Source organism: Aedes albopictus, chromosome 3, assembly GCF_035046485.1.
Source record: "Aedes albopictus strain Foshan chromosome 3, AalbF5, whole genome shotgun sequence".
Taxonomy (NCBI): domain Eukaryota; kingdom Metazoa; phylum Arthropoda; class Insecta; order Diptera; family Culicidae; genus Aedes; species Aedes albopictus.
The window spans coordinates 112,264,819-112,336,907 of record NC_085138.1 but is presented as its reverse complement, the minus strand read 5'-3'; the positions used below and the strand labels follow the sequence as shown (position 1 = coordinate 112,336,907).

Below are 72,089 nucleotides of genomic sequence, written 5' to 3'. Positions count from 1 at the left end.
TTAGTTTGTCACCCATATATTATGCCAATAAGAGACCTTTCCCTCGTCTACTGCCAACCCCCCCCATCAACATCGCTAGGCTATAGGTTCGAATAAGTTGTGTATTAAAGCAGCTAATTTATAGTAGTTTCTAGCGCAGAATAGATTCCGTCACCAAGCAAGGCGGTAGGTTTTAAGTTCGATAAACTAAATATACACAACACACTGAATGTGACCTTTGAATTGTACGCGTGAGACTAACTAATGCAAATATGTCACAGCCAAACGGTTTTGTAAAACAAAACTACGAACGGGTCATTGGACTTAGGCACGTGCTGTGAGGGTGCCGTACTCAGCAATTAAGTGAACGAAATATCCTGAGCTAACGAGATTTTTTAAGTAGGTTATTTGTTGATTCTGTTGCACGAGGGTAACCTGGGGTAATACGCACCCCTGGGGGCAAAACGCCTTCACGTTATTCCATGATATAATTGAAGTTTCCTTCAGCAAGCAAACTAGAATAAAAAGCGTGGAAAACGATGATTTTCCACATTTGGAAAGATTGTCTAATTTGAAGCGCGCGGAATTTAAGCAATGGTGCGCTGTTTATATGGAATCATCCTATTAACTATTGTCAAGATTCCAGAGAAATAAATTTCTTTCGATTTGGAAATGAAGGTCATAAATCGTGACAGTATGTGATCTATTCAGCATCGTTTACGCCACCTAGTGAACCAGCCACAAACTATACTGTCCACTATAAGCAACCCAGCCAACACAAAGTCGTATATGATGTAGAATAGGATGCTAAAGTGGAGGCCATATGCGTACATGCTTCCATTTAAACGCGTGTAAGGAGTACGCATATCGCCTCCACTTTGGCATCCTATTCAACATCATATGCGACCTTGTGTTGGCTGAGAAGGTTTGGATGTGGAGAACATCATCTCTGAAGAAAGTATTCCAAAATATTGATTTTTGCTAGAGATATTCACATCAAAAGGATTGCCCTATTCATAGGAAGCCGGGCGGATATGGGGTAACTATCATCCGTCTCCTACACCATCAACTGCTGCCGTATATAGTTAGATGGAGCCCCTTGGTATTCAGTAGAATTCATAGCGGGAAATGTAAGAGATCGTTTTGGCCCACTTTTTTTAAATTATTTGTTTGATTGGGGAAATTTGATATTAAGCGGGCCAAAAATCGACATCTCTTTGTCAAAGTAGTAAACTATCTTTCAAAAATCTTGTCCATAAAATTATCGTAATCTTAGTTATTTCGCCTCGTTTGCTTAGGGGGTGCATATTACATCACTTTCCCCTAACAATTGCCTATCCAAGGTTCCAAATTCCAACGCCCCTCACACTGGCACATCTCTAGAGAAATTACTTCAATTTGAAACCTTATGTAGAATATTTAGAAGATTTTTCCTAATCTTGTCAATAACTTTTAGAACGCCAACTAAAGCTAATTTTATTTCTCTTATGTGCATTTCGGTCTTAGTTTATCTGATCATAAGAAAACAAAATCTAGATTAATCCACCTAGTGGCGGTAGTGCCGTTCTCGTCGAATATATTATCATGGTCTTTCCGTCGACGTTAGCCGAAGTATTCCTGAATCCTGAGAATATTTTATTTAGAAAAGCAACAATTTAAAAAAATATTAAGCCTCTCAGTTGACTACTTTTTTTTTGTAAACACATTTATTGGAACTATTTCACTAGATACATGTACACGTTACACAGAAGAACAGTTTAAAACAAAATCTAATGCCTCTACAGAAAGCTGGTCATTGGCATCTAAAACATAATTTACATATGTTATAAACATTTTTAGAGCCTTGTAACGGCATCTCCCACTCATTGCTATGAGTTCTGGTATTCTCAGGCTAGAGAACGTCATCCTCCTTCCTACGGTTGTCTCCAACTTAGACTGAAGATGATTCCAAAGAGCATTAGTTTTCGGGCAGGTGGACAATTTGTACTCTTGATCCTCCTCCGTGTTGGGGCACAGCTGACAGAACGGGGTGGTCACTCGGTTTTGCCGATGAAGCAGCTTGGCATGTGGAATCTTTCCATTCACAAGGAGGTAGTACGTTGACTGTTCCATCGAAGATAGTCCTTTAGCCCTGATGTTTCTCCACACTTTCTTCCAAGAGATATTGGCGTTTTCTTGCACGATTTTCGGTTCCTTCAGCTTTTCACGGAAGTAGTTGTGAATTGAAGCAGCAGATGGATTTTCTATCATTTGTCCGGGGATGTAAGGCAAGACCTTGGCCTGACTCTTTAAACATGGGTAAAGAGCAGGGATTGCAGCTAGATTTGGAGGGTTCTCCAAATATTGCTGGAACGACATCGCAAATGGAGTTTCTCTAATTTCTGTTAGGAACCTCGTTACCAACAGCGATTTACATTTGTGCATTGGTAGGTGCAGATTGAGGCCACCCATGAATTTTGGCAAGGTTAGTTGCTCAATCGGGACTCTGGTTGGAAAACGTTCCCAGATGAAGCTTCCAATATAAGATGTCATTCGCGCTACAGCTTGATTCGGTATGCTGATTACTGATGCCATGAACCAGAGTCTCGATGTAATAAATGTGTTAAGCACAATTATTTTCTGGAGCAGCGTGAGGTTTCTCGCCTTATACATCCACATCAGCCGTGATGTCTTCCTAATCACCTCAGCCCAGTTGTAATCGATTAGCTGCTTTTGGGAGTTGAAAAACGTAATTCCCAAAATTTTTGCTGAATCTTGAACCCTCGGCCAGGCTGGTCCATCTCCAGCCCGATGTAGTCCTATGTTCACAGCGATGGTTTTCCCAAGGTTCAGTAACGAGCCGGAGCATCTCCCAAAGTTTAGGAAGGCTTGTTGTATAGTGGCTAGTTTGCGTTCATCGGTTATCACAATAGATATATCGTCGGCATATGCCACCACGAGATCCAATGGACCATTACAGATTGTCCGTAATTTTTCTAGGAGTGGGTGTAGGTAAAGGACGAATAAATGCATGCTTAAAGGATCGCCCTGTCTTACAGAACGTTGGATAGGGAAGCTTGGAGTAAGATTTCCACTGTTGAAAATGCTTTGACATCCATGTGCACAACAGAACATGTGCTCGATGAACAAATTGAGATTTGAAATTATGAAAAGAAATCCACGTACTCCGGTGAGACTCGAACTCACGACTCCCAATTCGCTAGACGGGCGCTTCTATTCCTTCAAGCTACGGAGTCACTCGACTATCTCCGTCGCCAGCAGGCCTAGAACTGAACTCGATTCCACAATCGCACATGGTTATCTTCTTTTCACAATCCAAACCCCCTTCGGATGGGATTAGATGAACATCTAACACATTGTCTGTTGTGCACATGTATGTCAAAGCGGGAGAGGAAGTTATTTTTAATTGTCGAGAGCTTCGGGCACTGCCTTCCAATCACTTATTGGTATGGCAATTAGTGTGCAGTCGGACTCTCGACGGGTCGGTCCTCGGCCGACCGAATACGGTAAGGGTGACCGTAGCACCTTACAAATGTCAATTTCTTGATTTTGCTTTGGCTGACCAAGCCATGTGGGAAATTACACTGTTGAAAATGCTTTGACATCCATGTGCACAACAGAACATGTGCTCGATGAACAAATTGAGATTTGAAATTATGAAAAGAAATCCACGTACTCCGGTGAGACTCGAACTCACGACTCCCAATTCGCTAGACGGGCGCTTCTATTCCTTCAAGCTACGGAGTCACTCGACTATCTCCGTCGCCAGCAGGCCTAGAACTGAACTCGATTCCACAATCGCACATGGTTATCTTCTTTTCACAATCCAAACCCCCTTCGGATGGGATTAGATGAACATCTAACACATTGTCTGTTGTGCACATGTATGTCAAAGCGGGAGAGGAAGTTATTTTTAATTGTCGAGAGCTTCGGGCACTGCCTTCCAATCACTTATTGGTATGGCAATTAGTGTGCAGTGTAAAAATAACTTCCTCTCCCGCTTTGACATACATGTGCACAACAGACAATGTGTTAGATGTTCATCTAATCCCATCCGAAGGGGGTTTGGATTGTGAAAAGAAGATAACCATGTGCGATTGTGGAATCGAGTTCAGTTCTAGGCCTGCTGGCGACGGAGATAGTCGAGTGACTCCGTAGCTTGAAGGAATAGAAGCGCCCGTCTAGCGAATTGGGAGTCGTGAGTTCGAGTCTCACCGGAGTACGTGGATTTCTTTTCATAATTTCAAATCTCAATTTGTTCATCGAGCACATGTTCTGTTGTGCACATGGATGTCAAAGCATTTTCAACAGTGTAATTTCCCACATGGCTTGGTCAGCCAAAGCAAAATCAAGAAATTGACATTTGTAAGGTGCTACGGTCACCCTTACCGTATTCGGTCGGCCGAGGACCGACCCGTCGAGAGTCCGACTGCACACTAATTGCCATACCAATAAGTGATTGGAAGGCAGTGCCCGAAGCTCTCGACAATTAAAAATAACTTCCTCTCCCGCTTTGACATACATGTGCACAACAGACAATGTGTTAGATGTTCATCTAATCCCATCCGAAGGGGGTTTGGATTGTGAAAAGAAGATAACCATGTGCGATTGTGGAATCGAGTTCAGTTCTAGGCCTGCTGGCGACGGAGATAGTCGAGTGACTCCGTAGCTTGAAGGAATAGAAGCGCCCGTCTAGCGAATTGGGAGTCGTGAGTTCGAGTCTCACCGGAGTACGTGGATTTCTTTTCATAATTTCAAATCTCAATTTGTTCATCGAGCACATGTTCTGTTGTGCACATGGATGTCAAAGCATTTTCAACAGTGTAATTTCCCACATGGCTTGGTCAGCCAAAGCAAAATCAAGAAATTGACATTCGTAAGATTTCCGTTGATTAGCAAACGAGATTTTGAGGTGGACATAATCTTCCCTAAAAGTTGCACAAAATTTGCATTCAATTGGAAGTTCCGCATCACGACCTTCAGAAAATTATGGTTTACACGATCAAAAGCATGATCAAGATCGAAGGAAATTAGTTTCCCACTGATTTTCCTACAGTTTAGTTCTGCAATTCGATCTTTGATAGCATGCACAGCTTCAAAGATAGTTTTATTGCCATTAGAACATTTTTGGCTTGCGTTCAGCAGATTGTTTTCAATCATAACTTTTTCTAGGCGATTTTTAAGAATTCTAGACAAAAGTTTGTAGTCATAATTGAGTAGACTAATAGGCCTGTACGCTTTGATTGTTTGGTCGTTTGATTTCTTTTTGCATAGCACAACGACACCTTCAACAAACTTTTCAGGTATATTTCCTTGCAGTGCCTCGTTAATAATCATATTCAACTGAGGATGGATAATATCAAATGCCTTCAGATAAAATTCTTTAGGAATTCCGTCACAACCTGGTGATTTTCGAGAAGCACTTGTCTTTATTGCGAAAAAAAGTTCTGTCGTTGTAATCTCATTCATCATAGCGTTGTTACTAACTGAATCAGCAGGAATAGTACGGTTTGTTGGGAAACCGTCGAAATGTTGTAATTGCTCTTCACTGTACAAGTCTTTGAAGAAGTCTTGAACATGACTTTCTATTTCGGATCCAACAGTGATGTTACGATCCTGGTGACGAAGTGAGCTTATGATTGTTTTTCTTCTATATCGATCTCCTATTTGAAAAGAGGAGATTTTTTCTCCACACACGTACCTATCGTTCAAGCGTTCATAAGCTTTAGAAAAATCACTCTGAACTTTTAACATTTTAGCTTTGATTTTGTTGACCGCCACTGTACCATTCGGATTTTGGTACATGTGGTCGTATGCATCTCTTAGTTGACGGTACAACATTTCATTTGTGGCGTGGAACTCTCGAAAAGATTCATTGGTTTTCCATCTAAAAAAACTTTTAATCTTCGGTTTGGCACATTCGATCCACCAAGACATCCAACTGTTAAAATTGCGTTTTTCACGTAACCACCGTGACCATTTTTGCTTGAACTCTTCTAGGTTTTCCTCATTTAGAACATGGGCACGCAAACACCAAAATCCGCGACCAAATGGTTTGCCTAAATGGGGTAACCCACATCTAATTAGGTACGCCTTATGGTCAGAGAAGGAAGTAGCAAACAGCTCAGAACGATGGAGATGCGGAACGAGCGACCTAGAAACGTAGATACGATCAATGCGAGAGGCGGAGTTAGAGCGAATGAAACTAAAATCAATCAGATTCCTGTTCAAGCAGTCCCACGAGTCATTTAGTTGCATGTTCTCCACAAACTGTTTCAGTGCAGGACTGTGATTGCTTGTCCCAGTTGCATCTTTATTGGAAATGACACAATTAAAATCCCCACCCAGGATGATGTGTTCCGAAGCAGACTGTAGATAGAACGGCAATAATTCCTTAAAAAGATTTTCACGAGCGGCATAGTTTTGCGTACCAGAATGGGCATAAACGTTGCATATAGTTAGCGAATCTCCAATTTTTACCGTTAAAATTCGACTATTGAGACTTCTTTGTACATTTGAGAATGAAATATGTGACTTTAGAGCGATGGCAGTTCCTCTTTTGGATTCATCTATGTTAAATATAATATTGTACCCGGGAATGGAAAGGTTCTTACTTTCGACTTCTTGGAGGAGGATAATATCGAACTCCAGCAAACGCACAAAAGAACGAAGCGCTGCAATTTTGTTGTCACTGGAAACAGTATTGGTGTTAATCGATCCAATATTGTAGCTGATAGTATTAGAATTGCACATCACAAATAGTTATGGGGTTGGAGCCGAAGTACTCGCGGCTTACTCGAGATTAATTTTAGGAATTGGTGAAGGGTGTAAATTTAGTTTCATTAGTTAGTAATGCGGATTGTTTTAAGAATTTCGTTAGTCGATTAAATTAACAAGCATCAATTTTGTGTTTCTTCGACCGTCCTCTTGGTCGTTTCACTTTTAAGAACGGACCGCCTTCAGTAGACGACTCGTTGCTTTCAGTCTCGGAAATCTCCATAAATAGGGGATTGGGATACGAGGATGGGAGAGGAGTTTTGAACAAACTCACGTGGCATGGCTTTACGGTCTTCTCAGCCTGTTGGGTGATTCGATCACAATCTCCATTCGTAGATTCCGTTTCACCTTCATTGGCAACAGCAGCGGCAGGATCAGAAGCGAGAGGGGCAGCATTATCAGCGACAACAGCAACAACAGCAGCTGGGATATCAGCGGGGGCAGCAGCAGCAACAGCGACGGAAGCGGGGGCAGCAGCAGCAGCAGCAACAGTATTCGGAGTGTTTTTCTGGATTTCGCTTTCTTCCATACTTTCGTCGTCGACCGGAGCAACTGGAGGGGACGTGACGACCAGAGCTCCCCTTTCTTCGACCACGGTGTTTGATCTAGAGGAGCGTGCGTTTGCATTCAATTCGTTTAGGTTTGTGCCCACAAACTCAGGCATGAGCGAGGCAACAATTTTGCTCTGGTCTAGAACGCTAGCGTAGCTTGTTTTTTGTTGTGCTGATTTCAATCTGGCGTTGAGATCAGCCTTTTGTCCCTGTAGCTTTTTGTTTTGGACGCATGTTAGTCCCGGACGAGCCGGATTGGTACAATGTCTACAGTATTGCGGTTGATTTCGGTACGAAATTAGACTCTCTTCGCCGAGAATCGTTACGAATGACTTGATGTGCCGACGAAGGATCATCTTTGCCACTCGCACTCCTGACGAAACTCCCCTGAACGCAAAGTTGTCTCCCCAGATCACTTCCTTAATCGAAATAACTTCGCCGTACTGCCTGAGAAACTCGGCAATGTCCTCGTTCCGAATATTTTCGGAAAGGTCGTGGATCTTAACTTCGACGCCTCCGTCGTCCATCATCAAGCGTACCTTGATCTTCGTTTTGTTCACCTCCAACTCATGGCGGCCGTTGTGTTGGTCGACAGCATCCTGGGCGGTCTTCAAGTCGCAGCATTTCACATGCGCGCAATTTTGTGAGTGATTCATCTGCAGACGCAGCACTTGATTGACACTCAAACCAATGTTCTCGTGTATGAAGGAGTGGATTTCCTCGAAGGATGGTCGCTTCGGGAAGTTGGACAAGTCCACCTTGAACGTGTTTTCACGGGCGCGTACTGTAGCCATGGTTAGTGTATCCTAACAGCATGAGTAGTCGCCAGCGAAAGAACCGACGCGAATGATATTCTGCACAACGAGGTGCGAGAACAAGCGATAAATAAAAGCGATACGGAGCGATTCGAATGTACGTCTGGTCACAGCGATAGCTTGAACCTAACTACTACTTGATCACCTTCACTATCACATGAGGCCGATCAATATTGAGACCATAATTACATGCCAGGATATAACTTTATTTACAAACACAGATCACTTTGCGGTCTTCGACAAAGTTTTTTCTGCACATTTTAGGCAGACTTCAGCTATTTCGTCACTATTAATCTTACTTATCGTTAATCAGGCTATCAAAAAAGGCCATTATTTGATTTATCGATTGCATTGATTAAGTTTCCTTTCATAATTCCGATGAAGCACCCAAAGCTGGTTATTCCACTACCGGTAGTCTCTAATGTGATCTGAGCATATCTTCTTGCTAGATTTTCAACAGGTTATCAAACAATCACAATCCGGTGGGTCACCTAGGACCGATTCTAGAACACTGCCAGTAGTCAGAAATGTGGTCTGGGACAATTTCCTTTTGATAAACGTTCATAAAGTTATCAAAAAAAGGCATGCTACGGTTTGACCACTTCCAGCGGGACACCCGAAACCGATTCCATGACACTACCGGTTGTCCGAAATATGGTCTGAGCATATTTTCTTGCAGGACGATCAACAGGTTATCAAACAATAACAATTTGATGTGTCGCATCCATTGGTTTTGTTCACTTTTCTTATGATCCCTACCGGTGGGACACCTGGAACCGATTCTAGAACACTGCCGATAGTCATAAGTGTGGTCTGGGACAATTTCATTTTGTTAAACGTTCATTAGGTTATCAAAACAAAAACCGAATGCAAGGGTTGGGTCACTTTTACGTTCGACCACTTCGGCGGGACACCCGGAACCGATTCCATGACACTACCGGTTGTCCGAAATATGGTATGAGCATATTTTCTTGCTAGACGTTCAACAGGTTATCAAACAATCACAATTTGATGTGTCGCATCCATCGGTTTTTTCTTATGACCCCTTCCGGTGGGACACCTGGAAACGATTCTAGAACACTGCCAGTAGTCATAAATGTGGTCTGCGACGTTCATTAGGTTAACAAAAAAAAAGCGCATGCAAGGGTTTGGTCACTTTTACGTTTGACCACTCCCGGCGGGACACCCGGAACCGATTCCATGACACTACCAGTTGTCCCAAAAATGGTCTGCGCATATTCTCTTGCTAGACGTTCAACAGGTTATCAAACAATCATAAATTGACGTGTCACATTCATTGGTTTTGTTCACTTTTTCTTATGACCCCTTCCGGTGGGACACTTGGAACCGATTCTGGAACACTGCCGGTAGTCATAATTGTGGTCTGGGGCAATTTCATTTTGTTAAACGTTCATTAGGTTATCAAAACAAAAACCGCATGCATGGGTTTGGTCACTTTTACGTGTGGCTACCGGTAGTTTCTAATGTGATCTGATCTGAGCTAGGATCTTAGACTATTTTCTTGATATTTAGGTTTTTGGAAATGCCACGGGGATTTAATGTGTCGCATGCATGGGTTTGGTTCACTTTTATATTTGGCCACTTTCGGTGGAATACCCGCAATCGGATGGGCCTCATATAACCACAGATGTAAAGGCGTGGGTATTCAGCATGACAATGATGAGGGATGCCTGGTCGGTCCAGGATCTTTTCGTAAAGTAAGCCATCATTTCATAACTGTGGAAGGGCTCGTTAAACACTAAGCTGAGAAGCAAGCTGTGCCCCAACGAGGACATTACGCCAAAAACCCGCAACCGGTTCCGGCATACAATTACTAGAATTAGATGTGGCCTAGGCCAAGGCCCATATAGCCGAGGCGGTAAACGCACGGGTATTCAGCATGACCATGCTGAGGGTGACGGGTTCGATTCCCGGTCGGTCCAGGATCTTTTCGTAAAGCAAATTTCCTTGACTTCCTTGGGCATAGAGTATCTTCGTGCCTGCCACACGATATACACATGCAAAATGGTCATTGGCAGAGGAAGCTCTCAGTTAATAACTGTGGAAGTGCTCATAGAACACTAAGCTGAGAAGCAGGCTTTGTCCCAGTGAGGACGTTACGCCAAGAAGAGGAGAGAGGAGAGGAGATGTGGCCTGAGGCTATATTCTTGCTGACCATTCATCAGATTATTAAAACAGCCGCTATTTTATATGCGGTTTCTACATTTTATCACTTCCATCGAGACACCCGGAACCGGTGCCGGAGCACTACCGGTAGCCTCTTATGTAGTCTGAACTATTCTCCTGCTAATCGTTCATTAGGCTATCGAAAAGGCGCAATTTGAGGTGTCGCATGCATGGGTTTGATTCACTTTTATATTTGGCCACGTCGGGTGGGACCAGGGATGGGAACACTCACTTGTAAAGAATTACACTCACTTGTTATTTTCTCAGCTCAGAAGCGTGCAATCAAGAAATGATGTATGGACGACTTTTGCCTTGTGGTTTTGTCTCAAACTTTGTCGAATAGAGTAGGGGTCGCTCACGAATCCCAAAGTCGTGACAGAGCTGTGAATGCGACTCTCCACGAGGTGAGTGTAATTTACATTCACCTCTTGGAGAGTTGCCTTCGCAGCTCACTCACGAATTCGGTATGCATGTGCGATCCCTAATCTATTCGGCAAACTTTTAGACAAAATCACAAGGCAAAAGTCGTCCATACATCGTTTTTTTGATTGCACGCTTCTGAGCTGAGAAAACTACAAGTGAGTGTAACTCTTTGCAAGTGAGTGTTCCCATCCTTGGGTGGGACACCCGGAATCGGTTCCAGAACTTTTCCGGTTCAGATACACTCAAACCTCCATTTAGGTAGGATCCATTTAGGTAAAATCTATTTAGGTCCCTCCATTTAGGTAACGTTACCTAAATGGAATTTGATTGTGTTCAAATCAGTTGGAGTACTTAAGATTAGGTATAAGACTGGTTTATGGGAAAGAAGTAGTGAGTGGTGTTAGGTGGTGGGTATGGGGGGAGGGGGTGCAATGTTGCCCCCTAAACAACCCCCCCCCATGCAGTGTTGAAAAGTGCCAGTATCCAGCGTCATTTCCAGCTGAAATTGAGATAATCATCCATCCTGCCATCATTCCATTGATATCAGCTCCAGCATTGATGACGTCAAACCCGACATCAACCTATCATTCACCTGTTTTTATTTTGGCCACCAAACCCAATATAGACTTCTTCCCAATATAGACCAACAGTTGTTCGATGTTGGTCCAACAATGGCCCAACATACGATAAAAATTGACCCGACTTTGACCCGACATTCAATAATTTTTCTGTCTGGCGGAATTTTGCAGGGTTTTTCGCAAGGTTTTCGTGTTTCGTGCCCAGCTAGTCATTTGAATGGCAATTCTGATCTAAGACCCTCCAAAACCCCCGAAAACGCCCCTGAATCCCCTCCCCTCCCTAAACCCATCCCCTCCTGAAACTCATTGAAAGCCATCTGAAACTCCGCATGATCTCCTTTTAATCTCCTAGTAACTCTCCCTTGTTGAACTGCTTTGCGACCTTGTAATCCATTTAGATAATAAACTGAATCCATTTAGGTAATAAATCCATTTAGGTAAAAATTCTATTTAGGCAGTCCCGACTCATTACCTAAATGGAGGTTTTAGTGTACAAAGCCGTGATTGGAGGTGTCGAATGCATTTGTTCGGTTCACTTTTATATTTGGCCACTTCCGGTGAGACACCCGCAACCGGTTCCGGAGCAATACCGGTTCAGATATGGTCTGAGACTATTTTCTTGCTTCCCGTAAATCAGATTTTCGAAAATGCCGTGGTTTGATGTGTCGCATGCATATGTTTGTAGCATTTTCGTATCTGGCCCCTTCCGGGGGTACTGGTCCGGAACACCTAAATGGTAATAATTTCGGAACGGCTGGGTTGGACCGATTCGTATATGTGTTAGATGGTCATCCAATCTCATCCGAATCAGATTTGGATTGTGAAAAGAAGCAAACCATGTGTGGAATCGAGTTTAATTCTACTGGCGACGGAGTTAGTCGAGTGACTCAGTAGCTTGAAGGAATAGAAGCGCCCGTCTAGCGAATTGGGAGTCGTGAGTTCTAGTTTCACCGGAGTACGTGGATTTCATTTCATAATTTGAATCTAAATTTGTTCATCGAGCACATGTTTCCGTTGTACACCTGGATGTCAAAGCATTTTCAACATTGAAATTTCCACATGGCTTGGTCAGCCAAAGCATAATCAAGAAATTTACATTTGATAAAAAGAGTTTAATAAGAATAACTGTTTGTACTGTTTCAGACGCATTTTCTTAAGAATTTTCTTCAGGAATTTTTTTTTAAATTTTTGTTCTTATGAATTCATCTAAAAATTTCTCAAGAAACTCCTCCAGGCGTTTCTTCAGATATTCCTCCAACTATTCCTTCAAATATTCAATTCTTGCAGATATTCCCAAACAGATGGAAAAGAAGTTCCTCCAGTAGTTTTTTCAGCAATTCTTCAACAGATTCTTGCAGGAAGTTCTCCAGAGGTTCCTCCGGGTCTTCTTCTTCTTCTTCTTTTTCTTCTTTATGGCTCTACGTCCCCACTGGGACTTGGCCTGCCTCGCTTCAACTAAGTGTTCTTTGAGCACCTCACAGCTATTAATTGAAGGGCTTTCTTTGCCTGCCATTGCATGAATTTGCACATTGTGTGGCAAGTACAACACTATGCACAGGCAAGCAAGTACACTATGCCCAGGGAGTAGAGAAAATTTTGTTCAGCCCAAAATTACTCTATAAATTCTTTCAAAAAATCATGTTTTTTTCTGGTATGCAATTTAAAATTTTTGTTGGAAATCCTGGAAAGGTTCCTTCAGGAATTTCTCTGTATATTCTTCCAGGTTTTTTTTTCTCAGAACCTTCTCCGCGGATTCTTCCAGGTATTTCTTCAAAAATTCCTCTAGAAGAATCTCAAGAGATTCTTCTGGAAGTTCCTCAAGGGTGTTTCCCAGAAGATCCTCAGATATTTCTCCATAGGATGTATCATAAACTTTTGAGATTTATCGAGACCTTTCTTCAGGGATTCTTTCAGAATCTTTCCTCGCACCCTTCAGGAGTCGCTTAAGAAATTCTTTTAGGAATTTCTTCAGAAAATCACTTCAGGATTTATTTCTTGGCGTTTCTACCCGAATATCTCAAGAAATTCCACTTAAAATTACTGCAAAACATTCTTCAGTTATCCCAGCCAGTCAGAGATTCAGTTATTTTTTAAATTTTCTTTTGGTGATGGCTTCAAGATTTTTTTCAAATTTGTTTGAAATGTCTGCTGCTAAATTTTCCTCCAGAAATTGTTCTAGGGAAAACTTTAGGTATTGCTCCAGGTGTTTTTGTCCACTAGTTCCTTTCAAACATTTTGTAAGAAATTCTTTCATGAATTCTACCAAAAGTATCTCCATGAGTTCCTCCAGGGTTTGCTTCAAAGTATCCTACTGGAATCCCTTAGGAAGTTTATTTACATATTTCTTCAAGATTTCCTTCGGTACATTTGTCTGCAATGTCTACATGGATTCCTGCATATTTTTTTCATAAAAAAGAATTCCTCAAAAAGTTTTTCATATTTTTTTTCATGAATTCTTATTAAGCCATCCCAAGGCGTTCTTCCAGGTATTCATTTATCAGGAATTCCTCCAGGAGCTTCTCCTACGATTACTTCTGAAATTATTCCAGAGAATTTTGTTCAGGAATCTTTTCAGGAAATATCTGAAAAAAAAATTCTTGGAATCCCCAGAGATGTCTTCAGGGATTCCTTTAGAAATTCTTTCAGGTAAGCCTTGAATAATTGCTCGAGTATTTTACGATCAAAAACGATCAAAACGATCAAATCTGACTGTACATGTCAATGGTTGCTACTCCGTGATTGATCTGAGCTGGTACCAATTGTACTGAGATCCAAATGAATAAGGGCTGGGACACTCCACTTATTCTCAAAGTGCAATTTCAGCAGCCCATAAATTTTGGATCAATACCGGCGCCGGCCACGTCCTTATAGTCAGTTGGGAAGGGAAAGGAATGTTAGAGTGTGCTGGTTGTTGCTACTAAAGACCGAGATCACCTCTGCATCCCCACAACCAGCACGGACTGGGGTATTTGTTAGACGGAAAGGATGGGAGATCTGGGAGTCACCGTTGGGTCGGTGATGCGATCCATGGAAGCGATCCTTGAATAATTGCTCGAGTATTTTATGTATAAAGTTCTTCTGATAAAATCTGTGGAAGATTATCTGAAAGAATGCCTGCAGGAATCTCTGAAAGAATCCTGAAAGATATTTCTGAATCGCAGAAGGTATATTAAAAAGAAACATTCTGGAAAGGGATTCCAGCAGGAACCCTTGAAAGAATTTCCGAAAGAACCCCTGGCACTTTTTCAAAATTTGGAAGGTTCTGGAAAAAAAATAGAAAAATTTCTGAGGATATCTCTTGCTGACATTCATGAAGAAATTCTTAAACTACCAGAGATTTTCTGGAAATTTTCTGAAGAAATGCTGGCTGAAGTTGCGGAATAAATTCATGGAGGAATATCTGGAAACCTCCTTGAGTAACACTCAGTGGTACTCCTATAAACATTTACTTATAAATTTTTAGAAATATTCCTGAAGAAATCCGCCACTAACGTATTTTTAAAAGAATCCCTGAAAGAATGTCTGGAGAAACACTTAATTCCTTGGAAAATCTTATGCGAAATTTACAAAGAAATTTCTGTATAAGCTTTGAGTAATTATTTATGAAGAAATTTCTGAAATAGTAATAAAGAACCCTTGCAAAAACTCCTAAAAATTTCAGTGCAAAAAATTTTTGAGAAATTTCTGATGAAATAATGGAAGAAAACCGGGAGGAGCTCCTGAAGGATTCTCTGTGTGAATTTCTGCGAAAATCTCCAAAGGTATAACCGCTCGAACCACAAAAAAACATGAAAGATCTACGAGAGGAATTGTTGAAGACGTTCCATGCAAAACAATATTGAGGAATTCCCGAAAGAACCAAGAAAGAGCCAGTGGAAGAATTCCTGAAAGAATCCTTGGATTACTTTATGAGAGGATTTCCTGGAGTTGCTTATGGTGAAGATATGACGAAGCCGCACCTCGAATTTTCAAGAGCACAAATCTGAAGAACCGAATGTTGGGTTTCGCTGAAAAGTTGATCGTTTGGTCCCCACCAGTGGGAAACCAATCGATCAACTTTTCAGCGCAGACCGACATTCGGTTCATCAGATTTGTGCTCTTGAAAATTCGATGTGTGGCTTCGTTATATATTCACCTTATGAAGGGAAAACTTCTGTGTATTACTTCACCTTTAGAAAAAAAAAATGGGGCTTCAATGTCACACTTTACGTGTGACAACCCATACACAGAAGTCCCATACAAAAAGTGTGCCATATGGGAGATGAGGGTTGAAAATACACATTTATGTGTGACCTTATTTATAGACTTTCTAAAGCATCAATGGATCCATTTGTGAAGGTTCTCTATAAAAAATCTTTTGACAATTTATGGGGGAGCTTGAGTTTTTTTAAAGATATCCCTGGATAAATTCTGAAACTGGAGTGTTTTCACCCGGCTGCGCGCTCCGTGTGGCTCTGCGGTGCAATTTTTTGACAGTTCGAAATGACGTTTGGGATATTTCAACATCCTTCTATCTGATAAGATGCAAAGATTTCTAATAGGAAGCAATCAATGAAGTACTAGATTGAAAGTAGTGAGCAGGGGTTTTGTATACCATATATGGTGAGATGATCAAATCTCCATTTCCGTAATGATAATGGTGCGAACAGTGTGGGTTATATGATTTCTTGACTAATTTGATTCAGTTTGAGCGACAGTTTGAGTAACTGTGTTGTTTTGAGGTTCGAGAAATAAATAATATAACAACACAGTTACCCAAACTTTTGCTCAAACAGCATCAAATTAGTCAGAAACCATATAACTCACGCTGTTTGCACCATTTCATTGCAGAAATGGAGATTTGATCATCTCACCATACAAAAATCCTGCTCACTACTTTCAATCTAGTACTTCATTGATTGCTTCCTAATTATTGGGTAGTACGCTGATCGCAAGAAATTTCTTGGCCTATCTAGATGCGTGGAAAATTCAGGCAAGGAATCGCTCAAGAAATGAGAAAGCGTCGCTTTATTCCGGATTCTAGTACGGAGTTGAAACGAAACGTCAAATCAAATGGGGCTTGCTGTGTTAAATTTCTTGACCATTCCGGTCACGGAAAAAAATTCACTGAACGAAAATTACTTCAGCGATTACGTTTGAAGTGCATACCTCGCATATAATGTGCTTGATGGTGTCAATCCAAAGAGCAGAATTTTCATGCGCTCAGTGTGGATCAGCCTGGTTGAGCATTTGGGCCGTTACGGCCCACGTGTACTACGTCAGCATGATGAGCGTCAGCTGGTGCACGAAGAATGTTAAATGGCAGATACAGTCAGGTCTTTTTTTACGCGGTTTTCATTTACGCGGCCGCGTAAACTCATGCGTAGGAAAACTGCATGCGGTGAATTGTCGTACAATCCTCTCGGAGAAGTTTTGCAAACCATATCTACACGCTCAGAAAACCGTTCTGATAAACGTGAACAAACAAACGCAAATCTGAGAACAAGTAAATATACACCGTGAACTGGAACTAGTTCCAGCTGTCAATATGGTCATTCTAGAAAACGTGAAATCTAGTTCACGGTGTACATTTATTATTGTTGTTATCGTTGCTATGCATAGTTCCCGTTTGTTCCCGTTGCCGTGATTGGGAGTTCGCGTAGGTATATCGGAACGGATTTTTTTTTGCGTGTAGAGTAGCAATAAAACTGTTGAATTAAGTTGAAACATTTTCATCAAAACAGCGGTTATGATGATGATAATGTGTTTTTGTCAACAATGTATTCATGTTTTCTAATTATTTAACATGACGACATTCACAGCTAGCGAAAATTGAACGTAAGCAAGATGGCCAGTGTTGTCATAACTTCTGCCTAGCTACCAACAGATGTCGTGACTAATCGAATGCAACACCATCTGTTGAGAGATCTGGCAGTTTTATTGCTGGTTCTAAACGGCAACAAATTTACTAATTCGGAAAGTTTTGTGTATCCGTGAATTGGTTTTATGGATAGCTCCAAGAATGCTATAAAACCTTTCATCAATGGTTTTGATAAAAGTTGTCATAAAGTTGTGAGTTTTGATCATTTCTGTAAAAAAACCGTGATAAAAATCAAACAAAACCGATCAGCTATTGAATTGTTACTTGGGAATCTACTATTTCATTAAGTAGAGCGAAACATTCTATCGGGGGTTATTTCCCAAGTAACTACAAGCATTATATCACTTTTTAATTCTACATCTGTCAAGTAATGAGGCGTTTAATCTACATTTAGAAAGCATTGAAGCATTATGGGATTTTGACAGCTCCGTATAGTTCTATAGGGCCGTTGTTTAACGCTTCATTGCATTACCATGTTAAAAGCTTTATGGCAATCAATAATGCAAGCATTTACTACTTCATATATGCATTTACTAAAGCTTCCATCGCACAATGGTCCACGAAACAGATTTACGAGGAAAGATACATTCAGCGCCTTCAAATGAATTTCTAGATTAATATGGTCTTCTACAAAGTTGTTCCTAAAAATAAGGCCCTCTTTTCAATATACATGAAAATTAGGGTGGTCCATATTTTCAAAGAAATTGGAAACCAAACTTTTTTATTTGCAAGAATAACTATATACATTTCTCGGGATAGTTGTAGATCTATCAATTTTGAGCAAGTTTGCTGAAGTCACTTTTTATGTAGCTTTAAAATTTACCGATCTAGAGGTATTTTTCTGAATAAGCTTAGGGTGGTTCAAGAAAAACCGGTTTTCTGGCGTTAACTTTTTCAGTTTCGATTTTTCATCTTTTTTGGTTCAAAAGTTGCAGGCTTTTTCTTGAAAAAATCATAGTTTTTTAAAAAGGTGTCATGACGGGTTGGGGTAAACATAAAAAATATCTTTTGCCCGCATTCAGAAGAAGAAATTAGAGGTGTGTTATTTTTGTAACTCAAGTGAAAATTACTTGAAAAGTGAATATTTTTTTCTAGAACATCATCAATATCTTTTGAATGGAATGACGTAGCAACATTCTCAGCGCACGAAAATGTACGTTTTTTTAAGCTCTAAAAATGGTTCTTAGACAACTTTGATGAGAAATTTGAAACAAAAAAGATAAAGCGTTTAAACTGGTTTGACCTAATTTGGAGCATTTTCCCATAGTTTTCATAGGATGAGCTAGAACAAATCGTTTTATTGCTTTATCTTTTTTGTTTCAAATTTCTCGTCAAAGTCGCCTAAGAACCACTTTTAAAGCTTCCAAAAACGCGCATTTTCGTGTGCAGAGAATGTTGCTACGTCATTCCGTTCAAAAGATATTGATGATTTTCTAGAAAAAATAGGCACTTTTCAACTATTTTTCACTTGAGTTACAAAAATAACACCCCTCTAATTTTTGATATGTTTTATAACAACATTTCTTCTTTCGAATGCGGGCAAATGATATTTTTTATGTTTGCCCCAGCACATCATAAACACTTTTTAAAAAAAACTTTGATTTTTTAAGAAAAACCATTGTAACTTTTGAACCAGAAGAGATAACGACCATCTCAGCGCACGAAACGACGCGTCTTCAAATGCTCTACAAGTGTTTCTTGATCGACTTTGAAGAAAAATCGAAACCGAAAAAGTTAACGCAAGAAAACCGGTTTTTCTTGAACCACCCTAAGCTTATTCAGAAAAATACCTCTAGATCGGTCAATTTTAAAGCTTGTAGAAGACCATATTTGCCTAAAACACATTTGAAGGCGCTGAATGCATCTTTCCTCGTAAATCTGGTTCGTGGACCACTGTGCATCGTCGTATACAGAAAAAAAAACTCTCAGATAGATTATCATGCTCAGATGCTGCTGTTTGAAAATTTATATTATGTATGGTTTTTTTGTTTTCTGGTTGGGACATGAAAATAATCAGATGCTGAGAGAACAAAAAATATGTGGGGTATTTAACATATTGCCCCGATTTCATAAAAGAAAGGATTGAAGTGCTGTTTGTATTGTTTCTTATTATTTGTATTTTTGAGCACGTATGAAAACAAAAAATAAACAGAATCAATCATTTGCTTTCAAATTGATATTGGAGAGTAAGATAACTGATGGCAATCAGACTCCAGCACAACTTTTAAGAGCTACCTACTGAAAACACAACTCAATAAGGCACGAGCTGAGTATACGTTACTTTATGTTGCACATTTTCCAGTTGCAAAATATATGGTGATTATAGCACACAGCGTTAGCGCATCGGAGTTTCATCGTGGTCAAGTTGCAGCAGTCTAGGTTCAACTCCCGAAATAGAATAAAAATGAGAGTATCGGAACAGCTATGAGAAGATAAAAATAGATGGAAAATGAAAATAATATTTTTTTTTCTTTTGTAGACATTAGCTTGCATTAGCTTTATGGTACAAGCAATCACCACAGTAAAGCTTGCTTTAATTCAACAACAGTAGCGCCACTTTCGACTTTAAACCTACTTTATTGGTATCTATATGACAAAACAACTTTATACCGCATGTCGTATAATGCACTATAAAGCGAAATTAATGCTCCATATCCAGCGTCATGGTTACTTTGGTTATTTTTATATATACCTTGTGGGTGAAAAGTTCCAAAAAACATGAGTATTCCTTGGAAATTGGTTCCAGAACTTACGAAAGAAATAAAAATTGTATAAGACGTTCCAATAGAACATTTTTGTTTTAGCAAAAAAATTGAAGTGGGAGGGATTTAGCGTAAAAAAGTTTTGCAGTAAAACATGGAATAATTTTGGTAAGCACTACGTAGAGAATAGTTATGTAACGAGTTGGCAAAAGTTGATTTTTTTCAGCACGAGTCGTACGAGGCTTGCCAAGTTGGATAAATACGAAGACTATTTTCTTATTATGCATCTCATTTCAGTTACATAATGTAACGGTATGGAAAAAAGGGCATTGTGATACTAAAATGAGTAGTATAAAATAGAAATTATGGTAATGAATTGCATAAACATGCTTTTTTGTTGAAAGTAGTCAAACAGAACCCCACCTTGTTGTAGTAAATACAAAAAAAAAAATTAAAACTCATGAAGAACCAATTGTACAGGACTGCAGCACGGTTGAACGATGAACATCTAGGCATGTTTTAGTAGCTAAGAGTGGATGTCATCAAAATCAACTAAGTGGAAGTCCTACAACCGTTATCGTTATTTTATTATTTATTAGTCATAATCTAGTCTACGATTTGCTCGTTCCACTACACTGCTCCCATCCATCTGCTGTTGTTTTTTTTTTCAATTTAATTTCTCTAAAATAATCATTCCTTTTTGCTAATGTTATGTGTGTGTATGCTTTAGTGTTGTTTCTTCATCGTTTCATACGTTTGCTAGCGATCATAAACTTAACATGATTTTCACTTAATTGTTACTTTTTGGTTTTTATACAACGCATTGGTTTCTCATGATGACGCTATGTATCTGTGTCTAATACGGTTTTATGAATTGTGTACTCTCTGCACTCTTTCCTCAATGGTTCACGGTAACACGTCTGAAGCAAATGCGTTTTTTTAAGATTATTCTAGTTGAATCCATCATTACCACTTGGCTCTACTGTACTCAATGTGTCCTTTTTGCACTTCATATAAACTATAAAAAATAACAACGACAACGACGCTGGTTTGTTTTACAAATTATCTTGCTCCTTCACATATTTTCGCCATAAATTCACAAGTTTACCCTAGAGAATGTGTTTCCCCGACGTACAAAATAACTGTTCTTCTCTAAATGGGTGGCCTAACAACCATCAGCTAAGAGGGAGGTTGCCTTACAAAACTCTGTTCCCGTCATTTACTTCCTGTTTTATGCTCTATAGTGCTATGCTACCGGACAACTGCTAATGTTTCGATTCTCGGAACGATTCGCACACTATACTATGAACAGTGAACACCCACCGAAGAGCGCTTTAGGGTAGCGGATTAAAACAAATCAATTTCAATTAGAGTAATTAGAGGATGGAGTGAAAACCGTAAACAGTAGGTTGATCGTTGGCGGCGGTGAAGTGCTGCGCTAATAACTTGGAAGCGGAAGTTGATGATTTTCCACGATGGTTTCCCGGAAACCGGCAGCGAGCGGTAAGGGGAAAATAATAAACTTTTCAAAATTGCGTTGCTGCCAACTGACTGACTGGTTGACATTTTGGGATTTTCACTGAAATGGAAATAAATTAAATAGTACGCCGAATGCCGGTGTTCGTTATTCGCTGGAAGTAATTGAGCTGGTACCGCCGGCGCGGTCGTACGTTCATAATTAGTTACGTTTCCATAGCAACATTGTAGTTTATGACGTCCATGATAGTTATGCCCTCAATATTGCATGCATTTTCAGAAATAAGTTTGTTTAATGTCACCTAGCAATTCAAGCTTAACTTTACCAAACACCGTATGTAACATATGTAAACAAAAAAGAGTTTTTCACATGAGGCGCTGAATCACGTTAAGGACTTCTTGTATCACTCACCTTTGAGGATGATTTGTGAAAAATACCCAGATTTTTCACGTTACTAAAATACTAAATGTATAAGTTGCTATGGGAACAGCGAGCTTCCCCTTCGTTTTTCTACGTTCGTAAATTTAGTTAGATACGGTGTTTGGTAAAGTTAGGCTTGAATTGGTTAGTTGATAGTGATTTGTCATAAGCACTTCTGACACCTCCACGATGATAGTTGAGAGACTGTCAATCATAAAATGATTTGAGGAGGAAAATTTGATATCATCAACCTAGCAATACGTAGAATGTTCCAACTTCATAAATTTATTTAAATATTTTCAATTTTATGATTTTTTGAACAATATTTCCAATTTTTTTTAATTTTACACGTTGGTGCGATGAGCCCTTTTATTCTTGTGTAAAGTGTAATAAATAAATGAAAAGGATGTTTGTGGTTTGCGGCCTTGTGATCTTGGAGATAATACGTTTGCCTTGCCACACTCTCAACATATAAAGTCATTCTGAGAACAAAAAAAAAAACGGAAAATTTCTGCGCACTGCATTTTTAATAAGAATGTTTTTAAAGTTTGTCCAATAAACGTCTAAAACTTTAAACTTTAAACTTCTTTTGTGTGTATGAGTAAATTTCTTCATCATACACCCCTTTGTTAATCTTTTCATGAGATTGGATGATTTACCTATTGCATGCTTACTCATAACACAAAAAAACAAGACAAACCCAATACCTTTGTTCTTAGTAAGATGGGAATTAGAGCCTTCTGCTGAAGATGGGCACTGTTCTTCTTATTTTGAACACTGGTCAAGTATCACCAAAGAACTTTTGCCCGACAGGATCAAAATAATAAAATCATAACATGTTGTGTTGTAACGCAGGTGTTGTTTGCCAATATTTTATTACAAACTGTCATCCACAATCCACATGACAATGAGACTGTCCGTGCTCATTCAGGACTTTTGTCTTTTGTTAAGAGAGACTTTAGCTCTAGGGCATTCGTCTCTAGCCCTTCATGACTATAATAATCTTTTTCGGCGATGTTCAAGAAATATTACAGTCACTGTTTAAAATTAATCAATTTCCATCGTTCTTCGGTATTTAAGAACCGTTACATTTCTCCCCTTATGTTCCTTAAGACCCCATTTTCATATTTTCGAAAAATTCGCACATTTTGTTGTATATCTTTAATTTCTCCAGAAATTCGTCAAATTTTATAGTCTATATGCGTAGCGGGCAGCATGACAATGATGGGATCGGAAAAAATCCGTCTCTTAACACCCCATTTTACGGTATGTAAAAGTTTGTTACCGACAAAGCCGGAAACAACATTATGACCCTTAATAGAATAATCTAAGACATTATTTTTCCATAAACAGGAGTTGGTTTTTTGTAGTTAAAATAGTAGAGGAATATTTTCCGTGGCGTAGATTTAAAAATTAAAAAAAAACGCTATAACAGAAAACCCCCCCAAACTGTTATACTCATTTGTATTGGACATAATATCTTCAGTGTTGTTACACATAATAAATGACACATGTCAATTGTGGAGAGGGAGAAGTGAAAGGAAGAAAAGGGAAAGGAGAGTGTGAGGACGGGAGTGGAGAAGGAATGGAAAAGGTACGAGGAGAAAGGTATTGACCACAATCGTGAGCGGTCGCAAGTTCTAGACCTCCGAATTTCGTATTTCGGAAAAAGTGAACGCGGAACACGTGTCCGAATGACCTCTGCAAGAGCTAGTTAAGCCCCGTAAAGGCCCGTGCGAGTGAGTGGCAACACGCACCCTATCAAACCAACCCCCCCCCCCCAACGAAAGGATTGAACCACATTTTCGTGATAAAACCAACGACCACGCGAGGACGGAAAGTTCGGCTTACCTCGCGAGGCCAGACGAAGAATACCCCGTGGTAGGAGCTGAATCGGAGCTGGCGAGCCCTCTTGTGCTGGCTGCTGGCGAGCCCCCTAAGTTATCGTCACGCCACACGGCTCGGGTGAGCCATAGTCTGCGTCATTGAGGTGCGAGCCTAGTAGGGTCCGGTGGGTTCACCCCCGCTTGCTAGGCTCAATATCCGATAGGCCATGGCCCCGCTGGCGAGCATGTGGGACGTCAGTTCAACGGTAAGGCGGAGCCTTATACTGGACACACGTCAAGGAAACCCAGGGATCTCCGCTAAACACTTCAAGAATCCCGCCGACCACCTGGAAGGACCAGCAGTAACCCACGCCGATCGGAGATAGTGATCGGGCAAGTAACGACAAGCATTCCTTCTCCCTCACACACCCACTTGCATGCAAAAAACGGCCGCAACGAACCCCCCCCCTTTTTGTATTTGTCTTTAGGATAATAAAGTATTATTAAGCTTAATTACTTGTTTTTTGCCACTTTATCGAAAGATGTCCTTGTTTGTTCTATTTCTGGTTATTCTGTTGTTTCTTTGTCAACTATCGTTGGGTAAATCGGTCGTGCAGTCCTCCTGAGCATAGCAATAGCGACCCTGAAAAAGCATAGCAATGGGGCTAGCAGGGCAATCTTCACAAGTTCTTTTTTCAATGCTTGTTACTTTTAACCCTCTAATATCCATTATTTTAATTTTGAATTAAATTTTACTAAAATCTCCACTAAACTCTTTTACTACGATAGCATGATTGAGGAGAAATTTAAAATTGAAATTGTTGCAATTCAATACAGGAGAAAAATTTTCATACGTTGCAAAACATTAATTTTTAATGATGTTTCGTAAAAGTAAATACTTTAAAAGACACCCAAAACCATTTTGATATATGCATAACAGTTCTAAATATCAGCCAAAATATGAAAGTTTTAATTGCCCAGGAAAGAAAAGAAATACAAAAATGCTCGAAATATATCCCGTCTAAAGGCGGGGTTGGGTATTAGAGGGTTAATAATAATCCAATCATAATTCCAAGCGTTCTTTTCGGAATATCTCCCGCCTATGGCAAAAAAAATCCAAAGGCTTTGAAGAAAACTTTCATGATATATTATGTTGGTATTACAAAAGAGGTGAAGAAAGATCCATATGCCACATTAAATTTTTATTCAAGTAAGAATCAGCCAATATTGTATCAGTGAGACCCCCAATATTTTCTGATAATTGTTGTATTGTTTGCTCTAATAATTTCTAAAAATCGTTCTTCACAATCCGAATAGCTTTTGCAATGAAGGATTCTAAACCATCTTGGGAAATGTTTTGGTAAAATAATATGAAAAATTCAGAATTGCCCTTGTTGGACAATTTTGGAGAAGCTGAAGGATCTAATCATGAATAATAGACCATTGAAGACCTTAGATGGCTCTTGGAAAATCCTGAAATACCAGGAAATATTTCTGAAAACGAAAAAAAAAACAAAAAAATCTTTGGAATCTTTAAATGAAATTTGAAATCTGTTTCGTTAAAAAACGATATGTAATTTATAAAGATTTTCTTTCGGCAAGGAAATTCTTAAAATAAACAATGGTACTCATGCAAAAAAGGGCCTTGGTAAAGTTTAGAGAATCTCATGGAAAAAATTAAATATTCAATTTGGGACTACATAGAGAATCGGCAATCTGTCTAATATTTTGTGTGCTTTGGCCCGACTATCTTAAGAAAATTCACAAGACTGAAGGCCAAAATGCCGGATATTTAGAAATTTCCTTAAAATTTTAGAAATTGTAAGATTGTAAGGGAAATTTTACAAAAATCTGATCTAGGGTAAAAGCTCCCTTAGTGGAGCCTTCCACCAACCAATGTGGTAGTGTCAAATTTATTTAGATCTCGATTTATGTATTTCGACCAGAAATTTCCCCAGGATTTCAACCAGGATTGTTTTTTCAAGATGTCTGACGAAGTTTCAGGGGCTTCTTCATGGAATTTCCACCATATTTTTTCAGGGATTTATTACAGAACTATTCTCAGATATCCTCTCAGAATTGGCCTCGAGATTTCGCTGGAAGTTTTCCCGATGATTAAGATGTTCTCCTGAGATTTCTTCTGGAGATCCTTTTATAATTTCTACAGGAATGTCTTCCCGGGCAGAATGGAATAACAACAGCATAAGAAAATGAGTTATTTGGTCAAAATAGCTGAATAATGGAATCAGTCATTTTTATGTAATAAACGTGACAATGTAGGTAATGAAACTTAGATATGTCGAAATGTTTTGAAATTTATCCCTGAATTATGACTTCCTTTGGAGTGTCATCCAAAAAATCATCCGGGATTCTTTCCAGAGATTTTTCAAGTTTTTCGCAAAGATTTTTTCCAAAGTTTTCCTGAAATATTTACAAAAATTGCACACGACTACCATCCCTTATTTCCTTCTGGGGTTTATCTTAGATTTTTACCAAGTATTCTCCCGAAATGTGTCCAGCAGTTTTTCCATGATTTTTTTCTAAGAGTTCTCCAAAGATTGATTCCGGATACATAATTGTCTTCTGCAACGCCATTCAGGGAAAATATTAGAAATTATGTATTAAAAGTAACATGCTCTCACTGTTATTCGTAGGCACTGTCAAAGAGTGTTGGAATTGGACATTTAAGGAACGAATGAGATGTAGTGTTGCGAAGTAGAGCGTGGGTTGAAGTGAGCATTGGTTTCAGAGTAACTTTCAGCTCCGCAGAATTGTTACCTGTTTTGTGGCGAAGTCTGTTAACCCTCTAATACCCAATTTTTTTTATTTTGATCTAAATATCATTTTTCGTCATCTAAAATCGGTTTAAACATGTTTAGGAAGATGATCCTTTTTAATTCTCGATTTTGTGAATTTCGGTTTTTGATTTTTATAATTTTCATTTTCGAACATCCCCATACTTTTATATTCTTCCGAAAACATTTTGAGATTTTACGATTATTGTTAAAATATTTAAATTTTTATTTTTTTTTCACATTTTATTTTCCGTGTAATTTTAAGGAAAATAATTTTAGAGTGTGTCCGACTCCCTTAAACTATTTTACTATGATAGAATGGTTTGGGAAAAATTTTAAATATGTTAATTGTAGCTATTTAATACAAAATAATCAATGACTTCTGAAAGGTGACTAAAACATCAATTTTTCAATGATTTTTTTTTAAATTTAAATATGGTTCAAAAGACACCAAAGCCATTTTGAGATATACAAAACAGTCCTAAATATCAGCTAAAAATATAAAAAAAAGGATTGCCCACTAAACAAAAATTACAAAAACGCTCAAACTATACCCCGTCTAAAGGCGGGGTTGGGTATTAGAGGGTTAACTCACCCTGTCTAGCGAATAGGGGAGACGTGGGTTCAAATCCCACCAGAACGACGAGGATTTTTTTCGAGTATTTCTCCTGTGATTGTTTCTGTAATACTAAGTGAGGAAGAAGAGGAACAAGGAAACATAAAATAACAAATACTTCCGAAGAAATACTGGCAAAAAATCTGGTAAGAAACCTGGTTGAAATCTCAGGAGGAACTCTTTGAGAGGTCCCAAGAGGAGCTATATCAGTGGACGATCAGCTCTTGATGCGAACAGACGTTTTGTTCAGTCGCTCCTTTGTTTGTTTGTTTCAGTAGTTTCTTTTGTTTGATCACATACAGTGCATACCGATCGAAATGTCGAACGACATTGAGGTTAGAAACACGTTGGCGTTCCTGTTCCCGGAGGGTGCTGCGCAACCGACCGTAGCAGATATGGCCGGCTGTGTGAAAGCACTCAAAGGTGACTTGTCATCGATGGAAAGGGCTTACAAAATTTCGGATGAAAAATCGGTTTTCATTCGCTTCAAATCCGAAGAAGCAATGAAATTCGTGTATGAGAACAACTCTGAATCGTTGCCCTTCCATTACATCAATGGAAACAAAGTGGCGGTGCACATGCTGGGTGGCAGGAAACACGCGATACGTGCGCGTGTTCGATCTGCCACCCGAAGTGTCGGATGTGGACCTTGTTACAGTAATGCAAAGGTATGGAAAAATCAAGCGCACGGTACGGGAGCGATTTCCGGCAGATTTTCACCTGGATCTGTTTACCGGGGTTCGAGGCGTATACATGAACGTAGAGAAAGAAATTCCAGATGTCCTCTACTTCCGCAACCGGACGGGGAGAGTCTATTATGACGGAATAAAGGCGAAGTGCTTCAGATGCAAATCGGAGTTACACTTCAAAAAGGATTGTCCAGTTCTGCGTGCACGGACGAGTGCCACACAGGAGAAGCAGCCGACGGTTGTCGTTGAAATCGGAACATCCGAGAAGCAAGCTAATGGAGACGCCTCTATTGTTGTGGAGGGCATAGTGGAAAAAAAAAATGAAAAAACAAGCGATAAACGACAACAGAAGACGAAGAAGACCGAAACCAAGAGACAGCGTTCGTTGGATACGGACAGTCAGGCTGATTCTGTACAGTGTCAAGCCCACAAACGTCAGAACAAAAGCAACACGTCATCGAGTGAAAGTGAGGATAGCAGTTTGATCACCGCCGCTGATGCATCTCCCAGAAAAATTACACAGAGAATCGCAAGCTATGACTGGATCACCGACGAAAACGAACGACGATCGCTTATTGAGGAGGACAAGCAGAGAATTTCCGAGGCCACCAACACTCCGATGGATCAATTTATTTTTTACCACGATTGATTTTCTTCCACCTTTTGTAATACTTATTTTGTAAATGTAAATCTTCTTATATTGTGTTAATGTTATTCGGCTCCGCAATGTGTTATTCACGACCGAGCCTGCCAAATAAATTAAACAGAAAAAAAGAGGAGCTATTGGAGAAATCCCAGGGGGAGCCCCGTTAGGAATTTCGGGAGAAGTCTCGGGAATACTTAAAAAAAAAATCGTGATAAATATCAGAATGGACTGCCGCATAAATCTCTGAGGGATTTCGCTATAAATTGGAGATTTTTTTTTGAGAATTTCTGGGAGAAAGTAAAATTTCGGATGAAAACTTCACGAGATTTCCACGAGAAAGTTCTGTTGAAATCTTGGATTAAAATTTGGAACAAATCTGGCGAAAATTTCTGGTACAAATTGCAGGACGAATTCTGGTAGAAATCCAGGAGATGATTCCAGATGTGAGCCGATCCTCTATGGATCAGATCTTTATCCTGCAGATAATTCTAGACAAATTTCGGTAATTCAACTTATATATTCACCACATGTACATTGAAAGATTACGATTTAATGGTTAAAAAATGAGCGTTGGATAGTGTGAAACTAATTAGGCTAATATGTGCACTAAGGTGGCCCACACTTATATGAAAAACAAAAATTTCGAAAAATACCAAGTCTTACCTCCTATATCAGTTGTTTTGGACTCCCAGAAGCTACGTTCAAAATTTGAGCAAAATCGGTTGAGCCTAAGGGGGCGCTCAAAACTCTTGAAGTTTGTATGGGAAAACTTGGCCAAATGTATGCAGAAATTTTAAGTTTTCGAATTTTGCCGCTAGGTGCCGCTGTAAGCGTTCAATAATCAAACCCTTTGGTATTATTGTAGGTGACTATATGCCAGAGAACTTTGTCGAAGACCGCGAAGTGATCCGACGGCTGTGAAAAAAGCTATACCCTAGGAAAAGTAAGGATAAACTTTATTGTTATTTTTCCAATACATGTAAAGGAATAATATCAATAATGAAATCTTAATACTTTGCCTCACTTTGCCTAGGGTATAACTTTTTTCACAGCCGTCGGATCACTTCGCGGTCTTCGACAAAGTTCTCTGGCATATAGTCACCTACAATAATACCAAAGGGTTTGATTATTGAACGCTTACAGCGGCACCTAGCGGCAAAATTCGAAAACTTAAAATTTCTGCATACATTTGGCCAAGTTTTCCCATACAAACTTCAAGCGTTTTGAGCGCCCCCTTAGGCTCAACCGATTTTGCTCAAATTTTGAACGTAGCTTCTGGGAGTCCAAAACAACTGATATAGGAGGTAAGACTTGGTATTTTTCGAAATTTTTGTTTTTCATATAAGTGTGGGCCACCCTAATGTGCACCGTTCGGTGGATCAAAATCAAGTGTTCGGCAAGATCAGGGGCTCTAGTCTAGTCTAGTCTAGTCTACACATACACAGCCATTCATTGAAAGAATCCTGGAAAATGATAGAATCGACTAATTCTGCCATTTTTCTTGTCATTATTAATGCTTGCAGTATATCGGAGATGTATTACAAGCATTAAAGCGGCCAGGCCTACTGTGCAGCGTTATTGGTTTTACAATAAAGCCATTGAGTGGGGACATCTCGTACCAACCGCTCAGCTCTTTAGAAAGCAAAATACGTGAAAATCGATGGGGGTTACGATGTTAAGAAGGTTAATGTCACCCCTTGGTCCGTCGCTTCCTGGGATGGAACACAGGTATTTGGTCCGTGTCCTGGCCCTTATGCCTAGGCTTAAGCGCCTTTACTCGCTCTCTGAAATTAAACAAAAAATACAACCTAATCCTCGCAATTGCACTCTTAATTTTGTCATAAAATATATATAAAAAAGATATAATAAATAATGAAAATCAGATTGATCTCACCAAATTTTAACCGGAAGTCCATTACAACATCCTGTCACGATCATCCATCACCATCAAAACTATAGCTTTACGCAACACTACCGTTTTCTTCAATGTTACTTGAATTCAGTAATTTGGAACTTGCCATAAACGAAATTCATCCAAGGTGGCACTGTCTTAATGATGTTACCGGTCACCTGTCAACTGATTTAACTGAGTCATCCTTAAACCACGTGTTAGATGGGTGTACGTACATTGTTTACTGTTTTTTTTTTTTTTAATTATTTTCAAGTCACTTAATTTCATTTTGTTTTTCCCTGGCATATAGGTGGATTGTAGATTTTTTCACCTTTCATGTGGCACCACCTTTCACAGGATAATTAATTACACAGATTCGCGATAAGAAAAGAAAATCACGCGCATTACAGAAAGTTGCAGAAATCGACGACGATGCTCCGAATATTCGACGAAATTCTGTCAGATGCAGCTGGTGCTGGGCTAACACAATTCTCTTCTCGAAATGTAATCATCCGCCTTTTTCGCCCATCAAATTTCGTCAATCACTCGCGGTCTGCTTCCGGATAACATAGCACAACCGAATGTTCACCGAAACCGCACAAAACAGGAGAGTCAAGTGTTCGGCAAGATCAGGGGCTCTGAAACTTTTTCAAGTTGCGACATACTTTTGATTGTTATAGAGTTTGGCGACCCATCAGCACATATTTTCAAAACATATGCCATTTTAGAAAATTTGGAATTACTTTTTGAATTACTACAGTGTATTACTTTCATAGGTTTTGTTGAACTTACGTAAAGTAGCACTTATTAATTTTCAAAATTTACAACACTTTTTCATTATTATTTTGGAACAGTCAAAATAAAATGAAAATGCCGAAGTGATCAGTTTCTTTTTACCCAAAAAAATGAGATAATTTTGCTAGTTTCTAATATAAATTTGGCCATTCTGGCTCCATGCAATACTACAGAGCTCTAGAGATTTCAAATTTTCTTCCACATATCTGAAAAAAAAATAAAAAAAATCTTTGAAGATATAGTGGATATTTTATGCTTCTTAAAATCTTTAAAAAAATCTTTTAAAACAAAGCATTTTGTATCATAGTTTCTCGTGCCGAGCAGAGATAAGCCAGCCTAGGGCTGCGAATCTCTTTAATAAAGATAATAATAAATGTTTCTCGTTCCAAAAAAAAAAAAATAAAAATAATGAGAAAATAAATTCAATAAATACCTAGATAGGGTTGAAAACTTTATTTCCTGCCGCTACCAAGTAGCATGGATCGTTAATTATTGAAATTGAGTTTTCCTAAATATTCATTTTCCAAAATTTTTACATTTTCGGCAGTGCACAGTATTTCGAAACGTCAACCAAACAGTACGGTTTTCTATGAAAAAGTGGATAAATACTAAGCTTAAAAGTAGAAGGCTGGTAGGTAAGTAGGCGGGTTTCCAGTATGTCAGAAAAGGCAACATTTCACTATCCGTTCTCGTTTATTTTTCTCTTACGTGAATCACGATTCTTCTCTATTCGGCTGTTTGAGGTGTGAACTAGCTCCTTGCATCGCTAGTTTTTTTTATTAATTTAAATTATTATTTTACCTTTTCTATACTCAAAAAGCTACATGTCGAACGTTGATGCAATATCGGGTACCTGACTTTGGTCTGAAGTAGGGAAATATTGAACCAAAAGTGCAAAACACCGTGACATTCTAAGCAGAACCGCCGCATTTGATAACAATCGGATCAATTATACGTTCATTTTTTTCCTTAATCATAGGGCGTCCCTAAGCAAACTTAGGACTTATCTCGATCCACTCATCCTATCGTACGACTAATTGGTGGGCTCAAGGACAAGGAATTCGAAGTACATATGTAGCTCATTTTTTCAAGAGCCCGTCCAACATAAGCCTGTATCCGCAATAATCGGATCACAGGAATACCGTTGTAAATCTGTAATAGATACATTAAAATTGCTCAAATTTGGCCTAACAACATTTTAAGATGTGTTTATCTCACCTACAAATTTTCATTTGAATTGGTGCAGTACTTTTTGTTGAAGGAATGAAACAGTAGAATACGCGCCATTGAATTTTGTACAGCCCCTAGTTTTGCTTGTTGACGTTGTAACTTTTGAATTTGTCAAAGCAAATGGCTGAAACTTTGAACACAAACCTCTCAATCTACATTTGTTGCATAGGCAAAATCAAATGAAAGTGAAATGAAAGTTTCATGAAAATTGGCAGAGAAATTCAATTGAAAATCACGAAAAATTTTCACTAACACTCCCCCCTATCAGTAGCAACATCAGTAGCAAGCATACAAGCCAATTGATCAAAGTTGTTGAAATTTTGCAAGAAAGTGCCTCTATAAGTATCAAAACTGCTTACGAAATTTCATAATTATTATCACAGAACTTGGAACTGTAGCGTTAAAGAACTATCTATTATGCGAATGAAAATTGGCCATGATTTTACAAATTTCTTAAAACCACGTCTGTTGTTTTTAATCCACTGCAAGTAATGCATCGATTTTTATGAAATTTGGCGCAAATAATAAACATACACTAAAGAGTTTTAAGCCAATTATTTGGCCAATTTTACCGATTTATTACAGAGCTACAGCCCGACTTCGGTGTCCCTAATATTACGGATACAGGCTCTAAGTTATAATACATTGTAAATAACAAAACTAGCATTGATAACATATCTATAAACATTGTTAGTAATTACATAAAATTATGCCTTTTGTTTCACCAATTCGCCAATAACACGAGTTTCATCATCACTCTGACGTATGAATTATTTTAAAGTGATCTAAGAATATTCTATTTTGCAATCCTCCAATCCTCCGAGTGTCGTTTCTGTCAAACGGAAAACGAAATTGCCGAACATTTACTCAGCAGCTGCGGAGTGCTGACCCATCATAGATTGGCGATATTTGGTGAAGGGTTTCTAGAGCCATTGGAAATTTGACGAAGTAATCCCAACAGGGTAATAAACTTTATTAAACGAGTTGTGCCTAGATGGGATCAGGTGTTACATCAACCATTGTCCATAACAGCTCAATTATGACAGGATATTTGACTAGCTCTAAATTAAATATGGACCATGCCACAATATTCCTTAATAATGGACGCAGTGCCACACTGTTTCCAAAGGCCCAATTTCGTGATCGAAATTGTTTTGGGCATGAAAAATTGATTTTAGAGAATTGGTGTCTTCGAAGAAGTTGTTTGGTATATCAGAGCCCTTCTTTTGGAAGTATCACTAATGTGATTAATCCACCTAAAAGTGAGATAGAAATTCATTTTTTTTCATAAGTGAATATAGCGTGTTTATGTCTTCAGCAAAGTTGTAGAAAATGTCATTATGAGAAAGCTTGCCGAACAAACTTTTGCTCTATCTGCTCAATTTCTAGATATATGGGCCATTATTTGTGAATGACCCCTTAAAATCAGTTTTTTTGTTGTAACTTTTTCCAGACATTTTTGGGAATTTTCAAATGTTCTACAAAGTTATTTAGTATGACAAAATACGTGTTTCTTCTGAAGACGGCAACATTGTATCTTTGATGGTTTTTGAGATATTCAATAATTTATTTAAAAAAATAGCCTTTTTTACGGCTTTGTGACATTTACAGAGGCAAAATGGGGCAAGATTTTTCAACTGAATATGAAAGAAGTTTATAATAGGTGTAAATTTTGTTTCAACTCAGGCTGGACACTTGCTTCCTTGACAGTAAAATTGAGCTATGAAATATTTTAGTTCGTAACTGAAATTTTCAAAAAACTCAAAAAGTATTGAAGATAGAACTTTGTCGTCTTTAAAGAAAACATGCATTTTATCATATATGATAAGTTTGTAGAACATTTGAAAATTCCTAAAAATGTCTGAAAAAAGTTACAATGAAAAAACTGATATTTAAGGGTCGTTTTCAGGAAATGACCCATATCTTTCAAAATGGAGCATATAGAACAAAAGTTTGTGACTGAAGCATGAGCAGGACTGAAACTGATAATTATGAGAATGTTATCGGGGGCATGACTGACGAAGTTTTGCAGAACATTTTTGGGATGTACAAAAAGTATTTCAAAGATTATTGCAATTTTCCTGGACTTCATTTTTTTAATTCCTCCGAGGATTTTCTCTGAATTTAAGAATTATTTACGTCGAAAATTCCTTCTAGATTCTGCAAGGTTTCCTATAAAAATTTTACTAGAATTTCTCCAGAACTTCCTCTGATGATTCCTACAGGAATACTCACAGAAATTCCTACATATTTTTTTCCCAAAATTTCTCTAAGGATTTTGTTAGGATTACTTTCTATGTTTTCTTCAAGGATTTTTTGGAGGATTTACTCAGATTTTTTTCCGATAATTCTTTCAGAAACTCTTAATTCATTAAACATTTCTTTGAGGATTCCGTCATAAATTTCTCCATAAATTAACCCGAAAAATCTTCCAGACATTTTCCCGAAATTTTTGCATGGAATCTTTCAAAGAATTTTTGTTCGAAGGTTCATCTAGCATTCTGCTATGAATTCCTTCAAGGATTTATTAAGAAATTCCTGTGATCATTTGTCTCGAAATTCGTCCTGAAATTCCTCCGAAATTTTCTTCGAGGATTTCACCAGAAGTTCTTCCAAAGGATTCGCCAGGCATTTTTCAGAAGAATTTTCCAAGAAATGCAACATTTGATCAGAGAATTTCTCCGAGGATTGCACCTGGAGTTCCTTTGAAGGTTTCCTAAGGAATTTATCTGAGGATTCCTCCAGAACTTTCAAGTGTTTTTCCGAAGATTACGAAGAGGACTTATTCAGAAATTTCCTTCGAAACTGAATACAAAAATGGACCAAAAAAGGACAGGTCAGAATCGTCGAAAAAAACTAGGCCAAGAAACCGACTCTGTTTCAATTAGTATGTAATACTAGAAAAAGTAAGAAGGGGATTAGACGTGAAACTTGTACTTTAACAAAACATATTATTGAAATGTTATTTGATGGATGTATACCATTACCTTGATTATAATAGAATTAGATTGTCCTGCAAAACATGTTATGGGAAAGCTATGCCTTGCTATTATTTGATTAACAAAACAAGATATAGAAACAGCTTATGTGATTTCGTTGATATTAATTTGCTCTTCTTCTCACGTTTCAGAGTTCTTTCCAAGATTTTTTTTAGATGAGAACACGGTATTTCTCCCAGCGATTCCTTCCGGAATTTCCTCCAGGTTTCTCTCCAAGACATCTGCATGAGTTACTAACATGATTTCTATAATATTTTCTTCTGGAAGTTTTCTCAGTCATTTTCCCATAGTTTTTCGAGTTTTCTCCAGAAGCTATTCCCGGGATTTCTTCCAGGTGCTCTATCGAAATTTTGGCAAAGAGTTCCTTCCTTTAATAGTTCATTCCAAGATTTCTTGTAGATGTTCACCCCCCGAAATTTTTTCCAGGGTACTAGAATTCTACAAGAGATCCTCATGGGATTTTTCCAGCAGATGCTCATGGGTATTTTTAAGAGCTGGACATATTTAATGCTTCCAGTCAGTGAGCTCTTTGGAGGAAGCACAACACAAGATAACGGACTAGCATGCAACGCCCAGTGGCACAGCCAAACACTTTTCCTGACAGCTGTGGCGGGAATCAGAATCGCGCGCCTCAGCACGATATTGTGGGTTTCGCACTAAATTGATTTCCGAAAAAAACATCATTGACTTCCACTGCCTTTCTTATGAATTAAACATAGCGTCGGAAGACGTGCGCTGTACAGTAAATCTGGTTTTCTACAGCGCACCACAGGGGATACTCAAAATAACTGGGACAGGTAAAATTTTCACTTTTCAAAAAATGTTCAACTCGCTGTAACTTTTCGAAAAGGGCATCGAACATTCTCAAATTTTTACTGTAAGATCATCAACTAGTTGTGTGTTAGTGGTCGAAATTTAGAAAAGATCGAGCGATTCTACACGAAGTTATAATGGTTCTAGAAAAAGGTGTAATTATTCGATAACCGACTTTGAGCTGTTATTTCTCCGGATTCAATGAACCGAATGCAATGAAATTTTGATCATTAATGACTTATATAATGAGCTATTAAAAATTTTTGACTAGACTTAAAATTTTTCACACGAAATAAAATTATTACGATTGGATTATTTTTCTAATATAACACCAATTTATCCAAAACTTCATCATCGTTTCAAAGTTCGAGATAGTAATTATAGTTCATTTAAATTCCCTCTAGTTGACTTGAATATATATATTTATGTTTCAAATGAAAGCAACCAAATAGCCGGCATTAAATAGAAAAAGTAATGGGATGCGTATGAAAAATAGATAATTTTACTAAAAAACATAGAATAAATGAAATCGCCTTAACTTTTTTTTCTTATTAATAATTTCAAATTAAGTAAACTGTTTTTCAAAGTTCATTATATAAGTCATAAATGATCAAAATTTCATTGCATTCGGTTCATTGAATCCGGAGAGTACTTCCGACGTTATGTTTAACGCATAGGAAAGGCAGCGGAAGTCAATGAAGTTTTTTCGGAAACCAATTTAGTGCTAACGTCACAATACGACTAAAAGTGTTTGCCAAGATTTCTCAAAGCTGTTGTAACTCCTATCGGGATTTTTGCAGGAGCTTCTCCAGGTATTTTTTGGAGTTTTTTTTTCAGGTTTTACTGCAATGCACTGAGTCATACGCATGGCTTGTCATGTTTTTAGAGATTCAGTTATCTTCTCAAATGCTTCGTCATGCATTGATGGTCCGTAACTAGATAGCGAGTGTTAGTTCAGAGACTATTTTGAATAGAGTAGCCAACGTGACTATATTTTTGGAATGACAGTTTCTCAGAAAGTTGCTGGAGGGCTGTTCGAGTACTCAATACATGCTGTAATAAAATATAAGTAAACTATAAGTGCCCAAGCATGACGCATGTTGTACTTGAGTTCATGTAACTTGCATAACACCATATGCAGTCATATTCATGTTGTAGTAATCTAAATAGCCTGAATTATAAAGATAAGATAGAAGATTCTCTTATTTAACAAGTTTTTCGTAAAATTTATATTCTAAAATGTCGTCATTTCCGGCAGTGCACTTTTCACCTAAACGTCAACATAACTGCACGATTTCCTATGAAAGATAATGGAAAGGAATGAAGCTTAGAAGTAGAAGGCGCATAGGTAAGTAGGTAGGTTTCCAGCATTTTAGAAAAGGCAACATTTCACTATTCGTTCTCGTGGATTTCTTTTTTTTATGTGGATCACGTTTATCTAATCGGTTGTTTGAGGTGTACTAGCTCTTTTCATCTCTTTTTATTTTTTTCCATTTCTATACTTCAAACAGCTACATGTGGAACGTTGCATTGAATTCGGATACCTGACTTTGGTCTTGCATATAAAATATTTAAATAAAAACCCGCAAACACAGTGATATTCTAAGCAGAACCACATTTGATGTCAATCCGACCAATTACATGTTCATATTCTTCCTCTCGTCGTCGCTAAGTAACCTAAGGTCATAATCGGATCAACCACTTCATTATACTGGTAATTTGGAGATTACCTAGTTTCCATTGGACTTATTTTTCCATGATTCGGAGAGTGATCATACAACTTCTTTTGAATGGGTTTTCGAAATTTGAAATAAATCCTATTTCCATACAGTATGCATCCTTCGTGCAAAAAGAGAATCAGGTGGACAAATAAACCCATATGAAGTCTTACTTTAGGGATCTTTGGCCAATCATATGTTTTCTTGATTATCCGATTAGAATCTTGTTCTTATTCGTTTTTCATCATGGTACTCATCCCTCACGCCGATATTCCATTAAGCATATCAAAACATCTACTGCAGACAGCATTCCCTGTTTACTCCTATCATTCCTCTACATCTGTACTCAAATGTATTAAGTAGTACCTATATGAACCACCCGTCGTCCTTCGTAGTTACACTAATCTATAAATTTATACACTTTCATCATAACCATAACAAGTGTCTCCTGCATCTAGTGAATCGGGTGGACCACCCCTGGTCCACCGTCGTCAGGCTCGCTTCGATCATAAGTTTACCTGTAAGTAGTGGGTGTCCATCACAATACAATGGATTTGTTGCTGCAGTGCGCGTTGAGTTGACCGTCTCAGCCAACGCCCGTTCCCCCTTATACCCTTCGTTCATTTGGCCTTATCGCGTGTCGTCCTCGCCCTCGGACGAGCTGCGGATCGTGTTGTAGGATGAGTTGCGGCTCTTCAGCATCCGGAGGAAGCTCCCGACGGCGAAGATCGTCCGCCGGTGCCGGTGAAAGATGCCCTGGTACAGTGCGTCCCGTAGTGCCTTGCGATCGTCTACGACATCTGATTGGGAAGTAAGCGACGTTTGTCGTGGTACCACCAGGTGTGTGGTACCATTCCGACCTGCGGGTGTACAGAGTGAAAGAGACGGTCATGTTAGATCGTTATGTCCTGGACGGGGGTTGGATTGACCGGGATTTGTGACTTATTATAGGTATTGAACGAAAGAGTAATGAAATAATGATCACAATGCTCGACAAAAATTTACGAAATTTGGTGTTAGGGGATGAGAAAAAAAAGAACGAGGGTTTGGAACCTTTGAAGTGTCCATAGTGAAAACAGTTTTGAAAAATATTGGACCGGGCCTTCACAGTTTCTGACCGAAGTTTGTATGGAGAACTTGGGGTGTTCAATTGATGCACATTAGAACGTGCATACATTTAGGCGTTTTCGGTGTTTTGATTCGTTTCGTTATTTTCGAACCGATTTAAAATGTTTTTTCATGAATGCAATTCCGGAAAAAAAGAGGTTGTAGGAATAAATGATTAAACGATTACTAAGTATTTTCATGAACGAACAAAATTAATAAAATACCGTACATTCCTATAAATCATTCAACAATCAATGTTTTCTTAGGGAAGCTCATAGGAACATCACATTCTTGTACCAAAATAAATCAAAAAATTTCTTCAGACTGCCCTCCAGACATAAGTTTTTACCTTAAACTATGCCGTCAATTAAAGAAAATTACTGACAATCGTATTTCCCTGAGGAATTAAAAAGACTCACTTTTGATGTACCTTCGAACATCACTCCGAGTAAATCAAAATAAATGAGGAATTATTTTCAAACCTCTCTGAATAGTATAGAAACCGACAATAGTAGTATACTTTCCCAGAATAAGTTCTCAAAATTCTATATATTCATTGTAACTTTTCAAAAACAAGGTTGTCTATGTGAAACACTTGGAACTTGACTTCGAAATACCTGCATGTTATACCAACACTTAATTTTCCTTTAGTTCCTGAAGTCCCACAATCCTCAAGTTGTATAAAGCTAATCAAGCGTATGCGATGCCATTGGGGATTCGATCCCAGGTCCTCAGCGTGTTAGTCATGTACTTTAACCATCACACCAGGCCCGCTCCACAAGCCAAGAAATTTTTCATTTTTTTTTATATTATGAAGATGTTTTCCAGATTTTATTCTAAGATTCTCCTCAGGCATTTGTATAAAGATTTTTTTCAAAACTTTTTGTACTAATTTCATAAGAAACTTATTGATCATCTGATATTTTTTCGAAACAGCAGTCTATACATCTTCCGGACCTATACACCCGAAGTAGTGAACATGCGGGTACTAAGCAGGGATTGCCTTTAAGGATTTCCTCAGGAGATGCTTCTGAGAATTCCTCTTGTAGTTCTTCCTGTCTAGGAATCCCTATGAGGTAGAATCAATAACAAGAATTCCAAGAAAAATCGCGTGAATCGACTTCAGGAGGAATGTAAAAAAACACTAGGAATAATCCCTAGCAGGAATTTCTGAAGGAATTCCGAGACCGAACTTCTAAAGTAATCTATAAAAAGAAATCCTGGTAAAATCCCTAGAATGTAGTCTAACAGAAATCTCTGAAAAGAACTCCTAAGGCAATACCCACATGAAACGTTTGAAGAAATCTCCCGAAGGAACTCCCAAAAAAAAAACAAATCCTGAGAATCCAAACAGGGAACTGTTGCAGAAATCTCAAGAAAAAACACTTAGAAGGACTCCCCAGGTGGAAAAATCTTAGAAGAAGCTTCAGAAGGAATCCGCAAGTGACTACCCTAGAAAATCCTCCAAATAAACTTTAAAAAAATCTGAAGGAATTTCTGCAGATCTCCCTTCTGGAAGATTCACTAGAACACTCCCGTAACGTGGGTAGGTCACCTCAGAATGGTGCGTTGCGGCGTAAGATTTACCAAATCAAATTTTGATCTTGAAATTTTCCTGCCTAAAATAATCAGGCAGTAGTTTACAAATATTATAAGATCAAAGTATGATGCACTTTTTTTGATGTTTATGTAATATTTTTGTTTCAATTTTGCTACTTATCAATATTTTATTTTAGCAGGATTCAGGTAAATTTATTGTATGATACAAATTAGATTGTAAAAATATATAACTGTGGCGAGCGTATCACTAATATGTAGCTTATTCGACGTCAATGTTAATATTATGTAATATTTCAGATTCTCACCGAAAAATCAAGTAATACATATAAATGCCATTAAGATGACGAGGAAACCAGGACCAGGGCAGATAACTATTTCGGAACAGTCGAATAATGGTTACCTGAACGTTGACCAACCGCATCCTTTGGAGTACCCTTCCACTAACAACACCTAGAACAACACCCATATCCTCTTGACACCTAGGCCTGAGAAGTCGAAAAACTTTTTACATCTTTCTCTAGGTGTCTAACTAACCATCCTTTCATATTCCTCAGCAGTCGCACGGACGAGGCCAGGACAACTCTCGACTGTTGGAGGATTGCGTCCGTCTTGTCGAGAAATCAGAGATAAGTCTCCAATCTTTGTGTTTTGGTATCCGACGCAATCGTCACAACTGTGGTCTATGGCTGTACTAACTTACGATATTTGTGCGACTGCTTATTTTTACTTTTTACTTTTTGGTAACCAGGTAAATGATTAAACCATGATAATTTCTTGTACGTTTTTTCGCCAAGGAAAGCCCCCCATTAAACCCTATCCAATTTCAAACTCCAGATATCTATGAAGTGGGCCAAGTTCTTGGACATATTCTGTGTAGATATCTAATCAACATTTCCTCCCCATCCCCGCTGATCGTAAGGACCTAGCTAGGTGTCGAGAGTTCGTTAAATGAAAGGTTTGTCAAGTCCCAGGCAACTTTTCTGGCGCATTAAACTTCTCTATCGACAGCCACCCCAGGATGTGTACGGTCGGCTATGCTATGCTATGCTATGCTATGCTATCTCCTGGAAAATTCACTAGAACAATGAACACCTGGACAAACGCTTTGCACAAACTGCTGGGAAATTCCCGGTAGGAATTTTATAGAAGAATACTCAGATCTGCTGCCAGAGGAAACTCCAGGAAGAATCTCAAGAAGAAACTCCCTATGAGTGATTTTTTTCCAAGAGTTCCTTCGGTGGGTTCTTCCCTTGGGGATTCCTTCATAAGTTTCTGGTGGTGTTCTCAGAAAGAACTGTTGGTATAATTCCCAGAGAAAAACTTCTAGGAGAATGCCCAGAGAGAACTCCCAAGGAAATCCCACGAGGGAACTCCTGGAAAAATCCACCAGGGAAGGTAGAGTCCTGTTACACAAATCTCAAGAAAAACCAACTGTAGGAATCGCCAAGTGGCACTGCTTAAAAATCTCCAGGAGAAACTCCAGAAGGAATCCGCAAGTGACAAATCTTGGGAATCCTCAAGAGATAATTCTGAAGAAATTCCTTCGATAGAACAACTGGAGGATCCCTCTGAACATACTTTTGAGAAATCTGCGGTGGGAATTTTCCAGAGGAATTCTCAGAAAGAACTGCTGGCAGAATCGGTTCTACCTCATAGGGATTCCCAGAGAAAAACTCCTAGAGGATTCCCCAGTGGGAACTCGTGGAGAAATTTCCAGAGGAAATTCCTGTTGGAATCCCGCTTAAGAACTCTAAGAAATCCCAAGAGTGAAATCCTGGAGGAACCCCAGAACGAACTCTTGAAGAAATCTCCAGAGAAAACATCTGGAAGAATCACCGGAGGGAACTCCCAGAGAAATCCCCTGAAGGAACGTTAGAGGAATACCTAGACGGAACTTTTTGAGAAATCCTTAGAGAAAACTGCAGGAGAATTCGAAAGATGGACCTTCTGGAGAATCCCCAGATCAAACTTTTGTTAAAAACCCCAAAGGAAACCTTCAATAGAAGCTCCTGTAAGAGTTACTGGACGAATCCCACGAAGAGACTCCCGGAAGAATCCCCAGAGAAAACTCCTGGAGGGAATTGTCCTTACAGGGAACTGTTGAAGAAATCTAAAAAAAAAAACACCTGGTGGATTTCCCAAATGATACTCCTGAAAAAATCTCCAGAAGGAATTCAAAAGTGACAATCCTAGGGAATCCCCATAAGAAACTTCTGAAAAAAATCTGGAGGTATTTCTGGATATCTTCTGAAAGATGCATTAAACAAACTCTTGAGGAAAACGTCTGAACAAATTTCTGGGAAATCCACGGAGAAATTCCCTGATGGAGCTGCTTGCGGAATCCCCAAAAAAAAATGCTAGCGGAATCCAAAGAGCGAACACCAGAGGAATCCACCGATGGAACCCCGGAGGAATCCTCCGAGGGAACTCCTGGAAAAATCCTCAGGGGTCCCCAGGAGTCCCCAGAGAGATCTTTTGGAGAAATACTCAGAGGGTATTCCTGGAAGAATCCCAAGAATCAACTCCTGGACGAATCCCCACAACACTTCAAGATATCTCCTGAGTAAACTTCTGGAAGAATCCCTGGAGGGAACTCCCAGACGGATAACCAGAGGCAACTCCCGGAGGAATCCCCAGAAGAAACCCTAGAGAAATTCCTAGATGGAACTCCTGGCGAAATGCCCTGCAGGATCCTCACAGCAAACTATTGAAAGAACTCATGTAGGAATCTCCAGAAGGAACTCCTGGAGGAATTCACAAAGTGAATGCCTACAAAAATTCTCAGAGGGAACTACTGAAGCAATCCGCAGAGAGATCTACTGGGTTAATCCCCACAGGAAACTACCGAAGGAATTCCCAGAGGAAACTCTTAGAAGAATCCCAAGAAGGAACTCCTGAAGGAATCCCCTGAGTCAACTCTAGGCGAGATTCTCAGCGGAAATTCCTAGATGAATCCTCACAGCAAACTTTTGAAGTATTCTTCTAAAAGAAATCCTGGAGGAAACTCCTGAAGAAATTCCCAGAGAAAACTTTTAGTGGAAGCCTCTGATTTCTATTTGGGGATACTTCCAGGAGTTTCCCGCTCTGTAGATTCCTCTAGAAATTTCTTCTGGGGATTCCTCCAGTAGTTGCCTCTCTCTTCTTGAGGTTTCCTGAGAATTACTCCAGAAATTCCTTACGAAGATTTCAATGGATGTTCCTTCTGGGGATTTCTCCAGGAATTCCTGCCGGAGATTTCTCCAAAATTTTTAAGAATATTTTTTTCAGAAGTTCATTGTGGTAATTCCGTTGAAAGTTTCTTCATAAAGCTTGTCCAGGAAATCCCTTTGGAGATTCTTCAAGGTAACTTCCATCTGGAGATTTTCCTTAGTTTTTTTTTCCTATGTCTTTAGGGAGAATCTCCAGGTGTTTCTTCTGGCAAGTACACTCTGAAGGTTTCAATAGAAGTTTCTCTAGGGAATTCCTCCAGGAGTTCCCTTTGTACATTTCTCCAGGATTATATTCTATCTGGATGGCTGGCAATCGCCAAGGATGGAGATCTTTCAATTCGGTCCTCTGCACCACCATGTGTGGTCAGGACTGAAAGTAAGTACGTCCCGGGTCATTTGGCCTACCGCCATTTGGTCGATCGCCGAAAGAGTAATTTGGCTAAATGCCATTTGGCCGAATGCCGTTCGACCGAATATAAATGATGAACTGTAGTGATCACTGTTCTCCGCAACAGTGTAACTCGAAAAAACAGCCTATGATTTAACCCGTAAACACCCAGGACGATCTACTTTTGGTAGAAATGCAATATCTTCTTTGTTTTAAAACATTTTACTCCGGATTTTTTTCATAGTCAAGTGGAATAGTTGTGCTAAGAAATGTATGGTACCTGCCCCCCCCCCCCTTTGCACACTCCCCCTTTTGCTGGGAGCAGAAAATACGTGGCTTTTTTTTAAATTTCTCATAAATTCTTCATGTTTTTGCTCTAATTTCATCGTTTTGCTAATCATCAATAGTTTTCACAGATCCTTGACGTGCAAATTTTATACACGATTAATGCTCACAGAATATAGTCTACGTTACTCAAAAAGCCTCAAAGCACGCCTAGAAAACTCAAGGAACATGAATTGGGTGATCTAGGTCAACCAAACTACTCTGGAATTCATTTTCCTAAGATCTAAAACATCTACCATCGTTTGTGTTCACTCTGTTCAAGAAATATAGTCACGTTGATGTCCATTAGACTTCGCAATGCTATGACCCACTTGATATTGTGGTAGTTTGACATTCCGTGATATACTAATGGCCTCCAATACACTTCGAAGTTTGGTTTACGATATCTACATATTGTATCATGCATGAATTGTGAAAAAAATCGTGGAATGTAGTATATACTACTAATGGAACTTCAGTGCACATCTATAATGCTTTTTGTACATTCATGTGATATTCCAGGCTTTCCAAACTATTCTGGAATTAGGAACATCAAGGTCTACAGGCTCTACTCTTGTTCCTCTTCACTCTATCGGCATAATTCTTTCACGATTGTGTCTGTTGCACCTTATTATATTACGATTTGTTGCTATTTGGGTGTCTACTGGCATACAAATGGACCCAATGTATTTTGAGGTATGGGTCGCAATATTTGTAAATCTTAGAATGTTTTTATTGTAGCGAATGCTAGCGGAATATTATCTACGCTACTCTTAGAACCTCTGAGTGCAATTCTGATTACTTAGCAACATTCACTTGGTGACCTAGGTCATCCAAACTGTTCTGGAATTAAGACTTTCAAGCTCTACAAGCTCTACTCTTGTGTCTCTTTACTTTATAGATGTATTTATTTCACGGTTACCTCTGTTGTATCTTATAATATTTTGAGTATTTATTTGCGTTATTTGTACATCCACTGACATAAAAATGATTTTATGCAATTCAGTATTATAATTTACATTTTATATAACTCATTTTGGTATCATAATGACCATTTTTTCCGAACTGGCTCATTATGCAACTGAAATGAGTTGCATAATGAAAAATAGTTGTGTAATGTTCATAATGCAACTCCTTTGAGTTTCATTGCATTCAATTCATTGCATAAAATTTTGTATGGACCTCGTCGCCAAACTAGATTTTTTCAGCACTCTTCGTATTTATCCAACTCGGCAAGCCTCGTCGGATAAAAGTACAACTCGTGCTGAAAAAATCAACTTTTTGCAACTCGTTACATAAATAACTATTAATGATATTTTGAAGTGTCGGAAATTACCCAAGAATTCTTCCAGGCGTTCCTCGGAAATTCCTCCAGGAGTCCCTCAGAAATTCATCGTGATGTTCTCCGAGAATACCTCTACGAGTTCCTAGGAAATGCCTCAGGACTTCCCGTGCAATTCTTCAGGAGTTTCCCAGCAGTTTCTCGAAAATTTCTTCAGCAGCCATGCTGGAATTCCTTCAGGAGTTCCTCAAGAATTACTTTAAGAACCATTTGAAAAATCCTGCAGGAGTTCCTCAAATTCTCCGAGGATTCCACGGGTGATTTCTCCAGGCGTTAAAGAAAAAAAAAGTCTTGAAATATTGACAATTTCAACGCCAATGAATCCCTGAGTGGCAAAACAGCCTATGAAAATTACCTTCTTTTAAATTTTTCTGATGATCATACATAAAGGGTGATACGGTCAAAATTTGGTCACACAATTAGTTTCATAACTTGAAACTGCGTACACCAAAACAGCTGAATTTTGAACCAGTAATGGTACTTTATATGTAGCTTATACCATAAAATTTTCATCAAAAATCGGTTTAGTATTTGCGGAGATATTGTGAATCCTGAAAACTGCATTTTTAAAATTTTGTACAAAGTGGATTAAAAAATAAGAACACATTTTTACTCTTTTATTTATAGAACCAGAAATACTGAACCAATTTCAATGAAAATTTTTTTGTATGTAAAGTATACATATCAAAATGTTGTGTAAAAATTTCATTCAATTTGATCCAGCCATTACAAAGTTATATTTGTTTAGGTGGTCAAATTTTGTCAAGTCAAGCCAAATTTTGGTCACACCATTTTTTTCATAACTTTAGATTGCGTACACCAAAACAGCTGATTTTTGGATCAGTAATGGTACATTATATGTAGCTTGTACCATAAAATTTTCATCAAAATCGGTCTAGTATTTGCGGAGATATTGTTGAACCCTGTGATCTGCAATTTTAAAATTTTGTGCAAGGAGGATTCACACATTGTTACTGTTTTATTTATAGAGCCAGAGATACTTAACCGATTTCAATGAAAATTTTTCTTTATGTGAAGTATGCATATCAAAAAGTAATGTAAAAATTTCATTCAATTTGATCCAGCCGTTACAAAGTTATATTTGCTTAAGTGGCACCCGGTCAGTTTTTTTCATATTCAAACTGCTACAACTTTGAAAGTATTCATACAAAATGGCTCAAAATTTTACTAAGAACATATTTACATAATAGTATTATACTGTTAAATTTTAATAAAAATCGGAGCAGTATTGATAGTTCTATAATCAAAATTGTGCTTTACTGACCTTAAATTTCCGAAAATTTACTATGGAGCGCCTTTGTACAAAATTTTAAAAAGGTAGGTCGATGGTTTTATCTATATATCAACCAATACTCAATCGATTTTGATGAAAATTTTATGGTATAAGCTACATATAATGTAGCATTACTGGTCCAAAAATCAGCTGTTTTGGTGTACACAGTCTAAAGTTATTAAAAAAATTGTTTGACCAAATTTTGACCGTATCACCCTTTATTTGCATTTAGAATGTTAAAAACTTTCTCTAAATTCTTTTGATCATAATTGAAGCAAAATAAAAAAAACTCAAGAAAAATGAAGCATTGATCTACAGAAATTGAATGAAATGAAGGACATACATAGCATAAAAGTTAGATTAAATATGATACCTATTACTGCGGCCGGCGACTTGGGCGAACCGAGTTCGTCGCTGAACGTGCGCTCCTTCAGCTTCCGGTGCTTCATCATGATGGCCGTCGTTGTCGTCCCGGACGAGTTTGCCGTGTTGGAGGAATGTGTGGTGGTGGTGGTGGCGGTGCTAGTTGCACTGGTTCCACTGGTGGCGCTCGTTCCGGAACTGCCCTGCGATTCGATCAGGTCCAGTTTCATGGCCCGCTTGGCCAGTTCGGTGTCCGCCGTTGCCGTTGCCACCGCCGTCGTCGTCTGAGGCGACAACGTTCTCGAGGTGGCCCCGGATGATGGTGCTGGTGGCGGCGAGGTGGGCGACGTCGTTGATGTCGGTGACTTGAGAGGGATCGGGATTTCCAGATCGATAGATTTCTGACTAACAGCACTTTGCGACAGTGTTGCACGAGTATCACAGATTTGTCTTTTGGGGTCGATATCCATAATTGAAACCATGGTTTGCCTTAAAAATGAGGCCTGCGAGCGACGGACGCCTGAAGGTTATTTCTCGACGCGGTCACTCAGCCGTTGATTGTGTCTGCAGCTGTCACTGTTGAGATGTCGTTGCTGATGATGGTGATAGCTGTGATGATAACGATGATGTAAAAATCGTCTCAATATCATATTACACACTAGAGAGAAGTCAAAACGGTTTCAATAAGCTTTACGGAGGCCTCGCTTCACTTTGGTAGAGTTTGCTAGTCGGAATGCTGAGACAGTTGTTCACTTTCAGATTGTTGCAGTGTGGTTGCAAAAAACAACCATTATTGTTACTAATGTTAAAATGATTATCGCTGATGTTTCTCACACTAGGCTTTAAAGTATCGTCTTTAGTAAGGGACCGCGTATTGTTGTTTTGCACTGAATTTGCTTCATCCCTTGCACAGCTTGAACAGTTTTTCCCCGGACTGGAGGAACAATCAGTCAGAATAATCTTCGGTAATGCTTCGTTCTCCAGTTCTGCCGCTTCCAGTTTCAGCTGGTACAAATTATCAATGAGGTTTTGCAGTTTTTCCGCTTTTTCTTGGTACAGTTTCGACGGGTAACTGTCCATAATATCAGCACGGATGATGGGTTTACGAAATTGAAAACTACCCAACTCTTCCGGATCAAACACTTCCGTTTCCGATTCTTGCACTTTGAACACTGAACCACTTATTCGGGGCTTGTTTCCCTGTTGGTTAGCGTTGTAAAACTTCTTTTCCACGAACCTTCGTTTCACTTCCTCGGCACGTTGCGTACATGCGTCCAGATAGTCTATATGCCACTGTATACCTTTGCAGTTGCAACACCAATTAGCGTACAGTCAGAACTCAAACTTCACTGATTTCAGTTTTGTTGGTAGAAATTATCGGTCGGATTATCGTAATTTAGGATTTGAATTCCCCAAAACATCATTTTTTCGTAAGGGGTCGTCCATAAATGACGTAGCATTTTTTTACGATTTTAACACCCCATCCCCCCTTGTAGCCTATTTTCCCATACCTAATACATGGCTCGTAACATAATCAGAGACTCTCCCTAAAATGCTACGTCATTTATGGACGACCCCTAATATTTGATCAACTCCTGTTTTTTTTTCAATATTTTTGTATTTTTCTACGGCCCTCTAGGCATTGCTGAAGAGTATTCGGGTTGGAGATAAATTATGTTTATATTGACTGCGAGACCTTTTTTAAGCTGATATAAGAGTTATTTTTTGAGCATTTCTCATCCAAATTTTCTAAAGAAATATAGGGTGAATAAGGAAGTAGGTCGGCTCCAGAGGCACGTTCTTTTCCATTTGGGAAATTTGTGCCATCATATAGGAGACTAAGGGTATTAACGGCAGGTTTGTCCTCTTCGTGATGAGGGGGGGGGTGTAGGTCAAGTTGCCTGGAATTTGGGAATATTACTCATCTTGGTAGTGAAGGATTTGAGGCCAACTCTGAATTTAACAACGGTTAAAAAAAGCTAACGAAGAGAAAAAAAACTGCAGTAAATACTCCTTAACAATTTCAGATTATATTGCAGGAACGTTTTCTGAAAATTTTGTTGGAGTTGATCAAAAGGTTCCTTCATGCATTTCTTTGTATATTTTGTAAGGGTTCTTTTAATGAATTCCTCCAGGGTTTCTCTCAGGCGTTTCTTCAGAAATTCCTCCAGGGATTCTTCTACAAGTTTCTCCAGGGAGTGTCCCAGAAGATCCTCAGATATTCCTCCAGGGGTTGCATTCTAAATTTCTCTCAAGATTTTTTGAAACCTTTCGGAGTTACTTCAGATTTTTTTTCCGTGAACCCTTCAGGAGCTCCCTTAGAAATCAATCCAAGATTTATTTCTTGGAAATAAATCTTCCTCCTCTAGGGATATTGCCTCACGGATTATTATCTACTAATACCTTGCACACATTTTAAAAGGTTTACTTGAAAACATACTTAAGGATGTCTTCATCTCAGAAACTTTTCCAGGAACTGCAAAGATTACTTCTCAAAACCCTCCAGGGAAATTTGTTCAGGAATCTCTCCAGGGAATTTTCAGAAATTCGTTCAGAAATTCCTTGAGGTAGCCCTTGAAGAATTACTCCGATATTTTTAAAGTCATTTCACCGAGTACTTCTGTAATAATCCGTAGAGGAATATCTGGAAGAATCCCTAGAGAATCTCTGAAGAAATACCAGGCGATATTTCTGTAAACATTTAGAACCTTTTGGAGATTTTCCAAAGGAATCACTGTTTTTTGTTTTTTGAAAATTAAAAAAAAAAACTGTGTGAAAATTGTTTTGCTGACATTCATGAAGGAATCCTTAAGCTATGTACTGCAATCTTTGATGATATTTTTGAAGGAATTCCTAAAGAAACTTTAAATGGAATTCATTAAGGGATTTATGAAAGAATCTTTGGAGCAATTTCGAAATTAATCGTCTACTTATTTGCTGTCAAAATCCCTGGAGGTAATTTAAAAGTAATTTCTACAGCATTATGCGAAAGAGTCCCAGGGAATCTCCTGAAAGAATTCTATTATGAGTTGTTTAAGAAATTTCTGGAATCTCTCCCTCACAAATCTTTGGTGGAATTCCTACGAGGATTTATTAATGAATTTTTAGAAAAAAAAAATCCTAGAGAAATCTTTTACTAAACTTTAGAGGATTTTCTGAAAAAAACTCTTGGAGGAATTCGTGAACGTATTTTAAAAGGAAACCTTTGACAAATGTCTGGATTAAAACTTAAACTTTTGAAAAGATTCCTAGAAAAATCTCTCGAGAAATTTCCAAAGGAATTTTTGAGAAACTGTCTAGGAATTATTTCTAAAAGATTCCTAGGAATTATTTCTCCAGGGATTCACTCGGGAATACCTGCTGTGATTTTTTCAGGAACAACCTCCGGGATTATTTGAAAAATGCCTCGAAGCATTGTTCTTGGGGTTTCGTCAGGAATTTCTCCTTGAATTCTTTCAGAAGCTCCTGCAGGAAATTCCCTTAGGGATTCCTCTTGGCAATGGTTCCGATATTCATTGTGGGATTTCTTCGGCAACTCCTCAAGGGATTTCTTCAGGAACTACTACAGGGATTCCTTCAAGAGTTCCTCTACGTCTAGCTCTACGTACTCTTTATAGAATTCCTTCCTCAAGAATTAAAGCGATTTCTTCAGAAACACCTTCTGGGAATTTATCCTTGGATTTCTTTCTGGGATTCCACCAGGAGTTCCTTAAGGGAACTGGGATCCTTAAGGAAATCAGGGATTCGTCTAAAAATTCCAAACATTCCGCTAGAGATTCATCTAAGAATTCCTCTAGAGATTCGACCAGGAATTCTTTCATGGATTCCTCCTGGGATTTTATCTGAAAGTTCTCCATTGAAATTTCTAGAAAATCCTCCAAAAACTCTTCCAGGAATTACTCTAGGCCCCAGAGTCTAGAGATCTCTCCAGGAATTCTTACAGGCATGTATCCAAGAATTTCTCCAAAGGTTTCTCCAGGCAATCTTTCATGAGTTCCTCTAGGGGGTTCTTTAGGGATTGCCCTAGGAATTCTTCCAGGAGTTCTTTTAGGAGTACATACCTTCAGGCATTCCTCTAGGAGTTCCTCCAGGAATTTCTATAGGGATTCCTTCAGGGATTCATCCAGGTATTCCTCCAGGATTTCATTCAGGGACTCCTCAACGAATACCTTTTAGAATTCCGCCAGGAATTACCTCAGGAATACCTATAGAAATTTACCCAGGAATTCCTGCAGAAATTCCACCAGGAATTCCTTCAAAAATAACTATATACGGCAGAAAGAACGTATAGAGCAATTTCTCCAGAAATTTCTTTAAAATGTTCTTCAGAAATTACTACAGGGATTTCTCCCAGAACTCCTATAGAGATTCCTCCGGAATTTCATCCAGGAATTCCTCCAGGAATACTTCCAGGCAGGGTTCCTGATTTCCACTTTTCATCTTCTTCCACATTCGAATACAGTCAGCAGCGAACGGTTGTCGCTTTAGTTTGTGTGTTTGCTTATTAGCGACGAGAGCAAACACCGGCGAACGGTGGGAAGCAATACATGGAATTTAAACATTCGTCCACATTCGCATCGCAAGCGATCGAGCGGTGATGCGATTCGTGAGTGATATTGCGCGTACGAATATTTGAAGTTTTCAAAATATGTTTATTATTTTCTTTGCTAATCTACCATTTCAACAACAATACACTAAAAATGTATGCATTACATGCAGAAATTCTCTTCTAGTTATGATAATAGCCGCTTCGATCGCTCACCAGCATTCGTCACCATTCGCCATTCATTCATTCGCTTGCGATCCAAACTGCGACGATCGGCAACGAATATCCATGTCAAGCAGCTTGCGCTTCGCTTCTCACTGATGATGGGGTTGCGTGTTTGATCACGACAATCCGTTTGCTGCATCTTTCTCGATTCGCCTCAGCAAAGAGGAGTAAATATGAATGGAGTGAGGCGAATATACCGATCCTTGCTTCCAGGGGTAGATTTCGGAAGTACCCCAAGAATTCCTCTCTTTGTTTTAAGAATTTTTCCAAGAATTCCTCAGAGAGTTAAGGATTCCTCCCGGAATTTCTCATGAGGTTTCTTTAGAAATTTCTCCAGGGATTTCTCCCAGAATTCCTCTAGAGAATCCTCCAGAAATTCATCAAGGGATTCCTTCAGGATTTCTCACAGGGTTTGCTCCAGGAATTCATTCAGGAATTTGTGCAGTAAGTCCTCCAGGAATTTCTTCTGAAATTCCTCCAGGGTTTCCTCCAGGTATTTCTTTAGGAAATCCTCCATTTATGCCTTCAGCAATTCTTTCAGGGATTTCTACAAGAATTCCTCTAGCGGTTTCTCCAGAGATTCCTCCATGTATACTTTCAGAAACTCCTCTAGGAATGTCTCCTCAGGTTCCTTCAGGAATTTGTCCAGAAGTTCCTCCAGGAGTTCCTCCAGAGATTCCTCTAGGATTTAAAAATATGGCAATTTCTCCAGATATTTCTCTAAGAAGTTCTTCAGAAATTCCTCCAGGGATTCCTTCTTAGAATTGCTTTAGAGTTTCAGGGAAGCTCTCTTTGGTTTTCCCTCTCTTTTGTTAATATCTCAGCTGTTTATTTGTTTTATGATTGTCTCCTTGCATTGAATGATGGTCAAAACAATCGTCTTTTGATTTGTACTGAAAAAATAGTTGAAAAGTGTACCATTACATTGCAATAATTGAAAGAGAAAGTGAACAAAGAGAGCCTCTCAAATGCAGATAGGACCTATTGAAATGTTTGGCCTGAAATACTTCCAGGAATAGTTCCTCGTTAGTACCAAAAATTACCTCTAGGGATTTCTCCAGGAATTGCTCATGTAACTCCGCCAGGAATTTGTCCAGAAGTTCTTCCAGGTATTGCTCCTGTGGTTACTCCAGAAGTTGCTTCAGGGATTTCTCCAAGAATTTCGCTAAGGATTCATCCCGGAGTTTCTCAAGAGGTTTCTCCAGGGATTTTTCCCAGAATTCCTGTAGAGAATTCTCTAGGAATTTAGCCTGGGGTTCCTTCAGGAATTCTCCCAGGGTTTGCTTCAGGAATTCGTCCAGGAACTTGTGCAGTAAATCCTTCAGGATTTTTTTTTCTGGAATTCTTTCAGGGATTTCTCCAGGGTTTCCTCCAGGTATTCCTGCAGGAATTCCTCCAGGATTCTTTTTAGGAATTCCGCCACGAACTCATCCAGGGATTACTCTATAAATTTGTCCAGGGAATACTCCAGGAATTTCTCCAGGGATGCCTCCAGGAAATGTTCCAATTATTTCTTCAGATATTTTTTCGGGGATTTCTCCAAGAATTCCTCTAGCGTTTTTTTCAGGAATTCCACCAGGTATACTTTCAGAAACTCCTCCAGGAATGTCTCCAGAGATTCCACCAGGAATTTGTCCAGGAGTTCTCCCAGGATTTCCTCCAGAGATTCCTCTAGGAATTGTTTCAGGGATTTTTCCAGGAATTCTTCCAGAGATTTCTCCACGGGAGAATTCCTCTCGAAATTCATTCAGAAATTCGCCCAAAAATTTCTTCAAGGTTTTTTCCTGAATTATATGTAGGAAAATCTCCAGAGTTTGGGTATTTTTTCATCAAATACATTTATTATTTATCATCCTCCTCACCCTAACGAGTAAACGGGTGCTGTGACAAAAGAAGAAAATGAGAAAATGATCCGGCCTTACATCCAGGGCTGCGAAAAATCAGTCATGTCAGTTGACTACTGATTTTGCACCACCGTCACTATCACTGTAGGCCGATCAATATCAAAATGATAGTGACCGGCATCGGCTTGATACTGACTCGCACTCCAGAGCACTATCATAGCAACTGAACTGATATTTTGGCTATTCAAGCCAAAACTCAAAATTAGACATGTTCACATTTTAGAAAATGTCTTGAATCCCACCGGTCAAGTAAGTATCATAATTCTCATGCCGAAATGAACTTCTGGTCAAATTTTCAGCTTGATTGATAAAGATTTCGACGTGCTTCAAGTCGATTGGGTAATTTCGGGCTTTTCCACACTTTAAAAAATCATAACTATTGAACGGAAAGACATACAATAATGATTATACATAGCTCGAAATCAAAGCTTATCATATTCCACAAAAGTTGTCCATACATACTTATACAATTCTTGCAAGTTTTGTCAGTAATAAATTGAGTGTTGTTCTAGGTGGTACCGAAAAATCTGTTATCTTAGAGTCAAAATGGCATGGGAAGCATGGATTAATGAAATATTCTGATATGAAATATTCTGGAGATAATCATGTAATATATCCCACGACGATCCCCGCTCGGGGTAACCCTGAAGCTTTTTGTAATAATTTATTAAAAATGCTGAAAGCTTTGTCACACGCCATCACCCACCGAGGGGGGCAAAAAATCACCACAAAGCGCCTATCGAATGGAAAAAATGAGCACGTTAGCATTGGTTTTTTATTGCTGATGACGATGACTGTTTTCAAATCGTTCTGATTCATCAATGAAATGTGACCAAAACAATCATCGTTTGGCAGAAAAAATCAAGGCTAATGTGCTCATGTTGTGTTAATTTTGACGTCACTTGAAGCTTTTTTGTCCCCCACGATGATGACGACGTGTGGCACGGCTTCCAGCATTTTTAATAATTTATTCCAAAAAGCTGCTGAATTATCTCGAACGGGGTTCGTCTTGAGAGATATGACATGACTATCTCCTGGGTATTTCAACTCCTAGAATTTCATCATTCCATGCTTCCCAGGCCATTTTGACTACAAGATAACAGATTTTTCGGTACCACTTAGAACAAAACTCAATTTATTACTGACAAAACTTACAAGAATTGTACAAGTATGTTTAGACGACTTTTGTGGAACATAATAAGCTTTGATTTCGAGCTATAATCCTAACTGTATGTCTTTTCGTTAAGTAGTTATGATTTTTTAAAGTGTAGAAAAGCCTGAAATTACCAAATCGACTTGAAGCACATCGAAATCTTTATCAATCTAGCTGAAAATTTGACCAGAAGTTCATTTTGGCATGAGAATTATGATATTTACTTGACCAGTGGGATTCGAGACATTTTCTTAAATGTGAACATGTCTACTCAAAATGTTTAATGACTAACATACACAACTTGGTATTCTGTATCACATATTCAAATTTCATCACTTTAAATATTTATTTTGATTTTTAAACGAGTTTTAAAGATAGCCTATCAGTGATATCTACCCGCCATTGCAATCAGTCCAGTTGTGATAGGAAAAGAAAAGTGACTCAACAGAGCACACGCTGACTTGGATCGCAGTCAGTCGGTCAGCCTATCAAAATCGGCGGTTTGTCTATCATTGATAGTGACAGAGAGCAACTCTGCTTACATCCGATTCTTTTTTTAATGCACGAGTCTGATTTTTTACTATGACCCAGTCAATTCTGAACCAATTCTCATGAAATTTTGTACACATGTAGACACTATTACTTACGTGTAAAAATTCAATTCAATTGGTTCTAAATTGACTGAGTTATATATAGTAAAAATACGACCAGTGCAAAAAAAAAAAAGAATCGGGTGTATTGTGCATAATAGCCGTTTATAGGGGAGAGCTAAAAAAGATTGCTGGGTTTCCCAAAAAGGTTTCGGCGGGTACCAAGAGATCTCAGAGGTATTTCAAGGGTCCTAGGGATTTCCAGGGGTTACTAGGAGGTCTCAGGGGCGTTTAATGCACCTCAGAGGCATCTCAAGGCTCCATGAGAGAGGAGGGGATGCTCAGGGGTACTTCAGGGTTTCTCAAAGGCATTTCAGAGTAGTCCCAGGGGCACGGGGTCACTTCAAGCGATTTCAAGGGCTTTTGATAGGATCCTGAGCGGGGAAGGGGGTCTCAGTGTGGTTTTAGGCAGTCTTAAAGGAGTTTACGGGGATTTCAGGGGGTTCCATGGGTTCTCAGGAGCATTACAGGGGGTCTTAGGGGCGTTTCAGAGGGTTCCAGGGGGTTTCTGGGGCCACTTCAGGGGGTCCCTGGTAGTACCTGGATATCTCAGGATCGTTTCAGGGAATCTTAGAGGCGTTTCAAGGGGTCTCATGGAGTTTCAGGATGTCTCAGAGGTTCTCAAGGGCGTTACCAGGGGGTCTCAGTGGACCTCAGAAGTGTATCAGGGGGTCTCAGGGGCTTTCAAGGGGTTCCAGGAGGCTTCAGGGAGTCTCAGGGGGTTTCCTGGAATGGTATCATATTACCCGGGAACGTTTGGAAACGCCTTCAAAACGTTCCAGGAACTTCCTGACTCTCTTTTAAACGCCTCTGAAATGGCTTGAAACTCCCCAAACCCCTTGTAATGCTTTTATGAAGCTCTTGGGATGCCCCTGAATCACCATTAAAACCTCTTAAAACGCCCCTGAAAGCCCCATCCTGAAATCTCTGTAATCCCTTTGAGATATCCCTCGAAAATACTAGGGTTCGTACTAGAAATTATGTTTGAGAATAAATTTTCAAGTAGTATTCCAATATTCTTCGATTACTCAACTCTAAGAATTTGATTTTGTCATATTGAATGGAGACCTCAATCCAGAATATGATTGACACTGAACCTATCTAACCTGCTGCTAAAGTCTAAGGCCTGACCAACAAGTATCAACATGTCTTTTCAAAGTTTTTGTTTTAAATAAAAAAGAAGAAAATCGGGTTAAGTACGGTTCCTTTGAATTCCACTAAGAATTTGCATCCTTTGACAGATACGTATTTCGACCTCAACTGTAAGGTCGTCTTCAGTGTCTTGTACTTGACTCGACTTTGTTTTTGTTTTGCAAAATCATGAAGTTTGATATGTCACAAGACAAGGTTCAGAAAAAATCCCAAACTATCCACTTTCCCGAAGGAATAAGATTCCCGGAGTATCCCTGGCAGTAGCAAATACGACTAAAAAGTTTGAAAATTTCTGGTAGAGTTCTTGTTTTGCAAAATTATGAAGTTTGAAATGTCACAAGTTAGGGTTCAGAAAAAAAAATCCCAAACTGTCGGAATATCTTCTGGAGTTCTTGTTTTGCAAAATTATGAAGTTTCATGTATCGCAAGAAAGGGTTTAGATACAAAATTACAAACTGTTAACTTTCCCGGAGAAAGCAGTTTCCCTGAGTGCCTCTGGTTGTGGCCAATATGACCAAAAAGTATTAGAATGTCTTTTGGAGTTCTGGTTTTCCAAAATCATGAAGTTTATGTCACAAGATACATAGGGTTCAGAAAAACTGTTTCCAAACTGTCCACTTTCCTGGAGAAACCAGGTTCTCGGAGTACCCATGGTTGTGGGCAAAATGACCAAAAAGTTTCAAAATGTCTTCTGGAGTTCTTGTTTTGCAAAATCATGTAGTGCGATATTCCACAAGATAGGGAGTCAGAAACTGTCAATTTCCTCGGGTAAATAAGGTTCCCGGAGTACCCCTGGTCAGAGATGGGAACACTCACTTGCAGAGAGTTACACTCACTTGATGTTTTCTCAGCTCAGAAGCGTGCAATCAAGAAATGGTGTATGGACGACTTTTGCCTTGTGGTTTTGTCTAAAAGTTTGCCGAATAGAGTAGGTGTCGCACACGCATATCAAAGTCCTGACAGAGCTGTGAATGTGACTCTCCACGAGGTGAGTGTAATTTACATTCACCTCGTGGAGAGTTGCCTTCGCAGCTCCTTCACGACTTAGGTATGCGTGTGCGACCCCTACTATATTCAGCAAACTTTTAGACAAATCCACGAGACAAAAGCCGTCCATACAACATTTCTTGATTGCATGCTTCTGAGCTGAGAAAACATCAAGTAAGTGTAACTCTCTGCAAGTGAGTGTTCCCATCCTTGCCCCTGGTAGTTGCCAATATGACCAAAAAGTCTCAAAATGTCTTCTGAAGTTCTTGTGTGCTAAAAGGCTCTTGATACCCCCTGAAACCCTCTGAAACTCCTTGAAACGTCCCTGAAACCCTTTGAGACGATCTCAAAAGGTTCCTGAGATACCTCCAGAAAACCCTTGTAATTTTTTGAAATGCCAATGGACTGCCTTCAAACGCTCCTGAAACCTATAGGATACGGTAACTAAGGTAGTACAGAAGTAATTTCTGGGAGAACTCCAGCGAAAGTCCCTGGATGAGATCTGGGAGAAATCCCTGGTGGAACTCCAGTAAGAATATCAACATACATTATATCAGGAATTCTAGGAGAATAAATTCAAGTAGTCATCTCTCAAAGAACTTCTGGAAGAATCGGAAGAGGCACTTCTGGGGTACCACTGAAAGAGCACCAGGAGGAAAGCTGTTGAGAAACTCTAGGTCAGGTCTAAGCAAATCCGAGGAGGAATCATGTAGAATCCTTAAATGTACTGAAAGAGGAATATCAGAAGAACTCAGGTAGGAATGCCAAGAGCAATTTAGTAGGGATTCTTACAGGAACATCCTGAAGTATTTCCAGGAATACCTTCTAGATGAACTCCATGTGAAACTTCTGGAGTATTCCGTGGAGAAACTTTAAGGACAAACGTCTTGACATCCCGCTTCAATAGTGCATGAGAACTTCAGACGCACAAATCTAAAGAAGCAAGCTTCAAACAATAATGCATTTTATTATTCTGTTCTTGCTCACTTATAATAAGCTTAAAATGTGAAGCTCAGGTGCGCTGGTTTTGTTTACGACGAGATTTGTGCCCACTAAATCGTGAGTAGGTGCCGAAGTAGGCCATTGTGATGGCCATTTCGGGATTCTAACAAGTCTGTCCTTAAAAGAAATGATATGGGAGTTTGTGTTGTTGATGTGGGGCCGTTATCTTCTGTCTATCGCCCATGAAGTACAGTCGGAACCCGCTCGTTGAGCCACAACCTCCACCCAACCAACGAATTCGATTCGCTAGTTGGGTGAAGTGACAGCAGCACAAGGGGCGAGCGCATTGTTTTTTTTTAATCATGTTTAGGTTGGAAGCAAAAAGAAAAAAAAATCAATTTGTTATACATTGAGAGCAAAACTGATACGTTTTGCAAGATACATATATGGCCAATGCGAGAAATAAATATTTTCACCCATTTTCAGTCGGTGAAGTGAAAATATAGATGTTTATGAAACCACCCGGACCAAAAGCAAGCACAAAACACTTTCAATGAATGACAAAATAAAGATTGCCGATGTTTTGCATTTGTTTCGAAGTAATTGTACAGTAGACGTTCGGTCGGTGCAAACGGTTTAACTGCAATGCTTTTTAGCTGCAAGTCCGGTAAGTGCAACAAATTTGCAGTTATCGCACCGCCAAACGTCAAAATGGTGCGCCATGTTAGCCCAAATGAACAGTCGGATCACGTTCACGGTTATTTTTTGTCGTTTGACAACTTGTTGACATCTGTCAGTCGTTGCAGTTACCGAATTTCGTTCGCTAAGTGAAACGTAAACATGTTGCAGTTATCGAACGTCTACTGTACATATTCTTTTTTTTTTAAGAAATATGAAATAGAAATTTTTTCTCGATTATCAGTAAAGTTTAAGCAACCAAAAACTCATTAGCTCGCCCCTCGGAATTACAGATTTGTTGTCATTTTCAGTTTGACATTGAATTATGACATCCAGGTACTTTTTAGTTGGCTGACAGCTCAACTAACGGGGCCCCAACTAAAAAGCCACCCAACTATTAAGCCCCCAACCAGCGAGTCATGACTGTAGTGGAGTGAAGCATCGTAGCTATAAGTGCAATCATGTTCCTTGATCATGTAGTGTTCTAGCGATCAAAAACTCTATAATTAGGATCAATATTAGGATTAGCATAAAAATCCTCTAAAAACCGATCAGTGAGCACACACTATTTGTCTAATATACATACGCGTAACGGTCTGCCCAAAATACCTGAATTCCATTATGTAGGTTACTGGGCCACTTGGACAGTGATTGGTATTTTGAGCAGTTTTTCACTATAACTCAGTCAATTCAAAACCAATTGGTTTGTACACGGCCAAATACTATACGTATTTCACTGCGTTCCGAAAATTGTGTCAATTGGTTCAAAAATGACTGAGTTATAGCAAAAAAAAATGCCCTAAATAGGAGCCCTGCCGAGATGGTTACACTTTCCTATAAATTGTATATGGCTCTTCATCCAGTACGAAATCAATCAGCCCGCGCAATTTGAGTTTTGACTGTACACCATCTACCCCCACTCCCAACAAAAGAAGATTCTAATCCTTTGTCACCACTACACTACCGGCAACACTACTGCTGTCCTGAGTAACACACTGCTGTTGTCTAACATATCGGAGGAGTGCCGTATCATCGCATTGTTCTCGGCTTAGCTGGCGTTCACGCTTCCGAACACGTTGCTGCTGCTGCTGCTGCTTGGCCGATAAAAGTGCCGCCGTTCCACTTCCGCCTCCACGTTGTTCGTTATGCTCCGACCAGTACGACGAGGAACATGTGGATTTGGTTCCATCATCGTAGTCGTCATGCGTCACCAGAGTCCTGTTATTGCTTCCCCTGAGCTGCCGTAGTTGCCACTGGTTGCACTGACCTTGGCTACCACCGATATTGGCTGCACGGCTCAGATACCTTCCATTACGGTCCAGAATGCGGCGCAATTCGGCGTAAGTTTTTGCGTCCCGCAGAGAATGGTACCTTTCCGGTATCAGTTCATTATTCGTTGGGCCTTGGTTACCGGTGGTAGTGATGGTGCTCACGGATGATACTGATGCTGATGGAGATGATGCCACCAATCGATGGGATGGGAATAATCTGCTACGGCTCGGTGGTGAACAAGAGTGAGGCTTTTTGGAGGCCTGCTTCTGCTGACAGAGACGAAGATTTTTCCGGCGCAAACAGGTCTCTTCGAATCTGGAAAAGAGAGGAAACAAGGGGATTATTGAAGATTTTATTGTTGAGGTGTTTTCGTTCTATGGAAATTGTTTGAAGTAAAAACGGATGGATTTGAAGATTTTAATAGTTTGGAGAGGTAATAACGGCATTTAACAGCCACCACGATTTATAGAAAGATCTTAAACACAATGTTGTCATTTTCATCCTACTTTAAAACAAATGTATAAAGCGCTTTCAAAATTTGAAAACTTTGTTCGTGAAGGAATTCATGGTTAAATAAGAAGTTTTTCATGCTTGGCCATAGTCGTGCACTCAGTAAAATTTTTTACTGGTAACCCAACAAACATTTTTTCTGTACAAGAGCGGAACAAACAACTCTTAAGCTAACCTTAGCTTAAGAAACTGTTATAAAACTAGCTATGTTACTTGGGAACTCAGTAAAATGTGACACTGGTTAGCTGAACCTCGGCAAAACTTATTCTGAATCCCAGTTAAATACATAATTCTTTTCATTTCCAAAGTCATCCCAAAATGCAATAAATCTGTTTTTTGCGAAACATCTTGATAAATTTCGGTTAACATTGTCAACAAAGATCCTTCCGGAATGATTTCAAAAAGTTCTTTGGGAGTGCAATGACACATATTGCCCATTTTACTGGCATTTTACCAGATTTGCTGGTATGTATGAAATATATTGAAAAAAAAACTTGTAATTAGAAGGCACGAAGGCTAACTGACAAATTGAGAGAAATTTGTGAAAAAAAGAAATCACTAGAATTTCCGGAGCAATCGTTGGAAGAATTTCTGGATGAATCCTTGAGAAATCAATGAAAAAATGACTGGAAAATTTTCTGAATAAATTCCTGGAAGATTCCTAGAGAAGTTCATCTAAGAACTGCTGTAGGAATCCATTTCTAGAAGAATTTCTTGAGGGATTGATGGAGGATTTTTTGGAGAAATTTGTGAGGTAATTCCTGGATGAATTCTTGGAGAGATTCTTGGATGCGTCCCTGGAGAAATTCCTGGTGGAATGCCCAGAGGAATTTCTGGAGGAACTCCTAAAGGAACTCGTGAAGAAAGCCTTTCGGGAAATTCTGGAGGAATCCTTGGAAGAACTCCTGGAGAAAATCCTGGGGGAAGTCCTTCAGATGTTCCCATAAGTATTCCAAGAGAAATCTCTCTGAGAATTCCTGGAGGAATTCCTAGAAGAAGACCTAGATAAATTCCGGAAGAAATTCCTGGGAGAATTTCTTAAGGAATCCCTGGAAAAATTCTTGGAACAATTCCTGGAGAAATTGCTGGAAAATGTCTCTGAGGAAATCCCTGGAGGATTTAGAGAAGTTCATGAAAGAACTGCTGTAGTAAATTCTGAATCCATTTCTAGAAGAATTCTTTGAGGGATTGCTGGGACAATTCCTGGAGAAATTTCTGAGGTAATTTCTGGAGGAATTCTTGGAGTTATTCCTGGATGCGGACCTGGAGAAATTCCTGGCGGAATGCCTAGAGGAATTTCTGAAGGAATTCCTAGAGGAACTCCTGGAGGAACCCCAGAAGGAAAGCGTGGACAAATCATTTGGGGAAATTCAGGAGGAATCCTTGGAGGAATTGTTGGAGAAAATCCTGGAGGAAGTACTTTAGATGTTCCTATAAGAATTCCAAGAGAAATTATTCTGAGAATTCCTCGAGGAATTCCTAGAAGAATACCTAGATAAATTCCGGAAGGAGGAGTGTGTTGTGGATTGGCAACTAAGCCGAAAGAGAGATGAGTTTGTGAAATAGGAGGGTTCACGGTGTGGCTTCGGAGTCAGTTTGGCTTACTATTCCGTAGAAACATGACTTATTCTTTGGCTTAGTTGATTAAAGCGCCGGTCAAGCAAATACGGAGTCGTGGGTTCGAATCCCACCAAAACGCGATTTTTTTTCACAAATTTCATCTCTCAATTTGTCAATTAGTAACATTTCGTACCTTCTATGGAAGTTCTTCGACAATATACTACTTGCTAAGTTTTAGAACCGCCTTCTCTTCACTGAAATGTTTTGTTTTCATATAAATGGATGGAGGATCATGACAGTTTTCTCAGGCATCTTTCTTTTAAACGATGGGCGTTGTTTTCTGATGGTCCGTAAACCCCATTACAGATTCCTGAGATTCATTTCAGAACTTCATGGATTTCCTCCCGCAATTTAGCATATTTCTAAGAACTCTGTAGAATAGTAGATTATATGCATAATTAAGATTGATTGTATGTATATTCGACTCCTGTCACAGTCGCCATGTCGTATGTTTGATCAAAATACTTCACTTCTGTGATGCTAAATCAAGTTATTGAATGTTATATTTTTTTGTAAATTCAAATTTGAAGTCACTTTCAAATACCGCGGGTAGCAGTTACCAAGAAGTTCGATCAGTTGCAAAAAAAAAAAAAAAATTGCTGTAAACGAATATAAACTGACGTGGCCTGAAGTATGAAAACAGTTGAGTAATTTGCATACGCGAATCAAAGTCACAAACTTTCGTTAGGATACAACATACCGATACCATTTGGAAATATAATTGGCGTAGGTGTTCAAAATCCTAGAATCGACAATGTTACGTAAAAAATGGACGGTGATTCAATGACCCGATAACTTTTTAACTGCTTCAACAGTTGCAAATCTTTTAGCGTGCTTTTGCTGGTATTTTTGTTGTACAAAAGTGTTATGGAAAAAACTATACCTCTAGAAAATTATTTCAACAAATATCAAAAAATGTTCAAAAACACGTATTTCACAAGAATAATGAGAATTTCGGCTACATTTTGATTGTTTGATTTATAAATTTCTCTCTACATATACTACGAATAGTATTAGACATTTCTTTCAAGAACTCGTGTATTTATTTTTATAGCATTTCAAAATAATACATATGTTCTGACAAACATTTAGCTTAGTGTATTTATATGAACTCCATTACGAAATCTTCTTCAGTTTTGTTAAAAATTTGTTAAGAAAATTCTTCCGAGCACTTTGTAAATTTCATTTTAGTCTATGGAATATCATCGAAAATTAGCTGACAATTCTACCACATATATATTAGGCCTGTCCAGCTTTTCAAAAATGTTCTCTGATTCTCAAGTCCACCCCCATATTTTGATTGGCATCCTAAAAAAAGTAACTGGTCAAAATTTCAGCCAAATCCATTGAAATTAAGAGGTGCATCAAATCAATTTTGTGTTTTTCGACTATTTTTGAACTTCAAAAAATCATAACTACACTAAAACTTGTCAAAACTTAATTCTTTTGGCAGAAATTGAAAGCTATACTTGTTTGCTACAACTTCTCCGAACATCATGTGCCAATAACATTGAAGGAAACATGTGTAATTATCACATTTGTGATCAGAAAAACCTTAAAAAGTTGATTTTTTGATAAATTTTGTTCTGAAACACCTTAATATACGTAATAAGTTTGATATTTTAAAACGGCATCATATTCTCTCATGTTTTTTGGTTATTTGTTTCTTTGACACCAATGCTGTAGGAGTTGAACAAAAAATATTAAAATTTGGGAAAGCCAAATGTGGCCTAAAAACTAGCTTTTTGGGGGCAATCACGCTGTGGCGCGAAATTGTACTGAACGTAGTAGCTTTGCTTCCTAGTAGTTTGCCTTGGCTACCCCCTATCACGGGTGATAACAAACAAGCGTGATGACAGGTGTTGGCTATCATATCAGTGCTGACGCGATGCCACTTTTTGCGCGCCAAAGCGTGATTGCACCCGAAAAGCTACTTTTTAGGCCACATTTGGCTTTCACGAATTTTAGTAATTTTTGCTCAACTCCTACAGCATTGGTGTCAAAGAAGCAAATAACCAACAAACATTGGAGAATATGATGCCGTTTTGAAAAATCCAACTTATTACGTATATAAGGGTGTTCCAGAACAAAATCTATAAAAAAAAATCAACTTTTTAAGGTTTTTCTGATTACAAATGTGATAATTACACATGTTTCCTTCAATTTTATTGGCACATGATGTTCGGAGAAGTTGCAGCAAACAAGTATAGCTTTCAATTTCTGCCGAAAGAATTAAGTTTTGACAAGTTTTAGTTTAGTTATGATTTTTTGAAGTTCAAAAATAGTCGAAAAACAAAAAATTGATTTGATGCACCTCTTAATTTCAATGGATTTGGCTGAAATTTTGACCAGTTACTTCTTTTAGGATGCCAATCAAAATGTGGGGGTGGACTTGAGAATCAGAGAACATTTTTGAAAAGCTGGACAGGCCTAATATATATGTGTACACTAAAACCTCAATTAACGCTCACTTTATTTGCGCTAAACTCAATCTCTGGCAACTCTGCTGCTTACTACAAGAAGTGCGGTTCGTATCAGCTCGAGAAATTAATAAAAAAGCTTTTGAAAAAGTGTTTTTTAAATTCGCGAGTGAATGGTGCGTGTATAATCAAGTGCCGAGAATCATATTTTTTGCATGTAAGACGGCCAAAAATGCCAAAATTAACAAAAAAATCAGTTTTAACTCCCAGTGAATTGTGTGTATTCTGTTCGGTTCGGGAGAAAACAAATAAACGATTGCATATTCGCCATCAAATAATCGCATGATAAATTGCATGCAAGTTATGCTTCCCTCTAGCACGGGGGTTGAGAAAAAAGCAAAATAAGTGCTAGTGTTAATGTGGGGTGAAGTTAATTAGTGAAATAAATCACCCACACCTTACTGCCATTGCATGGCAATATCAGCATTCAGTGCAAATCACCGGAGTGCAGAACTGTGTACAACGGTATTTATTGGATGTATCACCCTCCTCCTCAATTTGATCTGCAAACTGTCGAGTGAGTAACTATTCATAAGTGAGATGAACGCGCTCACAATAACAGTGGCGTATATCACCACAAAGTAGTAAAGAATGTCTACGTTAGGGGAGGACGGGGAGAAATGCACCTAGAACGGTAAAAGAAAAAAGTTTTGTGTTTTTTTTTTCTTCGTTTTTACAAATTTATTTTTTCCAAATTTTTATATACATATTTATATTTTTATATTCTGTATCTACGATTTCGATTCATATTATTTCTTTAACTAACATTTTTTTAAGTTTGTTTACTTTTTGTGTTTTTTTTTAACGTTTTTTTTTCGTGTTAAGTGTATTTTTATGTGTATTTGTGTTTCTTATTTGTGTAGTTAAGTAGTAAAAGACCAAAGCATTGGGCATACTGTCACTCTGAAAACCCTCAAGAATACTGGCGATAACGTAATGGCCAAAGACCAATGCGAAAAATCCTAGGATCTTGTGGAGTTAAGAGGGAAAAACATCCCTATCATGCTTGGCCAGGCTACAAATCTGTGTTGATATAGTGTAAAAAAAAAATCAACAAGTATTTAGGTCCTATATAGGATTAAATGCAACCAAATAAAATACAGTTCATTCAAGTAAATCTTCATCATGCAAAGGGTGCTACAGCTGTACCTTGCAAAAGATTTGCTGAGAGCAAACTGGATATTGCTCTTATCCAGGAGCCATGGACAAATAATAGTAGAATAATGGGAATCACTACAAATTCTTCGGAATTAATATATCATCAAGGGCAGCTTCCACCACGAGCTGCAATTCTAGTAAATGGAAGGGTAAATTCAATTCCAATTACAGAGTTTATCAACCGTGACATAGTTGCTATTATGATAGAGGTACCTACAATCCATGGGAAAACGGAAATTTGTGTTGCTTCGGCTTACTTTCCGGGAGACGTGGATGATGTACCACCACCAGAAGTAGCAGCTTTTGTCTCATATTGTAGAAAGCATAATAAAGCTTTCATAATTGGATGTGACGCAAATGCTCATCATACGGTATGGGCTAGCACAAACATCAACAATAGAGGCGAACACCTTTTAGATTTCATTTCAAAGAATGAAACTGGTATATGTAACAGAGGCGATGATCCTACTTTTATAAATGCCATAAGACAAGATGTTCTGGACTTAACCTTGTGTAGCCCTACACTTTCGAAAAAAGTCACAAATTGGCATGTGTCAGACGAAGTTTCTTTGTCTGATCACAAGCAAATATTGTTTAAATATGAGGCTGGTCAACAACTCATAGAAACTACAAGAAATCCCAGAAAAACAAACTGGGAGCAATACACCTCAAAACTTATATCTGGAATGGATAATTTAAATGACATTCCAAATTCTCGTCATAGGCTTGAAGAAAGTGCTTCAACACTTTCGAGCATAATTAAACAGGCCTTCAATGACAGTTGTGCACCGAAGAAACGCTCTTCAAATAGAGATGTTCCCTGGTGGAATTATAATCTGCAAAAACTGCGACAAAAAACCCGGAAGCTGTTTAACCGGGCTAAAAGAACACAACAGTGGGAACAATACAAAGAGTCCCTCACGACATATAACAAGGAAATTCGAAGGTCGAAGAGGATAAATTGGAGGCACACATGTGAAAACATTGAAAGTACTCCAATTGCTGCTAGACTGCAAAAAGTCCTCGCTAAAGACCATTCAATTGGCCTTGGAACTCTTAAAAAAGAAGATGGTTCTTTTACTAAGAATGCCAATGAAATTTTAGAAACAATGATGGAAATCCATTTTCCGTATTCTATTCTTGTTTCAAATGAAGACCAAAATTCATCTGCATCGCATACTGTTGCTAATGAAACCAGGAGATATAGTCATAATGATAATGACTCAACTGAGTTAGAAAGCACCAGGAGTGATACATGTCTTTTGGCCAATGAAATTTTTACGGAACAAAAAGTTGAATGGGCGATTGATTCCTTTGAACCCTTCAAAGCGCCTGGTAGGGATGGAATTTTTCCTGTACTACTGCAGAAGGGTAAAGAAATTTTAACACCCGTTTTAACTAAATTGTTCCAATTAAGCTTATCGTTAAGCTACATTCCTACCGCTTGGCGAGAAGTGCGGGTCACTTTTATTCCCAAAGCAAATAAGAAGGATAAATCATCACCAAAATCCTTCAGACCGATAAGTTTATCATCCATTATATTAAAAGTAATGGAAAAAATTATTGACGAGCATATTAAATCGTCATATTTAGTTAAAATGCCTTTAAGCAAAAACCAGTTTGCGTATCAGGAAGGCAAATCTTCGGTAACAGCGCTTCACAACCTGGTTACAAAATTGGAAAAATCTTTTGAAGCAAGAGATTTCACTTGCTGCGTTCCTCGATATTGAAGGAGCGTTTGATAACACGTCTTACATTTCAATGAAGAATGCTATGACAAAACGTGGTTTTGACAGATGCATTGTTGATTGGATTGGGGAAATGTTATCAAAAAGAGAAATGTCATCAACCCTTGGCAGCTCTTCCATTAGAGTTAAGGCAATGAAGGGGTGCCCACAAGGAGGCGTGCTATCACCTCTTTTGTGGTCTTTGATAGTCGATGATCTCCTTAAAAAATTGGAAGCACAGGGCTTCGAAACAATTGGCTTCGCAGATGATATAGTCATATTAGTTCGTGGTAAATACGACTATGTCATCGCTAACAGAATGCAAACTGCCTTGAATTTAGTCTCTTCGTGGTGCGAAAATGAAGGACTAAATGTAAATCCTTCTAAAACCACGATCGTACCGTTTACGCGTAAGAGAAAAATATCGATCAGCAATTTGAAATTGAAAGGAACTATTTTGGAACTTTCAGATTCAGTCAAGTATCTCGGTGTATATCTTGACAGTAAACTCAACTGGAATTTACATCTTGAGCAGGTAGTTGTAAAAGCTATAAATGCTCTATGGATAACTAAAAAAACATTTGGTAAAAAGTGGGGACTAAAACCGAAAATGATCCATTGGATTTACACGGCGATTGTGAGACCCAGAGTTACTTATGCATCACTGGTCTGGTGGCCGAAAACTAATGAAAGGTTAGCTCAAAAGAAGTTGGAAAAACTTCAAAGGATAGCTACTCTTTCAATTACTGGTGCAATGCGAAGTACTCCTTCTAAAGCGCTAGACACTTTACTATACCTACTTCCATTGCATCACTTTGTTCAATTAGAAGCTGCAAAGAGTCTTTTGAAGCTAAAAAGAACTAAAAACTTCTTTGATGGTGACCTAAGAGGACACCTCAGTATTCAGAAAACCATTAGTATCAGCTCGTTAGTCACAAGCAATGGTGATTGGATGAGCAGACGATACAATTTTCAACGTTCTTTCCAAGTGATCAATCCTGGGAGAAATATGTGGGAAAATGGTGGCCCACAGCTACAACCAGGATCGATCGTATTTTACACTGATGGTTCTAAATTAAATCATCAAGTTGGTGCAGGAGTCACTGGCCCAGGGATTAACGTATCAATACCTATGGGCAAGTGGCCAACCGTTTTTCAAGCTGAAATTCAAGCTATTTTAGAATGTTGTAATATCTGCTTACGTAGGAATTACAGGCATTCAAAAATTTGCATAATGTCTGATAGTCAAGCAGCTCTAAATGCTTTGAAATCAGCATCATGCACTTCAAAACATGTTTGGGAGTGTATCCAATCACTTCAACAATTAGCTTTCCGAAATGAGGTGAAGTTGTTTTGGGTTCCAGTACATTGTGGAATTGAAGGAAACGAGCAAGCCGATATGCTAGCAAGACTTGGGTCGTCTCATCAATTCATAGGTCCTGAACCATTTTGTAGCATATCTGGGTGTTCTCTCAGAATGGAGTTTAAAGCTTGGAAACAGGAAAAATTAAATTCCATATGGGAAAACACCACAATTGCGAGGCAGTCTAAGCGTTTTATAAAGCCAAACGTTGCAAACACTCGCAAAATTCTGGAACTTTCCAAAAAAGATTTCAGTACTTTAACCGGCCTCTTAGCAGGTCATTGTCCGAGCCGGTATCATCTGAAGCTAATTGGAAAACTTCAAGATGATGTATGTCGCTTTTGCGGCATAGATATAGAAGACTCGGAACATTTGTTATGCCATTGTCCGGCAATTGTAACTAAAAGAATTAGGTTCTTCGACAAAGGGCTAATAGAACCCTTTGATGTTTGGAGAACAAACCCAATTACGGTGGTTCAATTCATTCGAAGTGTGGCACCGTGTTGGGATACCGCTTCTGGTCAAAGTCTGATTATCACCAACACCAATGGTGATACGTCGACTTGACAAAGCTAAACAAAAATGGGGCATATGTCACAATAGATCTATCAACTGGTCGCAGTGACTTAGATACCCAACAAGGAATAAAAAAAAAAAAAAAACTCAATTTATGCCCCTTGCCCCAATTACGCACTAATCTCAAATAGCGCTCTCCCAATTTACACTCCTTAGGCGTAATTTGGGGTTCTAGGTATTTGGGAACAACTGACATATGATACATATATGTCCAAAAGCTCCAAAAGTTCTAGGAGAATGATTATGTGTCTCAACGAGTACGCATATTACATGTATTACAATAAAGTGGTGTTGCACAGATCAGTGGCTCCCAAGCAGAGGCCACGGGCCATTCTGATTTCTCAAGTACCGAAAGTTTTTTTTTCTGTATTAACGAGATTTTTAGCCCTGGGCTAGTTCATCTCGGGACCCACGCTTTACTTCCCTTCCGAAGGAAGAACTCACATTTTGCGAGTTTATCGGGAGTGGGATTCGATCCCAGGTCCTCGGCGTGATAGTCACGTGCTTTAACCATCACACCAGGTCCGCTTCGCAGTACCGAAGGTGTGATTAGAAAGTGAAAAAGTTTTTAGGATTCTGCGCCTCAAGAAGCATTTATCACAGTATAATGGCGATCAGCGTTCAGTGGTTCGCAAACCGGGGTTCCGGGCCATACTGATTTCCTAAGAACCGAAAGCCCGAGAAGGTGTAAATGGTTTTAAGTTTCTGCGTCTCAGAGAGCACTTACTACAATAAATTAATGTTGCAAAGCTCAGTGGTTCCCAAACTAGAGCCACAGGCCATGCAAATTTCGCAAGAACCGACAGTCCGAGGAGAAGGTGTGAATGCTTTTTGGATTCTGGATCTCAAGGAGCACTAATTGTAATAAATTGATGTTGTGAAGCTCAGATGTTTTCAGTCTGTGGTCGCGGGCCATGCTATCTTCTTAAGAATCTAAAGTGCGATGAGAAAGTGAAAGTGGTTTTTAAGATTCTGACTTCCTGAGAACCCCTTAAATGACACTGAGACCCTCTGAAAAATTCCTGAGACCTCATGAAACTCCGTTTGGAACTCCCTGAGAACCCCTGAAATGACACTGAGGTCTCTGGGGACCCCCTGAGAACCCCTCAAACCACCTGAAAGTCCCGAAAAACAATTACATTTCGTTCTCACACTTTCGGTTCTTGAGAAATTCGAGTGGCACGTAACCATAAATTGAAAACCACTGATATTTGCAACACATCTTTATTGACGATACATACTTCTTGAAATAATCAATAAAAAAAATGTACGTGTCTTCCTAACATTTTTTGATCTGGCTAAATTCTTGTGGCCCGTTAGCCTTTTGTTGGTAAAAATATAGTTTTTTATTGCAATTGTTGATTTAAATGTGGAAATTCGAACAATTTTTATTGCTCAAAAATCAATAATTTATGGAGTTTTTTTATTTAAACCAGCCAAGGGCTGAAAGTCTCTTAAATCAATTTTTGATTTGTTTATGGAACTTTTATAGTTCATTTTTGCTTCCAACCAAATAAATAGGCAATTTTCGAATATTTTTTGGAAATTTTTAATTTGTTGTGGGGCGTTAAGTGGCTGCCTTTTTTTTTTATTTGGTAAAATTCGTAATTCGGGCGACGGCGCCAGATGCCGTCCTCCACTTAACCGCCGAGTATTGTTCACAGTACTTTACGTTCAAAAGACTCCAAAAGCTCTCCGATCAGCCTCTCCTAACGTCCATGATTCATGTATACGGACGACCGGGAGAATTCTGTTTATCGCTCTTCCATATT

General features: G+C 38.8%; 2 protein-coding genes across 3 annotated transcripts in view; one reads left to right on the top strand and one right to left on the bottom strand.

Annotated features, from left to right (window-relative positions):
* The window catches only part of LOC109423284 (elongation of very long chain fatty acids protein 7), a 24,082-nt gene extending 23,452 nt beyond the window's left edge, over positions 1 to 630 (top strand). Inside the window, exon 5 of the mRNA XM_019698209.3 lies at positions 1 to 630. This exon is cut by the window's left edge and continues 377 nt beyond it. The gene's annotated coding sequence lies outside the window, so the exon portion shown is untranslated.
* Positions 631 to 20,446: 19,816 nt separating this feature from the next.
* LOC109409549 (uncharacterized) lies at positions 20,447 to 47,856 on the bottom strand. 2 transcript variants are annotated; one of them, XM_029876116.2, is made up of 2 exons: positions 47,385 to 47,856; positions 20,447 to 38,647 (listed from the first exon to the last, which is right to left on the bottom strand). In XM_029876116.2, exons 1-2 carry the CDS (start codon positions 47,854 to 47,856, stop codon positions 38,418 to 38,420), a joined length of 702 nt encoding a protein of 233 aa, XP_029731976.2. In that variant the 3' UTR covers positions 20,447 to 38,417. The 2 variants fall into 2 exon arrangements, with proteins under 2 accessions (XP_029731976.2, XP_029732007.2); XM_029876147.2 differs by having other exon boundaries at positions 20,447 to 38,587.
* Positions 47,857 to 72,089: the final 24,233 nt, after the last annotated feature.

What these genes read in the sequence shown, in the direction of transcription:
- LOC109409549 (XM_029876116.2), bottom strand. Translation starts at nt 47,856, where the DNA reads ATGGTTTCAATTATGGATATCGACCCCAAAAGACAAATCTGTGATACT. An exon ending in GTCGCCGGCCGCAGTAATAG is followed by an intron (nt 38,648 to 47,384) that starts GTATCATATTTA and finishes GTACACCCGCAG; the next exon opens with GTCGGAATGGTACCACACAC.